The sequence below is a fragment of the Sceloporus occidentalis genome, unplaced genomic scaffold, assembly GCF_023333645.1.
Source record: "Sceloporus occidentalis isolate IW3139 unplaced genomic scaffold, rSceOcc1.0.p SCAF_131, whole genome shotgun sequence".
Lineage (NCBI taxonomy): Eukaryota > Metazoa > Chordata > Lepidosauria > Squamata > Phrynosomatidae > Sceloporus > Sceloporus occidentalis.
The window spans coordinates 2328950-2391763 of NW_028317111.1; the positions used below are offsets into that span (position 1 = coordinate 2328950).

A 62814-nucleotide genomic window follows, 5' to 3' on the forward strand; every position below is an offset into this window, starting at 1 on the left:
ACATTTACTGTGCCTTCCCTGGTATTTGCTCGGAAGCAGTAACAGAAGAGATAGGAGAGAAGGGAGTGGGAGTCAGTGTGTGTGAGAGGGTGTGCAGCTGCAGAGAAGATAATGACAGGAGAGACGGGAGGGTAAGAGGGGAGCGGGAGCAAGTTAGTGTGTGAGAGAGAGTGTGTAGCTGCAGAGAAGAAACTAGCAGTATAAATGGAAAGGGCAGCAAGAGAAGGGGGGAGGAGGGGGTCAGTGTATGAGAGACTGTCCAGCTGCAGAGAAAAAAAACGTACACAGTCCATTCGATAGAAGCTGCCCTAAACTATAATATCATTTTTGTTTGTCTTGTCTTACATTTAGAAACTATACACTTATCCCATGCATGTTTAACGCCTTAAGGACAATGGGCGGTCCCTTAACCCATTGAAAACAATGCCTTTTGAGCCCGTACATTAAGGGGTTAAATTCCCTCATTATTCCCTTTATTATCTTCTAACACTTCTCTTGGGAGGCTGTTCCACTTACCCACCCTGTTTTACTACGGTAAATCTTTCTGCCATTAAAAAAACTTCCTTACAGTAAAAAAAATGGGTTCTGTTGACCTCAAGCTACTAGTTTTTAAACTTTAGTCTGCGCCACTGCGGTGGGAGCAGCACAAGATTCTATAAAAATAAAAAAACAGTGGCTGGAATAGGATTTATTATTGGAATGTAATTGCTTGATCACAAAGGTAAAAGAATGTTTGTTAACTGTTGTGCTGCATCCACAGCAGTAGCGCAGTCTAGAATGAAAGATTATTGGCTAATTTCATTAAAAAAATCAAGTTCATGCAAATCCAAATGCACAAGTCTCCAAAATACTCTACTCCAATGTAGAAATAGTAGAACAGCACTCCAATATTTCTGGTGCTCGAACTGGGCTCTACCAACACTCCAAAATATCACAAATAAAGTCGCTCAGCACTCCAGTAGTTAAGTGAGGTGTGTTTTATTCAGCAACAAGGGCAACAAAGACCGTAAGGTTGAAACGTTGACCTTGTTGCTGAATTAAACACACCTCACTTAACTACTGGAGTGCTGAGCGACTTTATTTATGACAAAATACTCAACTGGGAAGGCTGAGCTCCTAAAGTGAAATATCCATTTATTTTTTTTTATGTTTTTTTTTCAATTCCACTTCACTTTCCACAGGATGGGGGCCTTGTATGTTCTGTAAATTTCCTCGTATATTGTAATACCCAACATCCAGACTTCAGGAGGATCCAGAACGCGGGACATCCGACACAATACTACATGCAAAGGGCACCATGGGGTTAAACCCAGGCAATGCAGGTGTTAGCAAACACAGCAGCGGCTGGGAAGAGTTTAACCCCTGATCTGCCGCTGTACATAATATCAATTTAGACAGATTATTTTGTGGATGGTATCATTCAGTTATTCTTTTAAGCTTGGGGTGGATAAAGTTCATGATGAACCATGAGCCTAATGTGCTGGTTAGTGATTTCTTGTTTGTCCGGGGTTATTATTGGAATTAATGTTAAGGGTGTGCCAAAAATCCATTTAAAGCACGGACTTTCTTTTTCTCTGCTGCAGTAACTAACTTTTTGTCGCTCGTAACACTCGTGGAATCCAGAGGATGAGTCTGACGTATTCTTCAACAACATGTATCCTTCTGTCATTGGCTGTTCTATACGTTGTTCATGTGCTGATATCATGGATTCAAAACCGGAATTTCCCTCCTGGACCAAGAGCCTTGCCGCTCATTGGAAATCTGCACAAGATTAATCTTAAGAGGCCAACTGATGCCTTTACGGAGGTAATTTTTTAATGTTATCAGATATATACGTTTTTTCTCCAACATAATAGGGTCAAAAACTAATTCAGGTTAAAATCTCAACCGGATCTGGTCATTTCATACATGTAGCTTTGCAAATCTTAATTAGCCATATTATTTTTAGTGAAGGGAATATAGAATCTAAAGGGAATTAGAAAATCTCAGCTCAGTTGGTAAATGCCCCTACTTGTAGGACCTCATTAAACCTCGGCTGGGTCAACTGAGGTCTTCTTCCTTCCGAGGTCGATAAATGACCATTCATTGGGTAATAATAACAACTATTATTCAGGTGGCTTGGTTCATTTCCTAGAGTGTGCGCTAAAAAGTGCTTTGAGACCCACTAGGAGAAGGGGGCTATATAAATACTAGGCGCTATGTTCATGGGTATTATGTTAATGTGCCTTGAGCTACTTATTTTTCCATTCTTGGATGGACACTAATATTTCATAGCTTCCCATAGATGTATTTGCCTTACTCCTGATTCCAAGAGAGTTTACTGAGGTCTCTAAAGACCCCAAGTGGATCTCCTGTCGAAAAAAAACCAAACTCCACGTATCCTTTAGAAATGTAGAAATGCTCCCTTATACCTATGTGCATGGGGGATATTATTATACTCAGAACTGTGTGTGGGGTTTTTTTTTTTCTTTTTAAATATATTAATCATATTAAATGATAGATTATACATAGTATCATTAGAAAGATCTATATGTCTTTGATAACACAATATATAAATTGTGTAGACATGCTAAATATAAAATAGGGGGTATTGCAGAAAATATAGTAAAAATGGCAAAAAAGAAAAACTCCAGTCACTAGTAAACCCCCAGTCATTGAAGGGATTAATATCCCAGAGAGCTCAATTAATGTTTTGTTCAAATTTAACAGAATTTCTTTAAAAAAAAATAAATATATATATATATATATATATATATATATATATATATATATATATATAAAAACACCATAGTTCCATAACAGACACATGTTTAGTAAATAGCGAAGACTTTCCAAAAAGTCTTTTAAAAGTTTAATTTCCAAAAACAAAAAAAAAAAACATGGAGGCAGTTTTTGGATGAGATAATTTCTATTAATTTCTTCATCCCGTGTAATTTATTTCAGCTTTCTAAGCAGTATGGTTCAGTGTTCAGAGTTCAGATGGGAAGCGTGAAAATGGTCGTCCTCTCTGGATATGACACGGTGAATAGCGCGCTTGTTGACCACGCAGAGGAGTTTTCAGACAGGCCCTGCATCCCTATATTTGAAGACATCAATAAAGGATACGGTATATGTCAAAAGTTTTTGTTTTGTTTTTTATTTAGAATGGTTTGCGACTCTGTTACAGATTGATAAGTTTATTTCTACACGATCAAACTTTTTGATAACAGATTCTACTGATATTGCTCTTTCCTGGCAATAATTATGACCCCTTTGAATGATAAGACGCAAAATGTTTTTCAGCATTCAAGATGTCAACCGCTTAAGGATCAGAGCTATTTTAATCTACAGTACAAGAACATCTTTCATGTTTTTGCTATGCTATGGCTATGGCTTTCAACAATCATTTTTTCCCTATTTCTCATTTAGTGAACATATGGTTCTAAAATATGGCTTTAAAACCATATTAATATATGTAAGACATAAACCATATACGTCTTTGGTCCTGTATGTCCATCTTTTCATGACGTACCTGACACGTCATTAGTCAAGGGGTTGATTATAACAAAACAATCAATGAAAACTATTCTATAGATTTTAGAACCCAACAACCTGCACTGCATTAAGCCATACATTACAAACTTACATTAACCCCTTAATGACAAAGCCCTTGCATGTACGGGCTCAAAATGCATGGTTTTCAATGGGTTTAGGGACCGCCCATTGTCCTTAAGGGGTTAAGCAGTGTCATTATTAAGTCGGTCATCAATCTACAAAAATAGGTCCTCTTATGTTTACACTTTATTAGCAAAATAGGGAGTGCCGGAAAAGTATTTTATTGAAAAGTAAAACATTATATACTTTTTGTCTCTTTTAATTTAATTTTGGTAATGGGGATGTGTGACAGATTTTTCTGCATTAGAAAGAGGAAAAAAATATTTTTCCATGATCATAACCCCCAGCGCTGTATACAGTAATAACTAGACTTGGGCAACAGCAAAGTCTTCGCGTTCGTCTTCGGGAAAAAAATATTCGTATTCCCGTTCCCGTGTTTGTTTCGGGCGAATATTCGTACATGGTCTTCGTATTCATTATTTTCTTCGTTTTCTGCAGGTTTTCCCGCCTATCTTAAGTCTTCCGTAGTATAGCAGGGGTTAATACGGGAATCCACAAGGGAGAAAAAAGCTAATAGTGTGAGAAAAATAAATTCCAAACACTCTAACCCACCGCTCATTTTGCCGAGATGCACCTTGGCTTCATCAGGGTGGGGAATCACTAAGAGGAAAACCCGGCTTTGGCGCCAGGATTTAAAGGTCCATAAGATCAACTCTATTTGTCGCCGGCAGGGGGCTCGTCTGGCATCAACCAATGAAGAGCAGCTGCCCTTTCCCGTTACCTTAGTGTGACTGCTGCTGCTAACTGTTACAGTGTTATTCATTTGTTTGATTCATAGGTTTGCTTCTGTTGAGTTATATGAATGATCCAACTCTGTCCCTCATTCATAAAACGAACCTATGAATGAAACAAATGTATAACACTGTAACAGTTAGCAGCAGCATTGACATAGCTGCATTCATTTCACACTAAAGAATGAATGAGAAAGGGCAGCTGCTCAGACTCTTCATTTGCTGATGCCAGACGAGCACCCTGCCGGCAAGCAATAGCAATGTTAATGAATTCCATTCCTCCATTGACTTTCATTAGTCAGAGTGTCTGTGTGGGTGATTAAAGTAAAGGGCCCTGTTCCCGCAGTAATAATAATAATAATAGTAATAATACCAACAACAATAATAATAGTAATAATAATAGTAATAATACCACCAACCATAATAATAATAGTAATAATACTACCAACAATAATAATAGTAATAATAATAGTAATAATAGTAATAATACCACCAACCATAATAATAATAGCAATAATACTACCAACAATAATAGTAATAATAGTAGTAACAATGATAGTAACACAAATATATTTAGACAACCACTGTTCCCCAATTGTGACTGAATTTAATAATATTAGCGCATTATATACAATGCTTTTGTCTTGTCGTTGTAAAATGTACTATTTGTTATAAAAAAAAAAATCATCAGTCTTAATTCCTGACGAAATCATGTATATAATAAAATTTCTGCATGTTTTACAGGCATTCCTTTTTCCCATGGCGACAACTGGAAGGAAATGAGAAGGTTCACCCTTTCCACGTTACGGGATTTTGGCATGGGCAGAAGGACGATCGAAGATAAAATTATCGAGGAATGCGGATGTCTGATTAAAGAGCTAGAATTAGAAAAAGGTATTGCTTTCCCAACCATGTCAGCCATGTAAACAAACACTCATTGGAATTTGGTTTAAGGAACATTTTGTAAAATTGATTTCCCTATGAGTTGTGAGTTTTTAATGAATATATCTCAAAATGTGTGCCTTTATTTAACAGGAAACCCAACAGATCTAAGAATAATAGTAAACGTGGCAATAGGCAATATAATTACATCGATCGTGCTCGGCCACCGCTTTGATTATGACCATCCCACATTATGTAGACTTATGGAGCTGGTCAACGAGAACATGAGGCTTCTTGGAAGTCCTTCCGTTTTGGTAACATTTTTGTTCACTTAGCTACTCACTATACTTTTTTTTTATTCCATTACATTATTTTATTACATGTTTTGTTTTCGTGTGGACAAAAAAAAGGTTTAATAAAAAAAATATATTTCTTCTAAGATCTTTAATAAAGATGGAGCAGCACTTTACGTGAGACAGTGAGCAAGATGTTTCATGTATGTGTGTCCTGGAAGACATGGTTGATGTGGACGACCCAATTAAACCCTGCAAAGATTTAATTTCCCTTTGAACCCCTTCAGTCCTTTATGAAATACCATGCCTAGTATGGCTGTCTGCTGCCGTGCCGTCAACAGCTGTTGGGTCAGATATCCAGAACCTCTACTGCTCGAGGCTTTGGGGAACAATATACCCATAGTAAAGAAGGGATTAAATCTATAAATTGACATTTGAAAACTTCCGTTCCTTCTACTGTGCGTTATGAGAAACCAACAAAAAATATCTAAAAGCCGTCGGTTGCTGAACCGTCACTTAGTTAAGGGGGGATTCGACTTAAAGAACGGGTTTATTAAGGAAAGTTGTAGGTATTCTTATAGTGTAGAACAATTTTATCTACAAAACTAACAATCTAAACATTGAAAGTTGGTTTCCAGAGCAACTAACCAATAAAAACAAGGGGTTTGGTTTATATTAACCAATAGGCTATAGGGAAGCCTATACGAGCGACATTAACCAATAGGCTATCAGATAACTGCTTACTTTTCCTCACTGAATAGAGGAAACTCGTCCAGGCAGCTGGGTTTAACTATTTGATGGGGTTAAGAAGAAGGCTGTCCTGTGCTGATTCCCCTGATAGTTTCCTACATCTGCTGACATAGACCTTAGTCAGGTTCCATCACAATAACTTAACTGATTCGGTGTAATTATTTAATTTTAAAAAAACGCACCTATTTTAGTCTTTTCTATGTTTTTTTCTTAGCTGTACAATTATTTGTCAATTTTCCGCTACTTCCCTGGTGACCATATGAAACTCAAGCAAAATATCGCCGAGCTGCACTCCTTTCTACAAGAAACATTCTTAAAGCATCTTAAAGAACTGGACAGAGATGACCAAAGAAGCTTTATTGATGTATTCCTTGTGAAGCAGCAGGAGGTAACAAAGGACATTGTAATGTCCAATCATTGAAGACACAATGTCTCTTTTCCGACCAATCACAGGATTTAACAACATTCTTCCTGTTTCAGGAGAAGCTCACAAGGCATTTTATTATACATATTAAAGTCTTGGGTTTAAAAGCAAAGCTCCCAGAGGTTGGGGCCCTGGAACAAAAAAAAGGGCCCCTCTTTTCTTCCACCCAACTCTTTATCTACGTGAACACAAATACAACATAATTATTAATGTAAAATAAAACCAAGACGGTTTATTGGAGCGTTCTCTACGTTCCTTAATGATGTCACACCCTGTTCATTTGAAGTGTTACATAGTTACACAGTTACATAGTTATATAGGCTAAAAAAAAGACATGCGTCCATCAAGTTCAGCCTTTCCTATATCGGTTAATTCCTTCTTGACCCCAAAATGGCAGTCAGATTTCTCCTTGGATCAATAAGCTGTTTCTCCATAATTAAAGATTATATCCCCGTATATTATGTTTTTCCAGGTATCCATCCCGTTGCTGTGTTGGCCACTTCCAATAGCGGTGCATGCAAAACAGACATTGTAGCATTTTGATAGTTCCAAAAGTCTAAGAATAAAAATGTAAAACGTTACACTGCATTCTTTTATATTGATTTGTGTATTTTAGGAGAAAACACATTCCACGTCTTACTACCATGAATTGAACTTGCTGAGTGTCATAACGACTTTATTTTCTGCTGGGACGGAAACTACTGCTTCCACTATTCGATGGGCTCTTTCACTCATGGTGCAGCATCCCGAAATACAAAGTAAGGAATATTCATTGTAACAAAGCATTAGAATGTTAGGAAAGTAGCTTGTATTTTGGAAATTACAGGCAGCTTCCTCTAACTGACCATTATTGCTTGCATGCTGTTACATCTCACCCACCTCTTCTGGTGCTTTTATAGTCATTTAACAAGGTACGGTAGGTAGGAAATAATTGGTAAAAACATCACTATATAATCAACTTGCAACTTTTAGTGTCTCTTTAACTTTCATTAGAACGAGTACATGAAGAAATCGACAAAGTCATTGGAACATCTCAACCCAAATTTGAGCATCGAGTAAATATGCCTTACACAAACGCAGTCATCCACGAAACACAGCGATTCGCTAATATTTTGCCAATGAATCTTCCACGAGCAACAACAAAGGATATATATTTTAAGGGCTATTATTTACCAAAAGTAAGCACGGCGTATGATTCTCATATACTGTCCCAAACACCCTCACAAGGCATGAACGCTCATTAAAGAAAACACATTCCCAACCATCACTTCCTAAAGCCCCTAACCTTTCTCTGACAATCCACCCCTACTCTATTTTTCTGCCCCCTTATGGACATGGAAGCAGGGATTACTCTGTTTATGTGCTATATAAGCACACATATTTACACAAACACATGCTTACACACACTAACTCTCTGCTAACACACAATCTTATACATACACTTAAACACATGCTAACACATGCTAACACACACTTACACACACACTCCCTCTAACATCCATGTCCCCCAGACCAGCCCATGCTTGATAGTAATACTTTAACATACATTTACTTGGGTGAAATAAAGAAAACACCTGCTAAAAATGCGTCCCCTCCGCTCCATGATTCTTTCTAGTTTTGGCTTAAAAGTGGTATGTCACTATATAATAATAGGTTCATGTGCTATTTACTATACTGCCTTTAATTCATTACAGAACAAGCCACTATACCTGGCAACTGAGATTTTCTAGGTGAAGTCCCAATTCCCTCCCACTAAAACTGCCTTGGAAGAGGGAGACACTTGAGAAGTTCCCAGTATAACGCCAGTAAAATATCTGTATTTTTAAAATATAGGGGACCTATATTATCCCGCTCCTTGAATCAGTTCTGTATGACAAGACACAGTTTGAGAAGCCTCAGTCCTTCCATCCCGAACATTTCCTTGATTCACAAGGACATTTTGTGAAGAAAGAAGCTTTCATGCCTTTCTCGGCAGGTATTGTATTGCTATGTAATTAAATCATAAGTAAAAAAAAGTTAGAAAATGCTAGAATTACACACAACGTAGACCGTTGCTCCCCCTCCCCTGGACACAAAAAAGGTGGGACATAGAGAAGGTGTAGGCACCAACATTGCTCATGGTTGACATTGACTGGGTTCTGTGGTAGACAATTTATTCTATGGACTTTCACAACCCTTGCCACGGACACATTTATCCTTGTAGGGACACTTTGCCTCTCCCTGACATAGAGAGGAAAGAGTGGAGCTTTGATAAGAACAGACATGGTCACTTTTATTCCCCTTCCTCTTTGCTATTAACCACTTGCTTCTAGCCACTCCAACCTGGAACCATCTGTAGCTGATATGGACAACCAGACTTGCCAGTGTATTGCTCCTCAGTAGGTTGGATACAAGGGAGATCACTGACCTCCTCAACCATCCCATTTATGCAGTGGAGGTCTATGTCTCAGCCTCCAAAGTATGCCATGCCCATACCTCCCAACCATGATCCAGTTGGTGAGATCCTCTGTCCTGACCAGCCCAGGGTAAGATAGATGTAAGTCTAGACCTTGACCTCAGCTCCCACATGGGAGTTCTTGGGTAAGGCAGACAGTAAATAAAATATCACCACTTAACCTCTGGTTCTCAGGAACTGCATGATTGTTACACCCCATTAAGTAATCTCACCCATATGGTTAAGTTGCTGATTGTTGTTGATTGATTCAAGTAGCCTTTGTAAGGTTGGAGGAATAGAATGGAGAGAACATTAAGACAAGACACTAAATGTATTACCTCTGTTCATCTTGGGTGACTCATGACACATGCATTTAAATTTTACAGAAAAAATAAAGAGAATAAGCGCGTGTTTGTTACATTATGTTTTTTTTATTATTATATCCCCAGGAAAAAGAGCCTGTATTGGTGAAACGCTTGCAAAAATGGAGATTTTCATTTTTTTTGTCAGCCTCATGCAAAAGTTTACCTTCTCCGCTGCTCCAGAGGTGACCCATTTCAACGTCAAGCCTTCTGTGGGCTTCACAATTAGTCCAATCACCCAAAAAATGTGCATTAGACCACGCGGTTAAGAGCGGAACGTAAATCTGTGATCTCTTACATATCTCTATTTAGAAATAATATACTAATCATCATGTGATGTGAATAAGAACCACATAGACACAACACAAACTTTTATCATTTAAATCTACTTGATAAAAGGCGCCGGCTTTTTCATGGTTATTTTTATCTTCTCAATAATACTAAATAACTTTTCTGTGTTCTTATGATTATGATACGTCCTAAAAGAGTCAACAGAGTCTCATCAATGGTTTATTTACCTTTTGGCCCTATAATTTGTACAAAATATTCCTTATTTTAATAAAAACTTTTGGCGTAGAATATTATTCACTCAGGAACAAAGGCAGAGGAGAACAATAATGTTAAAAGATGACAGATTACTTGGACGTGATTTAGATGAGATGAGCACATACGCCCTCTAGTGTTTGAAAATATATTGCAAATCTGTTCATGTCGCTAATACGTTCATTAGAGCGGAAAACAATGAGACATGTGTATGCCAATCTCAACAAATTAAAATGTTATTTGTCCACATGTTTTTTTTAGTGTTTTTTTTTTAATATATGCTTGTACGATTAAAAAGGGCATGTAATTATTTCTGAGGATTTAAAGCTAGGCAGACAATGCAGTAGAGCAGCAGGTAATGCGAGCAGAATGCTGGGTTGTATAGCGAGAGGTATTAGCAGTAGAAAGAGGGAAGAGCTCATGCCGTTGTACAGATCACTGGTGAGACCTCACTTGGAGTATTGTGTACAGAACTGGAGACCGGATCTCCAGAAGGATATAGAAATGTTGGAGAAAGTGCAGAGAAGGGCTACTAAAATGGTTTATGGATTACAAGATAAACCCTACCAGGACAGGTTAAAGGATCTTAACCTATATAGCCTGGAAAAAAGACGTGACAGGGGGGATATGATAGAAACATTTAAATACTTAAAGGGAATCAACAAGGTAAAGGAAGATAGTCTATTTAAAAGGAGAAATACCACCACAACAAGAGGACACAAGCATAAACTAGAGGGGCAAAGGTTTAATGGTAACATCAGAAAATATTACTTTACGGAAAGGGTAGTGGACGCATGGAATAGCCTTCCATCAGAAGTGGTAGATGTTAATACAGTAAAGCCATTTAAGCAAGCATGGGATAGGCATAAGGCCAAGCTAGATATAGGATAAGGGCAGGTACTAAAGGAAAGTACTCAGAGGTTGGGCAGACTGGATGGGCCTACTGGTTCTTATCTGCCGTCACTTTCTATGTTTCTATGTTAATAAATGTTATAGGCTTTCATACAATTAGGTAAAAATGTAAAACTGATGTAAAATGAAAATGTAAGACTATATGGATTATACATACAAAAGATATTAGGAGACTTCTAGGACCTTCAATGTCCTAGTCTCGTCATTACAAAAGGGGCATTTGCCAAACCAAGGTAAGCTGTAGCTTTGTGTGCACCCATAGCATTTATTATATAAGAGGCTTAATAATAAAAATAAGATAGGAAAACTAAGATTTGAGAAAAATTATTAAAAATTGTATACGTAAATTAGAATATATAAATAGATACCAGGTCCAAACTGGCCATCTGGCACACCGGCTGCATATGCCCTGTCACACATTATGTGAGCACAAAAAACAGATATTGGTCGCATCTAAATGTAATGCCATTAACCAAGGCATAAAAGTAGATTTTTCGCTTTTCTCCAATTTTGAGATTTTATAGTTCACTACACTAAATAAACCTATAAAACGGTGTTTATATATTAAAATTAGCGGTACATGTACATGAGAAACCCACCTTTTGTGTATACCCTGTGAGCAGCCACCTGTTTTCTAGATATACCCAATGATTCCTCCCCATTATCTCTCCTCTGTTGTTGCTGATTGTTAATGATTGGTTCAGACAGCCTTTACAAGCATTGAGGAAGAGAATGGGGAGAACGTTGGAACGTGAAATTGATAATTAAAATGTCAATATCATTATACGGTAATTAAACTTAAACCTTTGTGAAATAATTACACTGATTGACAAACACAAAGTTGTTTTCAATGGGTTTTGGCACCGCCCATTGTCCTTAAGGGGTAAAAAAGAAATTTTGCACCTGTCATCCATCCAATCATCTATACCTTTTTCCAGATATAAGAAGAGGCACCAGGCAAGGGTGTGTGTGTTTTTAATGTAAATTTATGTGTGTTTGAAACTGAGTGTGTATGCGTAAGTGTGTGTTTCAGTAAATGTGTGGATATGTTGTAGTGAGTGTGTGTGCTAATGTGTAAGTTTGTTACTGAGGCAAGGGGGCCCTTCTTTTTTGGTAACGTTGAGGGCATGGCTTTACTCACATGGCCAGAGCAGCCCTGCAACCATTGGCCTTAAACAGTCAAAAGAGTTACCTTCCTTACACGTAACCTTTATCTGCGCAGGTTTTTGATGTTAGGAGGATTAGGGATGCATGGACATCTGTTGGTGATATGTATACCCAAGAACTCTCCAAGTTTCATCCAGATACTCAGGCTAAAACATAGCTTCTCCAGGTCACAGCGGAGAATCTTCGAGTCTATTGGTCGCCGGCAGGGGGCTTCTCTGGCAGCTGCCCTTTATTGGTTGATGCCAGAGGAGCTCAGTGACGGCGACCAATAGAGTTTATTTCGTATTCGGTTTGAACAACAAAAATGCACCAGTCGTGTTTGCTTTCATGTTCTTCCGAATATGAATGCTCTAGTCTAGTGGAAACACCCTGGGGAAATGGGGTAGTGGAGTGGCCAGAGTGGGTGAGGGGAAGAATGGAGGGAGTCGAGGGAGATGGGGCTAGTCCTCAGCCGCTAAACTATCCATAAGAGGGTAGTCTCTCAGCAGGTTGGTGATAAGCCTCCAACTCCAGGGCTCTGAACAAAGCCTGTCAGAACAAGTGAAGGGCATGTGCACGCTATGTTGCGTACATTAGTTAACCCTTTAACTGTACTAAGAATCATCAGTTAGTGGATGACCCCTAGCATCTGATTTGCTTCCAACTTGTGCCAAGTAGTCTGCATCCCAGACACGGTTTATAATGAATATTTTTTTTCTTGTTATTTTCTAAAGGGTAACTCATCATAGTTTTTTCTTTTTTTTTAATACTAATATTGCTAAAAACCACTATTAAAATTAGTGCAATTTTCAGTTTCCAAAACAACTTTTCATCACCCAAAATGAAATATTTACATATGTGTTCCGCTTGTTATTTTAGCCCAATCTACTAGACAAACATTGTTATCATTCTGCCCTGTGGTAAACAATAGAGTCCCTCAGTCTTAATGACCTTATACACGATATTTTATGTGTGTTACATAGGAAACATGTTATGTAGCCCATGGGGACGGGTTTCGCAATAGACTCAAGGCGTTGTAATCTCTGTACATATATTGCATAATGTAAACATCTGAGTCTATATAGGAGATTATTCTGTAATCTTTAGACCTTGCGGAATGCAGTCTAATGACCGAGTACAAATACAGGTACAATTCTGCGCGCCAATCATTTCTAAAGGAATTGTAACTTAATATTAGGATATTTAATGACATTAAGACATTGTTATCCAGTTGGGGAAAAAAGCTGGATAAATCCAGAAAAAATAATAACGCTCTCCAAGATATATTTGAAAATACGTGAAATTTCTATCTATAAAACTATACTAAAGACTATATTTCCAAGGAAGGCTAATTCACAACTAAGTGGCTGCCAACAGAGCTTTTTCGAGATACTCCTGACCAGGCGGACTTATGGCCTACCTGACTTCTAGTCATCCTGAACTCTTAACTTCTTCTTAAATTTCAAAATTTTTGTTAATTTATAAAATATAAAATTTGTTACCCTAAAAACCCCCAAAGTAAAATGTAGATATTCATAAATTCACACTTAGTCCAGGTTGCATTCCAGGACAGCAGACACAAGGCTGGTACAAGATGGGGCAAATGCCCCAGAGATGGGGCACCACAACGCTACATGCCCTCTACCATGTGCAAGGAGCTTGGACGGTAGGTTAGGTAAGTTACAGTAAGTGCTAGACACGAAGGGGAAACTCGGCTTTATTTGCCCCCCGAGCCCTCCCCTATTATTTATTATAGCTTTCGATGTAGTTTTTGGTGTTGTATACTAGAATCCGCAGCTGCATAGTTGAGTTTAAGCAGGAAGCTGAATTACAAACCGTGTATTTTCTACTCCCCTGACACCAATTAAGATTCTTGAAATCTTAAGATGATCCTCCATGGGATTATACTTTCCAGTGATGTATGCGCAAAAATAGTGGCATTACTACAGAAATCACAGAAGTCGCAACTGCGATGGGGCCTGTCTCTCTAGGAACCGGGCAACCAATTTAGTGGCAAATATGGCAATGGCAGCATGTTTGGGGCAAAGATGGCACTGACAGCATGTTTGGGGCAAAGATAGCATTGGCAGAGGGGTAAGGATGGCACAGAGAAGCTGCTTAGGGCAAAGGTGGCACTTACAAGTTGTTTAGGGGGCAAAGGTGGCACTGTGGGACATGTTGCTTGGGCCCCGGGCAGTTTTCACACTGAAGCCCTGTTTCTAGTTTCTGTGCAAAAAATATTAACATTTTCTATACTTCTATTAAATTTTAAATCACAAAAGAGAAATTGAAGCACAATCTGACACTTTAATTCGTAGCTGCAATCGTGATCGTGCTATATAATTTGTGCTGAATAAACACATTTCGATCTAGTGGTAATTCAAAGGTGTGTAAAGGGTAGCTCTGGCAAAAGATTGTAAGCTCCTAAGAGCAGGGGCCTCTTCTCCTTCTGTGAGTTATGAAGTTGTGACAGCGAAACGCTTCTGCGTGGTACGTGCTGACGTCATCGGATGCGGCGTCGGAAGTGCACGTAGCCACTGGGGGCCGATATCTGCCTTTAGCGGGACGCTGCTATATGGATTCGTTATACGGTGTCAGGACCCGGGCGAGCAAGTCGGGTAGGAGCCCATGTGCAGGGGATACTGAGGAGTCTGTCTGTACCCCTTTATGCATATTGATGGGTAGATAGGTACAGACAGATTAGCAGGACTGGAAAACGGAATAGAAGGGAACTGAGGCAGAGACAGGGGAGCTGAGGCAGGGCGGACGGCAGGTACAGGCTCGGGTACAGGTACAGGCTCGGGTACACTGGCAGGTAAGCCCACTGGCAGGGCGGACGGGAACGGAGCAATACAGGGTTCTATTTTCTTTATATATTTGGATCCATTTGAGTTTCTTCCAGCACTTCAAAGATTTGTTGAGTATGTATTTTGTATTATTCACTCACACAAACGTGGATTAGCTACCACACAGAGTGCGCAGTTATTAATAGTTTCTTTTAATTTTCTGAGTTAAAGTTATTGTCTATTTTGAATTCTTTGTTAAATATTTCTCACTGTATAGAATAGTAATCCATTCATCGTTGTCCTACAGGGCAAGAGAAACAAATGCCTGCTGGATTCCAGCTGTTGGCTGGGGTGATGTGAGCAGGAACGTTGTTTTTGGAAGCCACGGAGGCTGCACCGATCTTGAACAACAGTCCCGAATCCGGATTAAATGGTTAAAGGTCTATCCCGGTCAATAATAATCTGACATAAGAATATTTGTGTTGGGTTCAAATGGGATGGAAACAGGACTATTAACCAAAGCCATAAAGGCTTCACAGACAATAGGTAATTGACTGGCAGAATTGAGAGGTTTTATCTTTTGAAGCCCTTTTGTCTGAGAACAACTTCGGTATATGATGTCACAACCCTGTGAGGTAAAGCTTGATAGTACTATGAGATCAGTCCTAGCTGACCCATCTGACTCATAGATTTAGACAAAATAGCAAGGATATTGGATATTTACCACGTAACCTGGGGAATTATACACAAAGCAAAGCACAAGTGACCTAAAAGGGACTGGAATTGCACTCTAGAATTGGACAGGTTGATAAAACTTTGAATTTGTTCCTGATTCTGGAAAGCTTGCTTCCATGCTAACAGAGTTGAGCTATTGGAATTCCAAACTCAGTCAACAAATCCAGTAGTATACGCAAACTAGAAGGAGACAAATCCAGTGTCTCAAAGGTTAAAACACCATCCAGGTAATGGATAAAAATTGTTTCCAAATTTCAGTTGAGGGGGGGCCAGCCCATATGTATACCCATCCCCCGCACACAAAATAGGATTGTGAATACCGCCTCCTGCGTGATAGATCTAACGAAAAAAACAGTTGATCTAACCAGATCTAACGAATATCTACCAAAATCCATTAAAAAAATTCCAAATTTCAGTTGAGGGGGGGCCAACTCGTATGAATACCCATCCCCCGCACACAAAATAGGATTGTGAATACCGCCTCCTGCGTGATAGATCTAACGAAAAAAACAGTTGATCTAACCAGATCTAACGAATATCTACCAAAATCCATTAAAAAAATTCCAAATTTCAGTTGAGGGGGGGCCAACTCGTATGAATACCCATCCCCCGCACACAAAATAGGATTGTGAATACCGCCTCCTGCGTGATAGATCTAACGAAAAAAACAGTTGATCTAACCGGATATAACGAATATTTACCAAAATCCATGAAAAAAAATCCAAATTTCAGTTGAGGGGGGGCCAGCCGCAGAGCTATCATAATCAGTAACATTTTGTTGAAATTTTTGTTGAGGGGGGGCTGGCTACGGGTTAGCCCCCCCTGAAAAAGATTGTTAATATTGCCTATTTTAGAGTAGATCTAACGAAAAAAACAGTTGATCCAACCTGATCTAACAAAGATCTAACAAATGCAATGATCTTTTGTAAAAATTCTTAATATGGGGGGGCTAACCCGGGGGAGGTCTTAAGTCTTTGTAGCATGGCAGGGGTTAACGGGAAAGGGGATCGGTTGGAGCGCGCCAGGAGTTAAACGTCCTTAAGAGCGATTGCATGGGTCACCGGCAGGGGGCTCGCCCAGCATCAACCAATGAAAGGCAGCTCTTATGGACCTTTAAAGTCCTGGCGGCAAAGCTGCTGCTGTAAACACGTTAACCCCGTGTTAACCCCTGCTAGAAACCCTGCAGAAATCTATCAGAAAACGAAGAGAAAAATGAACACGTATGTTCGCGGCGACCAAGTCTAGCATATACTATGGGTTTGCTGAGACGTGTGTGCATTCCCTGAAACCAGTGTATATAGCAGGAGTTGGCCTGTGATTCCCCGAGGCCAACGAGGCGACCTCAGTGCCGAATCACCAGACGCCCGGGGCGACACGTCACCTCCGCGTCAGGGTCCAAACGAGAAGACCCCTTCCGACTAATCAAACTAACCTTAAATAAATCTATCGATCGCTAAAACAAAGCTGGGTTATAGTTTCTTTAGAAGGGGGGTTAATAAGACTGAGGATTTCTATTCCCCATGGGGACCCCCCCTTTCATTGAAACACTTCCTTCGTCAGGTGCCCAAGCTAGAGATGTAAGGAAGTTTTACTTTACTAAGTGGATGGTAGATAAATGGAACCGCCTCCCAGCAGAAATGGTAGAGGGTAATACAGTGAGGGGATTTAAACATGCATACAGCTCCTGAAAGATGAGATTGATTAAGGTTTGAGTCTTTACAGCAGTAGATGGGGGCCGAATTGGGCCGATCTGCCAGCACATTCTATGTGTTGTTGTAACTATGACGATATAATCACCATCAGCAAAATTTATAGCTCTCTTTTTCCGCAATAATGGAATAACTTACCTTTTTTTGTATTTTTGTACATGCACTTTTTGGTGCAACTTGATATATTTGACGATAGGTGACTAAGCTTCTGGCATCACATACAGAAAGGGTTAACCATTGAAACGACGCATTATCTGGAAATTAATCTTTCTTACAGTCTTTAGAAATTAAACCAAACGCACAAAAAATTTAACCCGTGTCGGGTAATTTTTAACAGGCGCGTTAGTTTGTTGCATGAAAACAAACAACAACATAAGAATATGGAAACATATTGCCTTGTCTTCTAAACAGCGCGTCAGACACATTTTATGAATAAATAACTCGGTGGAATTAATAAACTTGGCGTTATAACATTTGCAGATATTGGTCAAACCGCCAGCATTTAACAAGCACGGCGAGCCGGCCATCTATAATTGTAGTTTCTTTTCCATCAAAGGTTAACGTTGTGCGTTCCAATAAACTGGGGGTGAGACTGAGAGACCCCAATAGGTCCAGCTTGGGGGGCGGGGGGAGAAGTTGGGGAGTTTCAAAAGAGAAGACATGTTAGAACAGGAGACTGTAATCTAAAACTAGAGGGTAAGAGGCTTAGATGGAATATAAGGAAGTTTTACTTTATTGAGAGCGTGGTAGATAAGTGGAGCAGCCCCCCAGCAGAAGTGGCAGAGGTTAATACAGTGAGGGAAGTTAAACATGCATGGGTCTTATCTGCTCTCATATTCTATGTTTCTATGTATACATGATGTCGGCTGACAAATCATTTTTTTTACTAATATTCGTCCAATGACAAACCAGCATGAGATCGCTGGTTAAAATGCAACACATTTGATAACTAATAAAAAACTAATAAATTATTATTATTTATTGTTTTATATGGCGCCCTCATATTCCGTGGCGCTGTACAATGGGTAGACAGGACATAAAAAGCAGTATATAACATAACAACTTGACTTACAGAACAACAGGCGAGGAGGGTCCTGCTCAAAGGAGCTTACAATCTAGTATATCTACTTGTGTTTTCTGTATCCACACATTATTTTATCCCATTCACTTATCCGCTTGAAAAAAAAGCGTTATTTATATTACACGGAGATTTAGCTTTTACTACAGTAACCTTCTCTGCTGGGAAGCAATTCCATGCATCCACCTTCTTTTCTCACACACATATATATATATAATTTCTTTTATGACCGGATTTTCGCACTGATACTGTCTTTTTTTTTTTTTTTTTTTTTTTTTTTTTTTTATATTTATTTAATTTTCCAGGCAGTTTAACACAAACATAGAATACATCGGTAAGGCATTGCAATAACGGTTCTTTATTGCCGACAAAGAAATATATAATCTTAAATACGTTTAAACAATTATTCCAAGCAAAACTGTCTTTTTGTACCGTGTGAGGGGCGTTTGGGTAATTAGGCATTGAATGGTATCTTATTTCCGTATTCTGCTCCTGACATATAGAATGTGGGAGGTACTGTGTGTGTAATAGGAGAGCAGGGTGTGGAAAACATGTTTTCTCCCCGATCCTCGGATCCTGTATGTCACTGCAAGCCTTCGCAGGTCGTCGAGGAATCTGAAAATGGATATTTCCTATATAGCAACATTATTTTTGATACTTTTAATAACAATTTTAGTTCTTTGCAATGTTTTGGGCGGCTGGACATCAACAAACAAAAATTTCCCTCCTGGACCCAGACCTCTGCCGCTGATTGGAAACCTACATATTCTTAATATGAAGAAGCCGTATCTCACCTTGATGGAGGTAAATACCCTTACGAGGCGGCGGCTAAAGGCGATGTGGTGTGATAGACTCCAGTGGAGCTGGACATCCGAGGGTTAATTTTTTTTTAAGGAAAAAAGATAATATTTGCAATGGTTTATTGTCATGTAATTTCGCTGAATGAAAGATATCATGTCTTAGATGTAAGTACAGACTTTTTACTTTACTGAGAGGGTGGTAAATAAGTGGAACAGCCTCCCAGCAGAAGTGGTAAAGGCTAATACAGTGAGCGAATTTAAACATGCATGGCTCCTGACTCTATGTCAACGTCTCATTTTTTATTTTCACAAGGAATATATTGTTTTCTTCTGACTTTATAAATCAGAAATGTAATATTTGTTAAAAATTGTCTCTTAAAAGCACAATGTCAAATATTTTTTTTTTCAGATTTTAAATGCAATTACAGCTGAAATTTTTATATACAGCAGGATATTGACATTATCAAATAAATATGCAAAAGCTTTCCTGAAATACTTATTCAGTTAGCAGGAGTTTACATGAGAGTAGTAGTTACTTAACTGAGAGGGTAGTAGATAAGTGGAACAGCCTCCCAGCAGAAGTGGTAGAGGGTAATACAGCGAGGGGATTTAAACATGGATGGGATAGGCACACGGCTCCTGAATCTAAGACGAGACCAACGACGGATTAAGGTTTGAGTCTTTACGGCAGGAGAAACAGGCGACTAGATTTATATGAATAAAAGATAATATTAAATATTAATATCAATAAAAACATTAATATGTTAATAATAAAACTAAAAATAATCATCATCATCTCCAGCCAAGCTAGACGTGTTGCCCATGCCAGTTGGCCTTCATTTGCAAGAGATTGCCCCGTATAAAGCATAGTTTAATTGGAGAACTTTATAAAAAGTAATTATTTAACATAAATTAATTATGCATTACACAGGATTGTATAAGGTTGCAGCTTGCTGTGCAGGGGTTAAATGGGAGGAGGTTTAATTGCACCTCCCCCAACACATTAATAAGGTTTTGGTAGCCGTATAAACTGCTTTGTGTGCCCACTGTGTAGGAGGTGAGAGTCGGTTCTCACCCTATTGAGAGTGTGCCTTTACGTGGCGGGTGAGCTTAATTATGCTTTGGCCAATTCCTATAACCAAAACCTCTCATTTATATTATGTTTATAGATTTGTTGCCAACTTTATTAGGTGAGAAGCGCAGACAGTTTTTGTTTTTTGTATACATTGTACAGCCAACACACTGTATTTGCAGCATGCTCACACTGTTTGGTAGGCCTCATATTATACATTTGTATTATATGAGCCTGAGACTAGCTTAGCGCACCGACGGTTTTTCTTTTCCCCGTTACACAGGATGAAGCCATAGAAGCTCACTGGGTCGGCCTTCATAATGTACAATGAAGTCAGTGAGCTGATGCTGAGATACCCAAATACTATTTTATTTACGCCGTTTAATTTATAAAGCCTTTTCCTGCTGTTTCTATACACATTATCGGGGCATTTAGGGCTGTAGAGCCCTGCGATACCCTCATACCCAGCAAACATTCTGACCTCCTAGAAAAGAGGGGGTATCGGGAGAAAAGAGGGGGCATCACGGGAGAAAAGGTGGCGTCGAGGGAGGAAAAAGGCACATCGGGGGGGGGGAGAGGGACATCAGGGGAGAAAAGGTGGCGGCGGGGGAGGAAAGAGGGACATCAGGGGAGGAAAGAGGGACTGATCCTCTTCAAAAGGGGAATTTGGAAGGTATTAACTGAAGTATATTTGCCTTAATGGTTTTGTACTTTCTTGGTTGGAACACATAGCATAATCTGAACCCTAATGCTATAATTCTTCCCCATATCGTATTGCCCAAAATGTTTCTTTATAGCCTTATCTAGTATTAACAGGGTATATGATATATATCTTTGTTTTAAATGTATCTATTTATATATATATGTATATAGATATATATAAATATATATAGTCACACACACACATTTATTTGGCACATAGGTTATTCTGTTAAATATTTAACTCTGTAATTTATTCAAAAAAATGCGACATTCTGCACGAAAAACAAAACACAAAATAAATGTTTAATTTTTGGCGTTCTGCACTTTGATCAGAATTTTAAGTTCATCGCCAGACAGTACTCCCAAAATGTGTGGTAATAAAGCCAGCACGTGCTGACGCAGCATTTTGGGACATTGCCCTGGAAACAGGTAACTTGCTGGCTAGACTATAAACCTTATTTAGAGAGGCAAAAGTGGAGTAACGCGGAACCTTCCAGAAAAAAAGCTATGAAAAGTCTATGAAAGAAAAGCATGAAACATGATAAAATATCTCTTTATTTGCTTAAGTGCCTGAGATTAAATTCTATTTAAAATTTGATTAATACATTTTATTTATTATATTAAAGTTTTATTTTTCCTAAATCTTACATTTTACAGTTCAAGTAAAAATAAGCAATAAACTGTGTATTTACTAGTAGATGGGTCATATTTATTTACCTACATTCTGTATTGGCCAATTGTTTTTTTTTTGTGTGTTTGTACAGAATTTCTTTGCTTCCCCGAAATTAACCAGCGCTCTCTTTTTTTCTTTGTTCCAGCTGTCTAAGAAATATGGTTCCATATTCACCATACAGATGGGCACCAAGAAAATGGTTGTTTTAGTTGGTTATGAGACGGTAAAAGATGCCCTGGTGAACAATGCTGAAGAATTTGGAGAGCGGGCATCGATGCCAATATTTTATAAAATGGATAAAGGAACAGGCAAGAAAATCATTATTTAATATTTTATATTATATATATTATATTTTATGCATTTTATTTTTTTATATTATATAATTCAATATTAAATGTCACTTTTACCGTTTTTAACATATTTAAATGCATGTATCGCAACTACTTATCAAAGCAAGGGAAGCCGAGAACTTTGTCAAATGCTGACAGGGGCCGGGGGGGGGGGGGGTAGTCAGTATGTGAGACAGAGATCTGCTTCATAGAAAAAAGCAACAAGAGAAAAGGGAGGGGCGTGTGGGCCATACACGAGTCTAGGTGTGTTAGTGTGTATGACTGTATGAGTGTCTGGGTATGATAGTGTGATTAGGTTGTTGTGTTAGTGTGTGTGTCTGTGTGCACGTGTGTTAGTGTTGAGTATGCTGGTTGTATTAGTGGCATTGTATGGATGTGAGTTAGTGTGTCTGCTTGTGTTAGTGCGAGCAAGCTATACAACCTAGCGGTTCTAATACCAACGCCAATCCCTACATTATATTGCAGAAGGCATAAGTCTTAAAGGGAAAGTCCCATGGAAAAACAAATATTTTTAAACCTTAAATACAGCGATGTGTAGGTCGGCATTGACAAAAAAAATCTTTTTTAGTTTTTTTTCATTGGGAGGGCCAGTAAAATGATTTGAGCACTGTGTTCATGAATACCCGTGCTTAATGCAGGTGTCGTCATGTCCCGCGGAGAAAACTGGAAAGTCATGAGACGATTCACCATTACAACCTTACGTGACTTCGGAATGGGAAAGAGCAGCATTGAGGAGAAAATCATAGAAGAATGTGACAATTTGGTTAAGCAGTTTCTATCATTCAACGGTACAATATAGAGAATAGACGTATTGTATCCTGAGAGTATAGGGGATAACATATACACTGGGCAATATACATTGTAATATGTGTTGCTGCTTTAGATTTTAATTAGAATTGGTCCATTTTCGGTTAACTACTGCATTCAGTCAATATAAAACAAAGTAAGCAGCTTTTTATTTGTTTCCGTAAATAATATTGTATACCATTGATGTATTTTTTAAGGAAAACCGTTCGATAACGCGGTGACAGTCAACTCCGCCATTGCCAACATAATCGTGTCGGTAGTTCTCGGCCATCGAATGGGTTATGAAGATCCAACATTCTTGAGGCTCTTGAGTTTGATCAATGAGAATATTCGGCTCGTGGCATCTCCTATGGTTTCGGTAACATGAAATTTCTTTTTTTTGTACTTTTATGAGCATAAAAGCAAAAATCCACTACGTAAAATACACAACGAGACTATTGTACATTACTACCCAGACCTATCATCGAGGCCAGAGGAGCAAACCCATACAAAAGCCAACCAAATCTAGTTTTTACTGCAAAAGTTAGGAATTAGGTAAATAAACTTGGACATTTATATATTTTATCATATCAAAATTACCTTGGACAAAAAAAAGAAAAGGGCTACTTGTTTTTACCAATACATCCCTTTTTATATGATATATCAACTGATTGTTGTTTTAAAAGTTTGATGTTGTCCACGTTCCATGAGAAACACATTAAGTCCACCTTCATCTAACATCAAGCGTTACAATTTAATTCCCTCTAACTTCTAAACCTGACCTTGCGCTCCCTCGCCTCTGGCAGGGCTGGGAATATACTTGGGTTGAGGCCTAAACCCAATGCTAAAAGTCCTGAGTTTATATGGTTGACGACATGAGGTCTCTTGAAGAGCTTGCAGTCCTAGACCTTCAAGCAGTATTTAATACTAATACTTACGTGGAAACTGCCCCAAGGTCCTTATTCTACCCTCCAAATGCCAACTTAAAAGTCCAATTATCTGAGTTGCATTTGGAACCCATAAATGTATAGACACTACCACTGGATTGCTTAAATATATATGCGCCAGTATTCTTACCTACGTGACCCTGACAGATTTACATATAGAAGGAGATATATGGGGAATTGATGGTAGATTTGAGGGTTTTGTGTCTTCGCCATCCAAATTTCCATATACCACATACCCAAGTCTATTCTACAACCATCATTTATAAAAAAAAAAAAAAAAAACACCAAAAACCTGCAGTTTTAATCATTTCTTTGTGTTCCATTCCCAGATTTATAATTTGTGGCCTAGTTTCTTTGGATTGCTTCCTGGAAGTCACAAAACCGTTCAGAAAAACTTGGCTGAACTCCACCTCTTCATAACAAAGACGTTTGTCGACCACCTGAAGAAATTAGACGTTAACGATCAGAGGAGTTTCATCGACGTGTTTCTTGTGAAGCAAAAAGAGGTATGTTTTATATCTGTAGCTGTAGGTTTACAAGAATGGCGTGTGTCTATATGTGAATATGTACGTTTTTGAGGGGGTCTGTTCACTAGATTATGGGTTGTCCATAATGTTGAGTTAAAAAAGGTTGCTAAACTAACAAAAGTCGCCATATATGTTCACATGACCCAACGTGACAAGTTAAGTACCGTAAATATTTATTAAGACTGTCAAGTTGATTGGAGTACATTGGCGAGAGTTGAGTTGGACCCACCAACCTCCACTCGAGAGGCCATCTTTGCCCAACCACATTAATTTAATCATATACGATGTCCTACACAAGGCTGAGAGAGCTTCCGAGGAGCCATACAAAGGATGTTTCTAGATTCATTTATATGCATGTATTTGCAGCCTTCAACAGTGAAGATGTAAGAAGGATACTTTCGGCTAAATTATAACCCCTTTTCAGGAGGAGAATAATCCCAACACATATTTCCATAACCAAAATCTGATTAGTCTTGTAAGAAACCTGTTTGCAGCTGGAATGGAAACAACTTCTACAACCATCCGCTGGGGTCTTCTTCTCATGGTGAAATACCCAGAAATTCAAGGTAATTATGGACAATATTGTGGATTCTGAGTCAGCCAAGAGAGCAGACGTGAATTTTGTTTACAAATTATTTTGTGAATTAACTGAGGGAAAAACATCCATAATATCTACTTATCTACGTATCTAGCAATAGACCACAATTACGTCCTCAGGTAGCAGCTGCAACCACGACTAGGGGGTAATCCTTGTTATCCCTGATCACTGTTTGATCAAAAGTATCCGTGAGAAGTCAGGAAATTAATAATCATAAAACAAACTGAACACATTTTTTTCACAACAGTATCACTTATGGTGTACATGAGAAGTGTTTGGGTGTTTTTTTCAGTTTTCACTCACTTTTTTAATATTTAATATTTTTTGCATTTATCGTCTAATGAATATGGAAGCAGACTGTTAAAAAATAGACTGTTTTCTGTAAGGACAGCCATGTTTCCCCTCAAAAAATATACATGTGTACTTGCACATACCTGATGCATAATAGCACTAGAAATACTTGTAAAACATCCATTTAATAAGTAAGGAACGCTACACTACTAAACGAGAAACCCTACAAGTGTTGCTGTGTAATATCAAGGCATCGTCAGGGGAGCATTGGCATATCCCCCAACATTTCAGGTGCCCAAATTGGGACACCTGTGTTGAGGTCAGAGGTTTGAGTGGTTGGGGTAAGGCTTGAAGCCAACTGCCCAACTTACCCAAAGAGGCACCCTGTGGCGCTTAGATGGAGGGTGTCGCAAGGTAGCCACATGGTAGCTGCAATGCATTTTACTCCATTAAGTTTAGTCCGTAATGGCTCCCTGAGACAGTCAGAGAGGATCTCCCCAACTGTCCCATGATCCCCACTGCTGGATTTATATAAAACGATATCGATATATATGCTTTACATTTTTTTAGCCTGGGTTTCATGCAAACATGCCATTTAATTTATGTGACTGTAGAAAAAGTCCAAGAGGAGATCTCCAGGGTGATAGGTTCAGCAACACCTAGATATGATCACCGTTCCCAAATGCCCCTTACCAACGCGGCTATCCACGAGGTACAGAGATTTGCAAACATCGTACCCATGAATTTGCCACACGAGACGTCTAAAGATGTAAACTTCAAGGGATATTTCCTTCCTAAAGTAAGTTTTTATCATTATGGTCATTTTAAATCCCATTCTATGATGCTTTAAGGGAAAGAGTCAAAAATAAATAATTTCAGTATTGTACACAGCATTATAATACGCCATTTTCTTCAGATTGTTCCAAATTTCCAGATCTATAGGCTTTATTCCAATCTCCAAAAACCACACTGAGCTGATGCTTTATGGCTATGCTAAGGAAGTCCTCCTCATGTTAACGAAGTCCCTTTTCCTAGAGCCCTTAATTATTTAGGAGGTCTCTCTAGGTGATTTAGGCTGAAACATAATGTTGTATACTACAAAGCAGTAGGGGCACATGGAGCATTTGGCCCCTCCATGCTACACTGCTGACATAACCTGTGAGGGGACGTCAGAACCCAACAGAGAGGAGCCGCTCTAGAGCAGGTATGTGTATTACCTGATTAATCCAGCGCGGAGCCGGCTCCTCTCTCCCAGCATCCATCTGCACTCAGACAGGGAGAGTGGGAGAGCTTTAAGGTTTAATCTGATTGGTCACAGGCTAACAGGAGCTCTAGGCCAGTTCAGAGGAGCTTCAATGCCTTTTTATTCCACCCCTGTGTTTTATGTTGTGCCCTATTTTTGCTAATTGTCCTGATATCAATGGGACAGTTCTTGACCAGTTTTTGACTCTCTTTTGCTCTTTTTTTTGACACAAGTACAATATGTCTGAAAATATTTATCTTCAGGGCTTTAGCAAATGTGTAGCGATACAATACAAAATGGCGGCTGAGGTTTCTGTGTTACAAGTGGGACCAGAAAGGGTGAAACATTATTGTAACACACAGATACTGGTCTACACGTATAAGGTCTACTTTACTTATACACAAACCTCTTGGAGGGACCTCACTCCCAGACACTAGCCACATTACCTATTATTACCCCATTTTATTGTTCATATTTTCATGATTGGTTGCACCTTCTGCCTATTGTCAGTCTTACAAAATCAGTATCTATAAGAAGATCAAGTCCAAGGAATCTAAAATCTCAATCCAATAATGTATAGGCTCTCTGGATGTTGAACCTGGGATATACAATATTCATACAGAAACATCTTTATTTTTTTAGGGAACTTATATTATTCCACTGTTATACTCGGTTCTTCGTGACGAGACTCAGTTTCCAGAGCCGGAAAAGTTTAATCCGTATCGTTTTCTCGACTCAAAGGGGAATTTTGTGAAGAACGAGGCCTTCATGCCTTTTTCTGCAGGTAAAATGAACAATGATGCACCTAAAATAACTTCATTATATTTTATTTGTATTTTCTGTAACCTCCTACAAACATGAAATCCAGGGCCATCTTTAACATGGGGCAAAAGCAGCAGCTATAGTGCTTCCTCTGAGGTAAGGAGGAGCAAATTTTAAGAGAGGTCATGCAAGGTCTAATTGAACTCAGGTGAGGTGAGTAGAAACTGTCTCACCTTTCCCCACTTCCTGTCACACACCCCAACACAGGTGTCCTAATTTGGATACTTAAAATGTTGACAGGTACATAAACCTTACACAACAATGTTTCTCCCCTCCTCGCAATGACAAAGAAGGACAGACATAGAGGGCTGAGAAAGGCCAGCAGTCGTGTCCCCCTGTCCCTCAGATGCAAGGAGATGACCTTCCTTCCCCTGATGGATAATACATTAGGCATCAGGTTTTACATAAAAGCTCTTCACATTTGCATAGTTTTTATTAACTGTTCCATACAGATGATAAATATGTTTGTAATTTCAAAAAATACATAGTCGGTTTAACAATATTTTTCTCTTTTTTTTTACCAATTGAAGGCCGCAGAGTTTGTGCCGGGGAAAATCTAGCAAGAATGGAGCTTTTCCTCTTTTTAACCAGTCTTCTGCAAAAATTTACTTTCCGTCTACCACCTGGTGTGACTGAAGTGGATCTCACCCCTGCTGTTGGAGTTACAACGCCCCCACTACCCCACAAGCTATGCGCAATACCAAGATTTTAACAAAAAAGACCAATAGACACATGTATCATCTGCCGGATATTCTTATTCTGTTTGATCCACATCATCGACAATGGAAACCCTCTGCAGTGGATGGGGAAGCTAATATAATTCAATACAGATACAGTGTGTCAAAAAAACCTCCTAGACCTGTTCCTCACACACCTTCTATTAATTACGCAATCATTTCAGAATGGGATTACAACCATATGCATAGAACAATTTAAATCATAGACTCTTGCTTTACAAGTTAATCACTTTCCAACTTCATGATGGTCCATGCCATAGTGTAGGGGACTTCCTCACATCCGAGGCAGTCATTGAGCGCCGATAACAACTGCCCCCGTCCTGCCAATACACAATAATGTTACCACACATTGAGGTCTATTCACTAAACTCATTTGTTCACTAAAATACCATGAGTTGCTTGTTTTTTTAGATAAGAAAGTGGATATAACCGTATTAGCCCTACCATGCTGCCAGTAGTCGGTGTGCTTGAGTTTGCATCAGCATGGGCGAGAGTGGGCAGTGTGAGTTGGCGCCAGCATGGCCGAGAATGGTCAGCATGTTTGAGTTTTGTGTCAGCATGGCTGAGAGTGGTCAGTATGTTTGTTCCAAAGCAGGGTCCTTACAACTAAGGACCCTGCTTAAAAGTTTTTGGGTTACAATGGGGGTATAGGTGGTGGGGGCATGATCCTGGTGGTGCTGTGTTTGCCACCCGTGGATGAAGATGAAAAACAACAAAAAAAACATTTTTGTGCCTAGTACTCCACAAATATGTGTGCAAATCAATGAAATTATGACATATGGGGCTGGTGTTGCATTATTTGCAGGGCTGTTTTTTTTATTCCCAGTTTGGCCCTATCTCACAGCGATCATGTTTTAGGAGGAGGCAGAGAGTATTACTGCATGTCGTATCTCGTTCACTTCTCCTGTGTCAACACTTTTCTGGCATCTTGACAAGCAGACTGCTACATAATGTGATTGTGAAAGCACACCCAGTAATGATATTATCTAGAAACATATTAGCTGTTATAATTTTTGGTAGTATATTATTTTAGTACATTTTTAACCACCGTATTTTTTGTACGATACTTAGAGCTGATGTAGTTTGGGAGAAAGGATTAAAGACTAATGGGGGGGGGAAGCAACTCACAACCCTGTAATAATTTCCAAAAAACATATGGTTTGTCCAAAATCAGGATATTTTGTCAACTTAAAACTGCTAGTTTTAAAGTGCAAAAAATTTGGACTAATTTTTCGGTTTGTTTTTGTGCAATAAGTTTCAGCCAAAATTAGTTGCTCAGTGCCCACATTCACTCTCAATCTCTCACCCTCTCTACATGTTTCCCTACCTTCTCTGCTTACCACTTCCTCTTCTGCTGACCACTTCCGCAGGTGACCTGAGGGCAAAATGGCGGCCCTATGCTCCAATCGAGGGAGAGGCTGTCACCACAAGTGCCATAATTTTGGAACAAGAATGCTAGAGAGTGTAAGTGAATGTGGAAAATTCTGAGGTTTTTGCTACATTTTTGTCCAATTCATAGGGGGTCTGGCCTCGTTTTTGGGACTAAAAATTTAGTACATTTGAAATTAGGACAAATCCGAATGTACAAGTCGAATGCAAAATATAGTTAGCCTAAATCAACAAAACATCTTTAAAAAAAAAATATTTAGGAGTAGCTGCAGCTCCCACCCCATTTTTGCACCACTGATTGGCAGGAAAGGGCTCCCACTAAAAACAATGGGAGCAATTTCTGCACACCCCATTGTACAGCGCTACGGAATTTGATGGCACTATATAAAAAAATAAATAATAATAATAATAATGTACAGAGGGAGTCTTGTAACTCTTGTAAGACACTCATCAGAATACTTGCTGAGTCAGCGGTGAAGCTAACTGGTAATGAGTATATCACATGAGAGCAGCCATGAGGTAACTTCGTCCAAACATATCGCCTACAAACCATGGAACTTGGGGAACAGGAAGTGCCAGCGTATAATAGGGGAGTCTGTATTATCCCCTCACGCATTTCCAATGGTTACCAGACAAATATGTAAAAGGCTACCAGATGCATTAAAGTACAAGTGAGGGCTGGAAAGGCAAACTTAAATATTACCCTGCTTGGCAAATTTCTGTTTCGTCTAAACATGAGGGGAAAAAAGGAGGAGGAGCATTTTAAATAAAACCTCATATATAGCACAGTTTTGCCTTCAAACCACAGATTAACACAACACATACTCTCTTTGAAAGAAACAATGGAATTGACTTTCCACGGAGCAACGTTTGTTGTCCTAGGTTTGACGTTACTATATATTTTTAATATTTTGAGCAAATGGAATTCAATAAAATTGAAGAATTTTCCCCCGGGCCCCAGATGTCTGCCGTTAATTGGAAATTTGCATTGCATAGATCTGAAAAAACCTCACCTGACTTATTTAAAGGTAAGGGATTATTCTGACATTGACAAAAAAGGAGAAAGTAAAAGGTATCAGATTTATTTTTATATATTTTCATTTTTGCAGGTTGCGTTTTACACCTCAGTGTAATAAATGTTGGCGAAAAGACTCTGTCGGATAGAGAAATATAGGCAGACTTACATCTAGAGAGATAGAAAGAGAGAGAGAACAAGAAAAGCAAGAGGGGAAAATGGGAAAGGAAGGCGGGTATTGAAAGAAAGTGAGCTAGGGAGTGAGTGAGCAGGAAGGAATTAAGGAAGGAAGAAAGGAATGATAAAGAATGAAAAAGAAAGAAAGGATGAAGAATGAAAAAGAATAGTGAAAGAAAGAAAGAAAGAAAGAAAATAGACATTTATTCCTTAAAAATAGATATCAAAAATAAAAAAAATGGAAAAATCTGAAATTGAAAAAATACTCAACCCTCCATATTCATATAGATATACATACACACTTTGTATACTTTTTTGTCCAAAGCCCCATGTAAATGTTTTAAATATTGGTTGATTTTCAGAATTTGGACACAGATTTTAAGACAAAGAAAAATGACAGGTGTTCTATTAAACCCACTGAAAATGCAAGATTCTGGATTAGATTCCCATCATGTGTTCTGCTTTTGGTGCACTGGCTGAAGTTATAGTTATATTTACATGTTGTATATCAAATTCTGTTTGTTACATTTATTTCAATTTCTGTTGCTGCATACTCTTCCTCAAATGTTTTGACCTTTGTTTTTTGTTGTTGATCTAGAATGACAATGTCGTTTTTTCTGTCTCACAGTTAGCTAGGGCCAGATGTTTAATAAATATTAACCACGTTCTCTGCAGCGTTTAGCACTTGCTCCGAGTAAATTGGGGATAAAAGCCACGTCTTTGGGTTTATCCAAGGCCTTTAATAAATCCTGTTAGGTGCTAAAATTTGCCAATACCATACATCCTAAACATAGCCTTGCTGATGCTATATATATATGTATAACGTAGAGTTTTATACACTATATATATATATATATATAAGCCATGTGAATGAAAATTATGAATGAAAGCAAGTTCTAACGTATACGATATTCCAAATTAACACCTTTTTTAGTGAATAGCATATGGGCCCAGTCATAAATGATGTGCAGTTTTTCTCTTTCTTTTCCTTATTTCTCTCTTCCTTTCTTCACCTCCATTTCCCTCTCTCCCTTTTTTTATTTGCCCTCTCTTTCCTCTCTCTTTTTGTTTTCTCTCTATCTTTCCTTCTCTCTTTTCTCTCTTCTGTCTTCCTCTGTTCCACTCTCTTTTCAAGTTTTAAAGTTTTGCCACCTTTTGCCATATATATATATCTGCAGTGAGATATTTATATTTGATGCTGCCCAAGGTCTGACTTTGGGCAGCATTGCCAGTCAAATGGATCGATACAAACATCTTGTTTGTCACAGGCCCATTGAGCAGCAGTGAACAGGAAGCCTGATGGCCCAATTGGGTGGTTGGTTCTTGGTTTGGTGACCAACAGCCTGATGCCCTCTTGGAACTATTGCTAGAGGCCTAGGCCTATTTGCATACCTGGGAGCATCCAGGCTCTGGCTGTCCAATGCCCTCGCTCTTTGGGACTAGCCCCAAACGCAGAAAAATGAACGTGGTAGGGCAAGTCTTCAGGCGAGAACCGGACAGATTTGGTTTGGGGTAGAACACACTTTTTTATATAAGCTTCTCTAACATAAAACAGCACTCTAATTTTACATCAAGTATCTTCAAATTAAATAGACTGATAGGAAAACAAGAAGTCCAAACCACAGAGTGATTCTGTCATGTTAAAAACAGTTTCTCTTTACTCTTACCACTCAATTCAATAAACATCATTGTTGCCAAAATGCTACTTTCCATCTTACTATTCTCTAATACTCTCTTACGATCAAGCTATCCAAAACCTATGGCCCCGTGTTCAGTGTTCAGATGGGCATGAAAAAAATGGTGGTCCTGGCTGGATACGAAACCGTAAAAGATGCCCTGGTGAACCATGCTGAAGAGTTCGGGGAAAGGTGGCTTTTGCCGATATTTAAAAAGATGGACAAAGGGTTGGGTAAGTTCATTTATTTCTACCTCCAAACATCATCTGTTTTCCCCATAAAGCTCGCATATCAACATAAAGCGAGCGTCCCTGTTTTCAGGGGACCGTCCAGTAAATAAAACTTCCTTTCCTGGTTTCTCTCTGTCCTGGTTATTGTCTGCTAAATAACTCTTAAATCCAATGGCATATTATAATTCAAATACAACTGTTTAGATCTGATTTTGCTTTAATGCACAATTTCATGCAAAGAATATAGTAATGAATGAAAGTTTGATATGAAATCCAAATAACTTGTAGATATTGGGGTTTTTTTGCACCTGGAATAATAGTCGCCCCATATTCCCAAGTACTACAGGCTAAAGAATGATTATTCTTTAGTTTTCAAGGATATCACTTGTCAAGTATGAATTAACAAATGAAGTGCATTGATACAAAGGAATGGAACACAGACTTGTGCCTCTTTAAGGATGAATGTTTTTTATTCTAGTGGAATATTCCCACTGAGCTGTATGTACGAGATCTTCAATTACACAATACCTCAACAATTAAGAAAACAATCAAGCCAGGGAAATGATATAAGAGGATTATACATATCCATTCCCAACCATGTTATAAGAGAAAACAAGACAAAACATAAAAATGGCAATTCTCCACGATGGCAATTCTAGAACTATATTTATATAAAAAAAAAAATAATAATATATATATATATAAATATATAGTGAGAAAGGGAGAAGGATAGTGATACATGAGAAAAATTAACAAATTCTTCTGATTTTATAAATTCATACACATTTTAAAAATCAAGGCCAGCCCCCCACACACACACATACACAGACACAAATTGGACTAAAACGAAGCAAAAAGCTCCGAAATTTACACTTTACAATTTACTTCTGCTTTCGTGTCTCACAGCTTCGCTTCTGTGTCTCGCATTTTCTTGTCCTTCATCTTCTTGTTTTTCTCTTTTCTCTCTTCTTTCTTTGTCCAAATCTCCATGGACATAACCTCCCAGGGAAAACTTTCAGTGACCTGAAGCCCAGCAAATGAGAATGTGAGAGAGTGAGAGTCTGAGAGAGAGTGTGAGAGAATAAGTGAGAGTAAATGTGGGCGTAGGACAACGAATTTCATTCCAGAATTTAAAATGATCTCTGATTTTTGTATAAAAAACAAAAGGGCAGGAAACGGAATACGTTGTCCAAAAAAGGAACTGAAAAATTTGTCCAAATCTAGGTCTTACTCATTCACAAGGAGAAAACTGGAAGGTAATGAGAAGGTTCACTATCACAACCTTACGTGACTTTGGAATGGGGAAGAGCGGCATAGAGGAGAAAATCAATGAGGAAGGTGGCCACTTGCTGAGACATTTTGAATCATTAAAAGGTATAGTAAATGTATAATTGTAAAAGGCTTTTTGCAAGGGGGAATATAGAAAAGAACGATAAGTTGGTCAAAGTTGCCACACACAACCATATATAAAGAAGTCGGTATTATCTTCTTAACTGTATTCTTTACCATGTATTTATGGTTGTCCTTAATTCGGCATTAACAGGTAAACCCTTTGAGTGCACTATGATACTGAACGCAGCAGTTGCCAATATTATAGTTGCCATACTACTTGGACAGCGCATGGATTATGAAGACCAAACATTTACAAACCTCTTAAGTCTGGTCAATGAGAATGTGAGACTTCTGGGAGCTCCGTCAGTTTCGGTAATATTTATGTGCACATGTACGAAAACAGATTTAAGGCAAAATGGACATTTAGAACAATCAATTAAAACCATTCTTTGACCATGTTCTGAAGTTCAGCTCTTAAAGTGTCAGAGCCTCCTCCTCATTCCCACTCCATGATTTGGGAGACATCGATAATTTCTTATAGCAAACGTAACAAAAAAAGTAGGAAACATGCTATACTTATATCTCTTTAGGGAAAATAATAATTATAAAAATTACTAATTAGAATTAAGGAAAGATTAGGGAATATATGGTTTCCTATTGTTTTGTGCTCTAGTTTGGGGAAAAAATTGTAATTTCATCTTTCCCAAATATCAGATATTCTTGGAATCATTTTAGGAAGAGACTATTGTTTTCAAGATGTTGCTCGATTCATGTGGTATAAGATAGGGAGCCCAAAGTGACTCTCAGCAACCATATGGTTGTATTTTTAACATGATATTTTTATAATGAAATATTTAACATATTCAACTAATACAAAAACTGTATTTTCACGAAGCTGGTCTAAGACCGTGACCAATAAGGCCTTTGTTGATGAAGTTTTGATGTCTCCACCTTACTTGCTTTTTCCTATGTCATTTTTGTAGATATATAATGTATTCCCGTATTTCGGATTTCTTCCTGGAAGTCATCAAACTATTATGAAAAATGTGAAAGAACTTTGTGCCTTCATTAAAAGCAAATTTGTCCTGCATCTAAATAATTTAGATGCAGACGACCAGAGGAGTTTCATTGATACATTCCTAGTTCGACAAAACCAGGTACTAGTTTTGTGTGACTTTCAAACTTGTGGATATGATCACTGCTAACTTCCTCCAAAGACATGTTATGACTGGAGTACCCTCGATCTCCGGGTCAAGCCCCCACCCAATTTACCTTATCCCAATAACGACAGACACCAGAAACTTGGGTTGAAAAATCAGCAACCAAGTTTATTTATTAACCAACTTATTACCACACAACCTTAGGTCCGACACCTTGTTGCGTTAACAGGGCAAAAACTACCAGACTGAAGACATAAATATAATAATTAACATCAATAAACATAAATAATTAACAAAACCCATAAAGCTTACCAGGCAAACTAGTAACCACCACACAGGGACGGACATACTAAAATGCCCAAACCCAAATCTGAGGCTCCCAGCACCACCTACCGGGAAGCCCCCACCAAACGCTCTCCGCCAGAGCATTCACACCCCCTAGATGCCTGGTAAGCAGAAATACCCCAACCTAACACAACAAACAGGGAGGGAGGGTGGGACAAACAACACAGGGTAAGGTGACGATAAAATGTTCCTCAGCCTCGTGTCATAACCCCTTAAGTAACTACCCCGCCCTCAACTTACCAAAAATTGGCTCCAAAGCCTAGCCCTACTCAGGATCCCAGTCAGGGCCCACTCTGGCCATGTTGACCCCCGCGGGCATCAATCTGCTTCCTTTTGGGGACAGGCTGACAAAAGGTAGACATCAAATTACATTTTGTGAGCTCTATACCCGACTGCTTAAAAGGGGAACTCTTGCATGTGAAATAAACCCATCATTTTAATGGTTAAATGGTTTTGTTATTCTAATTTAGATTCACTAGCTGTGACAATTATCAAAGACATAGCAAGGGCATTTTATGCTAAGTCTTTCATGTCCCATGATCCCTCAATGGACAATGCGTCGGAATTCCAAGCCCAAGCAGGAAGTGGTAACCAGCTTCCTCGACTCTACCCGCATAGTGAGGCACTAGTGATTGCTTACACCATGCAGTTTCTCTGTAAAGCTATTATCACAAATGTATTATTTTAGAGCAGGTATTTAAAGCATGTGATAAATGTAAAAAATGATTATCATATTATATATATAGGCGTAAGAATTAGACTTGGGCACCAGGGGGCTCTTTGTGTTCGTCTTTGGAGAAAAAAAACCTTCGTATTCCTGTTCCTGTCTTCTTTTCGGGCGAATATTCATGGCCATTCTTCGTGCTCGTTTCCTCCCGGCTGCGTAGCAGGGGTTAATACGGGGTTAAGAACACATCGGAGCAGCAGCAGCAGCAGATGCGTTCGCGCCGTGAAGGTCTGGCATCAACAAATGAATTGCAGAACTGCAGAATGCACCTCATTCGTTGATGGCAGGCGAGCCCCCTGCCGAAACGACCAATAGAGTTGCACACACGTACCGAGGTGTACTAAACACAAAATGACCTAGACAAATGCTCCAAGGAACTTGGCCTCCGTTTATCATACACAGTCACACATCCATAGATGTTTAATAAAAGAATAGGGATTATTTTACATTTTTAAATTGATTTTGGACCACTTGTAATACATGCCTAACATTTGCTACCTATTTATAATGGCATACTTTGCAACAACCCAACTTTTACTGGACAGGACTGGAAAAAAGCAGGACTGTCCACAAAAATGTTGGGTGTGTTGGCAGGTATGCGAATGGAAAAATGTTGGACAAGAACTAAAAAATAGCTTAGGGTTAATGTACGGTTATTTTTAAGATTAGTAGCAGTGCACTGTTTTGGTTAAAGATGTATTATGTCTAAATAATAATGTAATTTACATTTTAATGGGTTTATTGAATTTTATTTTAAAGTTATATTTATTATTATTTACTTTATTATATTTATTTAATGTTGTAGTGCTACCCTACCCAGCTATACCTATGTGCACTAGCATACCTAGTTTAGCTAAATTTGATGGGACAGGAAAAAAGCAGGACTGTCCCTGAAAAAGTTGGGTCTGTTGGCAGCTATGTGGATGGAAAAATGTTATAGGGTGAAGTCTGAGTTATAGCGTTAATGCTAGTGAGTGTAGAAGTGAAGGCCAGGGCAAATAACAGGAGGAGAGGTCCTTGTGATTTGTGAATTGTACATGTGTGTGTTATGTGTGTTATGTGTTATGTCACTGTGTTATTTGTGTTATTGTGTGTTATGTTTGGTAGGTTGTGTATCAGACGGAAAAAAATGAAATGGAAATGGAAAAGGAAATGGAAAAGGCGAATGAGTGGGCAATTGGCGACCCACTCACCTGTTTCACCCCAGGGTAAAGCATCCAAACAACTGTCAGTCCTAGACGTTTGGCAGCGGACTTCCAGAGCTCAGACACAAGGCCCTAGCGTAAGCTGGCTACACCGGCGGAGGTAGCAGGCGTTGCCACACTGCAAACAGACGCAGCCAGGGGGGAGAAACTACCTTGAACATTTTGGACATTTGAGGCATGACACTAGCCAGGAAGCGAACTGGCAGAGAAGAGACGCTGGCACCACAACCAGCAGCAGCAGCATTGGGTAAGGTGAATGAGTGGCAATTGACGACCCGCTCACCCGTTTCACCCCAGGGCAAAGCATCAAAGTCTGTCAGTCCATGGCGTTTGGGAGCGGACTTCCAGAACTCAGACACTAGGCCCTAACGTAAATTGGCTACACCAGCGGAGGTAGCAGACGTTGCCACACCACAAACACGTGCAACTAGGGGGAGAAACTATCTTAAACATTAGAGAAAAAAAAATTTAACTTTCCAAGCTAAGAGCTGGTTAACCCAACTTGGGCAGATTGAATTTAAGAAAGGCAATCTGCTCCATCAGATGAGGTGCCATGCGTGAGCGCTGTGGACTCACTTTGAACAGTGGTTGGCGGACATTAGAGAAGCTGCTGCGCAACCCATGAGATTGCAGGCCACACACTCTTCTTTTCATCCCAGTAGCTAAGAGGATCAACATTAGGTGCAGAAGGAACTTCACAGAGGTAAAGTTTGACCATTTCTACTACTCTCCTTTCTGCTGCTAGCTCTGTCACATGGTCCAACTATACTCCCAAGTGCCTCTTCCCAAAACGCAGCTGCTCCACTCAGCTGTATTGTGCTGCTTGTGGCACTGCTGGTGATGCTGCTGCTAGGAGTAGCAGACCACATCATCTCTTCCTCCTCCTGCACCTCTCCCTCCTCGGACAGCATTCCCATTTTCTACGCTGCCAGTCACGCACCTTGTTGACCAATTGCTCCCGGTAGCTACTGAGAACATTGAATTTCAAAGCTAGCTTTCCCTTAATTCTTGGATCGCAAAGGCACGCTAGTACCATTTCGGGACTCGTTTGCGAAGGTGTACTTTTAGCAGATTCTTCAGCTTCCTGACTATGGCTGCTACCTCAGGATGTAGAGTGCCACCTTGAACAGCCTCACGGTTTTCAAGGGACACATCCATCTTGCTGCCTAGATGGGAGAACACTGGGATTACCTGGGCCAGACTGGCACTGTTTGAGTTTAAATTTTCTGTGGCATCCCTGAATGGTTTAAGGACTGCCACTAGCTGGGCGATCACTGTCCAATCCTCCCTATTCAATGAAGAGGTAATCCCAATATTGTGCTCTGAGGCAAGATTATGGATTGCCCTCTGCAGCTCCAAAATCCTCTCCAGCATGTCTAACGTGGAGTTCCACCGTGTACTGACATCCTGACGTAGGCAGTGTACGGGAAGACCTGACCTCTCTTGCTCTTCCCTCAAAAGTTGGCTAGCTTTAACACTATGGTGAAAGTGCCCAGCGATCTTTCTGCAGCGGGACAGAACTACTGCTGCCACATTAGTTCCTTCTGACATTGCTGCCTTCACTACAAGATGGATGATGAGGGCTGCACAGCGCACACCAACAATATGACCATCTCGCAGCGCTTTCACCATATTGGCACCTCCGTCAGTTACCACAAAACCAACTTCAACATTGGTGCCTGCCTCTGCTCCCACCCAAAGGCTAAACATTTTCCTCATCGCATGCAGAATATTTTGGGAAGTGTGCTTTTCATCCATCACTTCTGCATGGAGAAGGAATGATCGGTAGCCTGCTGCAGCAGCTTCCTTGGGCACACCGGGCTGCCACCAGTGTGCTGTCAAAGAAAGAAAGGCATGCTGCCCACTAGGTGCACTCCACAAATCTGTTGTGAAATGAACAGACTGACCAGCAGCCTTGGAAAGCTCCTCTTTCACTGCTGCAACACAGGACCGATACAATGACGGGACAATGTTCCTGCTAAAAGTGGAACGTGATGGAACTGTATATTGTGGAGCCACAGCCGCCATCAATTGTTTGAAAGGCTCCCCTTCGATCATAGAGAAGGATGCCCCTCCAACAGCAATGAACTGACCAATAAGTCGCGTTACTTTATTGGCCTGCTGTTTGGGCATTGACCTTTTGGATTAGAATACCACAAATTGTTCCAGGGTGGGCTGGACATGCAGTGCTCCAACCTGCCTTGGTCTCTGGCTGCCAGCACTAGCTGCTGCTGCTATTGGCTCAGAAGCAGCTGTTGGGGTTTTTCCACGGCCACCAGCTATGCTGCCTGCACTAAGTTTTACTTCTGCATCTTTCCCCAATAGCACAGCGTTGTGTTGAGTGCTGAGGTGATGCTTCATGCTAGCACTGGTAAAATGGCCAGACACTTTCCCTCTGCTTATTAGCTTCCCACAATGTTTGCACTTTCCATAGCGCCCTTCTTCAACATTTTCAAAGTGCTCCCAAATTGGGGCGCGCATAGCCTTGGAGTGTGCCTTGGGTGCTGCTCCTACTGCTCGGGGTGGATGAACAGAGGCAGAACTAGTGGTGGTGCGACTGGTGGTAACAGTACTGGCCATAGTGGGACTGCTAATTGCTTTAACTTTAGATTTGCTAGGTTTTGCTGCTGCTGGTGGTGGTGATGGTGATGATTGTAGCGGAGAAGGTGGAGGCTCAGGGGAAAATTGTGCACTAGTCGTTTGGACACTGCTCCCTGAGGAATCTGATTCCTGACCACTCATCTCCTCTACTTCCTCTGGCTCATAGTCTAGTTCTTCATTAGCCAGATCGAATGGAATTCCTGCTAGGCTGGAGCTAAGACTGATATCGTCGTGAGACTCGTGACTAGTAGTAGTGCGAGCAGGAAGAACAGACTCTGCACTTGGCCTCTCAGTCTCAGGCTCCTCTGCTACCTCACTAGGTGGAGTTCCACTATGTGTAGCCCTCTCTCTAACTGTCATCACAAAAATATTGTAAGGACTTGGTGGCTTGCTAGAGGTACTAGGAGGACATGGCGTGGCGGGTACCGGTGGGAACAGTAGGCGCAGCACTAGTGGTGGTAGAGGTGGGTGTGGTGGTGGTGGTTTTCCCTACAAAGGAATGAGATTGCTTTGGTTTGGGACCCCTCTGAGTCTTGCTGCTAATTTGGCTCTGCTTGGTACCTTGCATGCTGCTCGTGGATGGGGAAGATGCTGCTTGAGGCAAAAGGCACTTCTTTTTACTCACTGGGCTAGTATAAGTACTAGTTGTGCTACCCTTTAACTTTGAACGTGCTTCTGGTGCTTTAGGCTTTCCGTAAAAAAACATAGAGCTTGTGGGCCTAGCCGCACTACTACTGCCTGCTTGTGGTGCCTTTCCTTTACTTGATGATCCTTCAAGCAATGCTTCCCCAAATGATAAGCGAGAGCTTGGCCTACTTGGCCGACTAGACTGACGCAAAGGCTGTATCTTAGAACTGGTGGTGGTGTTGGTGGTGGTGGTGTTGGTGGTGGTGGTGGTGGTAGATGGAGCTTGTCCCTCCTTAGTCCCAAAAGGAGGATCCATTTCAAATTTTGTGTTGTGTGTGTGTAGTGTAGTGTTTAAAAAAACTTAAAAAAATAAAAATAAAAAAAATTACTTTTTACACGGGCCTAAGAGCCTATCCTACTACTATGCTAAACTATGCTAAATTATATCAATTATTAATTATTAATATTACTGATTTTAGATTAGACACTAGTAGATGTCTTGTCTACAGTACACTCTACACTAGTATACTATTACTAATACTATACAAACTATAGTATATATAACTGACAAATATATATATAATTTTATATGTATTCAATTATTAATAATATATATTAAATTATTTATAAATTCTATTATTTAATTTATTTAAGCAGGACAGGCAGTAGCCACTAGTGCCAGCCCAGGGCAAGGGCACCCTAAGAGCCTATCCTACTACTATGCTAAACCTAAAGCTATATTAGTATTCTAGTCTAACTCTAGGCAGAAGCTCTCAAGCCCACTAAGCTAAAGTGAGGTTAAGTTATATATATAATATTATATTATTAATAGATTAGAATTACTTATATTTTGTATTATAGATAGAATATAGATTATGAATTAGAAAGAATTACTTATATATATTATAGATTATGAGTTAGAATTTATATTATATTATATAATATATTATAGATTAAGAAGATTAAAGATTAGAATTATTTTAGTACTACAGCTAGTAGTTTAAAGCTTTGCTTAGTACAGTTGTTGTCGTCACACAGTTAATTTTTCTTGAAAAGAAATTAGAAATAAAATAAAATGTCACAGCAAAACAGTTAGCTTCACTGCTTGCTGAAACACACAGCACTTATGCGGCTGCACTCACTAGCCCAACAAGTTCACTTCACTGATGGACTGAGGTGAGCAAAACACTAAGGGTACTTTTAATAAAATTAAAATAAAATGTAAAATAAATGAGAAAATCTTTGCAAAACAGTTAACGTCACTGCTTGCTGATCAAAAAAGAACACAGCACTTATGCGGCTGCACTCACTAGCCCAACAAGTTCACTTCACTGATGGACTGAGGTGAGCAAAACAAATGAAATAAAATGAAATATTATTAATTAAGAAAAATTGACTTGGTCTCTTGCTGTTGCTAAAACAAAGCACAAATTATAGAGCTGCAGCACCAGTACTAATAGATTAGCTGAACTATAAGCTAGTAGTAATTTATAATTATTAATTATGTTTTTTATAGCTAATTTAATTAACTATTAAGATAAGAATTATAGAATTATTGATATTAATGATTTTAGATTAGACACTAGTAGATGTCTTTAATACTCTACACTAGTATACTATTACTAACTATAGTATATATAACTGACAAATATATATATAATTTTATAATGTATTCAATTATTAATTATTAATATTACTGATTTTAGATTAGACACTAGTAGATGTCTTGAATATCTACAGTACACTCTACACTAGTATACTATTACTAATACTATACTAACTATAGTATATATAACTGACAAATATATATATAATTTTATATGTATTCAATTATTAATAATATATTCTATTAAATTATTTATAAATTCTATTGTTTAATTTATTTAAGCAGGACAGGCAGTAGCCACTAGTGCCAGCCCAGGGCAAGGGCACCCCAGTGCCAGTGAGGCACTGAGTGCACTGTCAACTCAACAGCACTACACAGCTGATGACAGACAAATTAAATAAAAAAATGATTACATTAATAAAATTATTATTATTAAATATTATTAATTCAGTAGAACTGAAGTGAGGAAGAGTACTGTGACGGATCGTCCTGTGCCCCAGACTGGACACCTCCGCCCGTCAGCTCCTTCCCTCTCCCAGTAAGCGGACGCGCTGCGGCTGTCCGAAGAAAGCAGTCACAGACCAGCACTTCCCTCAATCATGAGACAGGACTTCATGCTTTGAGGTTAAAAACAGAACTCTTTTTATTACAAACACACAGAACTTATATAAAATCTCCATTCACTGTGCACCGAACCCAACCCCCAATCCTATCAGCCACATCCCATCATAAATCCCATCAGCCACATCCCATCACAAATCCCATCAGTATACAGGGGATGTATCAGGTGAGGGGATTAAGGGATACAATGGGTTTCCCCCACCTGTGTTATCCCCCCTGTTGTGCGGGTGCCGTCTGGGCAGACAGGGCTGTGCTGGCTGATTAAGAGCCCCAACCAGATTATAGGATCGTCTCTTTGAAGGCTGGAGCTGCAACCACATTCAAACAAGGTACACATAAATATAATAATAACAGTGGAGATCAGACAGGGTTCTTCACAAGTACACTGTGAGAAATGGCAGGCTGAGGCTTACCAGTCTCACACAGAACAGAACAATCTCTCTGTAACGCTCGGATGCAGCACAGCAGTGTTACCAAGGCAGTCACAGCGAAAAATGAATGGATCTCTCAGGCAATCTCTGGTCTTATAAAGGCAGTTTCAGAAATTCAAAAAACAGCAGCACAGGCATTGGACGAGACCCTTAGCGTGACGTCACAAGAGTGAGCTGATTGGAGAGACGAGGATCAGCTCACTCCTGTTGAATTCTTCGATTCTTTGTGGTTGTGAGTCTTCGTCTTCTCCTACGTTTTGCCGGCACTGTATTCTGTTCTACGTTCCTTCGGAGCGAACAAAAAAACGGCCTCATCGTGCTCGTTTTCATGTTCGCCCGAAGACGAATGCGCAAGTCTAGTAAGAATTAACATAGACATAGCTGAAAACCTTTCAGTTTTGATGCAGGGTCTCCGGGAGAAGCCATGCTTTCCCTTGCAGGGTCCATTTCTTCTTTCTACACCAAGGAAGCATAGATACACCACCATCACCTCCCATCCACACCCCATCCACTAGTGGATAGTAATACTCCACTTTTCCGCTCATTGTTTAAAACTTTTAACGCATTTGTAACTGAAGGCAGCATTAGAAGAATCATCTCCATCATTCTTATTCCCAATAATAAAAATGCATCTAGCCATAGTAGCCCAAGAGAAAATGGAGCTTTTAGTTGAAGTTTAATACTTTTAATTAAGCCAACATGCAAAAAGAAAACCCCAGAAATCTTGAAAGCTTATGTACCTTCACATCTTATTTTTTGTTGACCTAATAAAAAGTATCAACTATGTCTAAAGATTCTAAAACGTTACCAAAAAATTATTTAGTCAAATATTTTCTTTTTTTTTTTTTTTACATTGTTTGCCAGGGACACTTAATCGTCTTGTGACACAAAAGCTGGCCCTATTGGCATATAAAAAGAAAAAAAAATATGATTCTCTTAATTTTAGGGTACAGAGGTCTCGAAAACTTATTTCCATGAAGAAAACTTACTCTTTCTTGTAAGAAACTTGTTTTCTGCTGGAATGGAAACAACATCAACCACCCTCCGCTGGGGTCTACTTCTTATGATTAAATATCCAGAAATCCAAGGTATTTCTTATTGATTTTTTATAATTGAATATCATATTTTAGCATATTTAATAAACATTTTATTGTTAATGATTACCGTATTTGCTCGATTATAAGACGACCCTGATTATAAGACGACCCCCCAAAATCTGAATATTAACTTAGGAAAAAAAGAAAAAGCCTGAATATAAGACGACCCTAAAGGAAAAAAGTTTTACCAGTAAATGCTAATTCATGTAAACTATTTTTTTAAATAAAAGCTATGATTGAGAAAAATATTTTTTTTGTTTTTATTTCCTTGTATTTTCCAACCTGTCCCCCAGTTACGCACATCTGCCCCCAGGCTTGCCACACCAATATGGCACTGTGGCCCATGATATGCCTTGTAACCCCCTATATGCCACTGTGCCCCATGGTATGCCTTTTGACCCCCTATGTGCCACTCTGCCTCCAGAAATGCCTTATACCCCTATATGCCACTCTGGCATTTAGGGGGTTAAAAGGCATATTATGGGGCAGAGTGGCATATAGGGAGGTATAAGGCATTTCAGGAGGCAGAGTGCTCTATTAAATGCCCCCTTAACGCCACTCTGCCTCCTGAAATGCCTTATACCTCCCTATATGCCACTCTGCCCCATAATATGCCTTTTAACCCCCTAAGTGCCAGAGTGGCATATAGGGGTATAAGGCATTCCAGAAATGCCCTATGTCCCCATTTAACACACACACGCGCACACACACACACACTTACCGGTGCTTTCTAATTTCCTGCTGTATTGCCGGGGCAGCGGGTTGACGTCTCCTTCCGCTGCAGCCAGAAGGAGGTGGAGTTGGCAGCGGGGGTTTGTCTGCGTCCGTCGCGGATACCTTCCCCGGCTGTCAGAGATCAGAGTTCCCCGCACCGGTGGGGGGAACTCTGATCTCTGACAGTCGGGGAAGGTATCCGCGACGGACGCAGACAACCCCCGCTGCTAGCCACACCTCCTTCCGGCTGCAGCGGACGTTGTCTACGCGGATCGCGTAGACATCAACCCGCTGCCCCGGCAGTACAGCAGGAAGCACCGGTAAGTGTGTATGATGGGGGGGGGGGGGGGGGAAATTTCCTAGCTGTTCTTATACATCCCGTATATAATCATTGGCTGTTAACACAGTAGAAATAATTGGGATAATTTCACTTTTTCTTCTAATGAATTCAATATTATATTGGTTTCCATGTTTGTGTTTAAATTGCGTCCCACGTAGGCCAACATATTCCGATTAGACTTTGCTCTCTTCAATAAAGCTGAATAGCCCATGCTAATTTAATGGAACTGTTAATTACGCAATAATTTCAGAATGGGATTACAACCATATGCATAAAACAATTTATATCATAGACTCTTGCTTTACAGGTAAATCACTTCCCAACTTCATGATGGTCCATGCCATAGTGTAGGAGACTTCCTCACATCCAAGGCAGTCATTGGGCGCCGATAACAACTGCCCCCGTCCTGCCAATACACAATAATTTTACCACACATTGAGGTCTATTCACTAAGGTCATATGTTCACTAATATACCATGAGTTGCTTGTTTTTTAGATAAGAAAGTGGATATAACCGTATTGGCCCTACCATGCTGACAGTAGTCAGTGTGCTTGAGTTTGCATCAGCCTAGCACCCCACAAATTGGTGTGCAAATCAATGAAATTATGACATATGGGGCTGGTGTTGCATTATTTCCAGGGCTGTTTTTTTATTCCCAGTTTGGCCCTATCTCACAGCGATCATGCTTAAGGAAAAGGCACAGCGTATTACTGCATGTCGTATCTCGTTCACTTCTGTGTCAACCCTTTTCTGGCATCTTGACAAGCAGACTGCTACATAATGTGATTGTGAAAGCACACCCAGTAATGATATTATCTAGAAACATATTAGCTGTTATAATTTTTGGTAGCATAGTATTTTACCGTATTTTTTGTGTAGTACCTGGAGGTGGTATCGTTGGGGAAAAAGTTAAAAAAAAAACTCACTACCCTGTAATTTCCAAAAAAAACCATATGGTTTGTCCAAAATCAGGATATTTTGTCAACTTAATTCGTTTTTTTGACTACTATCATCTACACATTTTAATACATTATTCACAAAAAATAATGAACTTACATTTAAAAAGTAGTATAAAAAAATTAAAAGGAGGAATCATGGCTGAACAAACATGGTGTATACGACAAAAAACTGCTAGATTTAGAGTGCAAAATACATATGTTCAAATGGGCCAAAAACGATTGGGACAAATTTTTCGGTTCGATTTTGGACCATTTGTTTTCAGGCAATGAATTTCAGCCTGCCCATTCGATTTCGCTGAAAAATTTGTATATTGGGAACAAAATTAGTTGCCCAATGCCCACATTCACTCACACTCTCTTACGCTTCTTACCTTCTCTGCTGATCAAGCCCTCTTCTGACGACCAAATCCGCAGGTCAACTGAGGGCAATATGGCGTCCCTATCCTCCAATCAGGATGTCATCGCAAGTGCCATCATTTTGCCCTCACATGAACTGTGGTGATGCCATCTCCCCGATCCTCCAATGGGGGAGAGGACATCACCACAAGAGCCATCATTTTGCCCTCACATGGATTGATGATTGGAGGATTGCAGTGGACACCAACAAAGCGCCGCCATTTTGGAATGAGAATGTTAGAGAGAGTGAGTGAATGTGGAAAATGTTTTGCTCTATTTTTGCCCAATTCGTAGGGGGTCTGGCCTCCTTTTTGGGGCTTCGTATGAAACTTACATGTTTCATACGAAATGTGTACATTTGAAATTGGGACAAATCCGAATGTACAAGTCCAATGCAAAATATAGTTAGCCTAAACCTACAAAATCTTTAAAAACAATAACTAAAGCAGTTACCTTTAGGAGTAGCTGCAGCTCCCACCCCATTTTTGCACCACTGATTGTCTGCTTAAAGTGGCAGGAAAGGGCTCCCACTGAAAACAATGGGAGCAATCTCTGCACATGTACAGAGGGAGTCTCATAAGACACTCATCAGAACTGGTAATGAGTATATCACTTGAGAGCAGCCATGAGGTAACTTCGTCTAAACATATCGCCTACAAACCATGGAACTTTGGGATAAGGAAAAAGTGCCGGCCTATAAAAGGGGACTCTGTATTATCCCCTCACGCATTTCCAGTGGTTACCAGACAAACATGTAAAAGGCTACCAGATGCATTAAAGTGCAAGTGAGGGCTGGAAAGGCAAACTTAAATATTACCCTGCTTGGCAAATTTCTGTTTCGTCTAAACATGAGGGGAAAAAAGGAGGAGGAGCATTTGAAATAAAACCTCATATATAGCACAGTTTTGCCTTCAAACCACAGATTAACACAACACATACTCTCTTTGAAAGAAACAATGGAATTGACTTTCCACGGAGCAACGTTTGTTGTCCTAGGTTTGACGTTACTATATATTTTTATTATTTTGAGCAAATGGAATTCAAGAAAATTGAAGAATTTTCCCCCGGGCCCCAGATGTCTGCCGTTAATTGGAAATTTGCATTGCATAGATCTGAAAAAACCTCACCTGACTTATTTAAAGGTAAGGGATTATTTTGATATTGACAGAAAAAGGAGAAAGTAAAAGGTATCAGATTTTTTATTTAGATTTTCATTTTTGCAGGTTTAGGTGTAACACCTCAGTGTAATAAATGTTGGCAAAAAGATTTAGAGTCAGTCGGGACGAGAAATATAGGCAGACTTACAGCTAGAGAGAGAGAAAAAGAAAGAAAAGCAAGAAAGGAAAAAGAGAAAGGAAGGAGGGAAGGTAGAAAGAAAGAAAGAAATGATGAAGAATGGGAAAAAAAGGATAAAGAATGAAAAAGAATAGCAAAAGAGATACAAAATGAAGAAAGAAAGAATTGTTAAGACATTTATTCCTTAAAATACAATAATGTTTATCAAACATTAAAAAATAAAAAAATAGAAATTTAAAAAATACTCAGCCCTCTATCACATATATACTCCCTACTCCCTAGAAAGCGAGACAGGGAGTGAGTGTAAGGGAAGGAAAAAAGAAAGAAATGATAAAGAATGAAAAAGAAAGAAAGCATGGAGAATGAAAAAGAATAGTGAAAGAGATATAGAATGAAGACAGAAAGAGAGAAAGAAAGAAAGAAAGAAAATAGAACTGTTAAGACATTTATTCCTTAAAATACAAAAATGGATATCAAACACATATACATAATAGATGTTTTTATTTACTTTGTATTTCATTTTGTATTTTTTGTCCAAAGCCCCACATAAAGGTTTAAATATTGGTTGATTTCCAGAATTTGGACACAGATTTTAGGCATAGAAAAAAGACCGGTGTTTAAAGCCACCAAAAATGCAAGATTCTGAATTAGATTCCTATTGTGTTCTGCTTTTTGGTGCAGGACTGTTTACTCACACTGGCTGAATTACAGTTATATTTCCATTTTTGTTGTATATCAATAGAAATTCTGTTTATTTGTTACATTTATTTCAATTTCTGTTGCTGCGCAGTGAAAATGATATTGAACCTTAACATACTCTTCCTCGGATGTTTTGACCTTTGTTTTTTGTTGTTGATCTAGAATGATGTTTTTTCTGTCTCACAGTTAGGTAGGGCCAGATGTTTAATAAATATTAACCACGTTATCTGCAGTGTGTAGCACATACGCTGAGCAAATTGGGGATAAAAGCCATGGGTTTATCCAAGGCCTTTAACAAACCCTGTTAGGTGCTAAAATTTGCCAATACCATACATCCTAAACATAGCCTTGCTCATGTTATATATGTATAATGTAATGTATGTAATATAATGTATGTATAATGTAGAGTTTCATACACTATATATATAAGCCATGTGAATGAAAATTATGAATGAAAGCGAGTTCTAACATTTTCGATATTCTTAATTAACACCTTTTTTAGTAAATAGCTTATGGGCCCAGTCATTAAATGTTTTTTCTCTCTCTCTTTTGCTTCTTTCTCTCTTCCTTTCTTCTCATTTTTCTCTCTCTCGTTTTTTTTTATTCGTTCTCCTCTCCCCAGGCCTCAACTGACCATCTGGCATGCCAAGCAAATGTCTGTTGGGCCACTAGCCAAGAGCACCACACACTCACCTGATCTGTTACTCCAGCTCTCTCTCTTTTTTATTTTCTCTCTGTCTTTCCCTGTCCCTTTCTTTCATCAATTCCTCCTCATTCTTTCTTTTTTTTTCTTCTTCTCTCTCTCTCTCTCTCTCTCTCTCTCTCCTGTCTTGTTCTCTTTCTTCTCTTTCATTTTCTTTTCAGGTTTTCAAGTTTTGCAACCTTTAGCCATATATATATATCTGCTGTAAGGTATTTATATTTGATGCCGCCCTAGGTCTGACCCTGGGCAGCGTTGCCAGCTAAATGGGTCGATACAAAGATCTTCCCATTGAGCGGCAGTGAACAGGAAGCCTGATGGCCCAATTGGGTGGTTAGTTTTTGGTTTGGTGGCCAACAGCCTGATGCTCTCTTGGAACTATTGCTAGGGGCCTAGGCCTATTTGCATTCCTGGGAGCTATCTGATGCCCTCGCTCTTTGGGACTAGCTACAAACGCAGAAAAATTTACGTGGTAGGGCGTCTCCACACTACTGCCGCGGTGATCCGGAAAAGCAAGTCTTCAGGCGAGAACCGGAGAGGTTATGAGATTTGGTTTCGGGTAGAACACACTTCTTGATATCGGCTTCTCTAACATGTATCTTCAAATTAAATAGACTGATCGAAAAACAAGAAGTCCAAACCACAGAGTGATTCTGTCATGTTAAAAACAGTTTCCCTTTATTGTTGCCAAAATTCTACTTTCCATCTTACTATTCTCTAATACTCTCTTACGATCAAGCTATCCAAAACCTATGGCCCCGTGTTCAGTGTTCAGATGGGCATGAAAAAAATGGTGGTCCTGGCTGGATACGAAACCGTAAAAGATGCCCTGGTGAACCATGCTGAAGAGTTCGGGGAAAGGTGGCTTTTGCCGATATTTAAAAAGATGGACAAAGGGTTGGGTAAGTTCATTTATTTCTACCCCCAAACATCATCTGTTTTCCCCACAAAGCCTGGCCATCGACAAAAAGCGGGCGTCCCTGTTTTCAGGGGAGCGTCCACTAAATAAAACTCCCTTTCCTGGTTTCTCTCTGTCCTGGTTATTGTCTGCTAAATGCCTCTTGGCATATTATAATTCAAAAGCAACTGTTTAGATTTGTTTTTGGTTTAACTTGTATTAATCATAGTCAATGGTATTATAAAAAAAATCCACCTGGAATAATAGTCGTCCCATATTCCCAAGCACCACAGGCTAAAGAATGATTATTCTTTAGTTTTCAGGGATATCAGTTCTCAAGTATGAATTAACAAATTCCCACTGAGCTGTATGTACGGGATCTTCATTTACACAATACTTTAACAATTAAGAAAACAATCAAGCCAGGGAAATGATATAAGAGGATTGTACATATCCATTCCCAACCATGTTATAAGAGAAAACAAGAAAAAACATAAATTCTCCACGATGGCAATTCTAGAACTATATATATAAATAAATATATATATATATATATATATATATATATATATATATATAGTGAGAAAGAGAGAAGGATAGTGATACATGAGAGAAGGAGAGCAAAGAGGGACAGAAGGATCTATTCTATAAAGGTCATGTGTGAACAAGATAAGTTAAGTCTTGATGAAGATGACTTTATATTTAACAGCATTCAATCAATTTGATTTAATTACGTGACTTTGTATTGTATAAGAACACCTACGTGTATTGATTAATTACTTAAAGTTAAATCTAATGAATAAAGAAAAATAAAATTCAAGTGTGAAGAGAAAAGCAAGCAGGGTGCTGGGTTGTATGGCAAGTGCCATTAGTAGCAGGAGGAGGCATGAGGCATGACCTCACACCCCAGAAGTATATTGATATGCTTGAGAATGTTCAGAAGAGGAATGGTTTGCAGGAAAAAATGATCAGGATAGACTTGTCAGGACCCGGGTAATCAGGTTGGGTAGGAGCCTCATTGCAGGTGATACCTGGGGTTCTGTCTGCACACAGCGATGCATGGTAACCGAAGGATAAGACAGATAAGCGCAAAGGAATACACCACAGGTAAAGGAATACATTCCAGGTAATGCTATGCATTGTATATATTATGGCAGGACAAACAAATACAGGTTAAACAGTCTCTTAGCAAGAAAAACGTACATATGGCAGGAAGCCCACTGGACAGGGCTGAAGGCAGGAAGCCCACTGGACAGGGCACAAGGCAGGGAGCTGTGAAGAGGAGTTCAACTCCAGGCAGACCTCTTCAAGGGGCGGCCACGCCTGGCAGTTTGCAAGGCTGGGGCTGAATCCTGACAAGACTAAAGAAACTCTATATGTATAGCTTGGAGAAAAGCAGAGAAAGGGGGGAAGTGATGGAAACATTTAACTATGTAACGGGAACACAGTGAATATAGTAATAGGGAACATTATGGATATTTGAATTAACACAAACTGCACATACAATGAGAAGTAAAAGCAGTAAAATATGTAATAATACATATTAATATAAAAATATCTGAGAAGCCGAACTTCAATCAGAGTGATTTTATGTCACAAGTTATATCACATGATCAAAATTGTGATACATATCGTCCCTCCTAACCCTTGGGCACAGGCTTCACGTGTCACTGTCCAACATTGTTGTTCTAGGTGACCTTACGTGACTTTTAAAGCTTATTCTCTATATTCCAAACTGTTTTAATATTTTGCCACGTGAAGCTTTCTAGTATATGGACGAGTCTACTCTTCATGTCGAACCCTAGATTCAGTTACATTAAAGGTTCGTCCATAGTGACATATTTATTTATGTCTACATTGACTCAGTGGCACCATGAGAGGCAGCCTTACTGAGGATTAAGTAGGCATGACAGCAATTGTATTTGAAGAGAATATTAGGTAATGGCTGAATTTGTACTGTTTTTATTGTCTTTTCAATTTGGCAAAAACCTAAAAAACAGATTACCATAGAAGCATAGAATTTGATGGCAGATAAGAACCATTCAGCCCATTTTGTCTGCCAATGTTACCTTAATTAGTCCTTGGTCTCGTCTTAGAGTCAGGTTAGTCACTCAGGTTACATCTTAGTCTCTAGTCCAAGTAATGGAAATCTGTTTCTGAAAAACACAGATCTCCCCTCTCTTTTTTCCTATACTATGTACACTACTCATATGAAGCAAGTTTTTTATGTGATTGAGGCTTAAGTTGCCTTGAGATTTTCACTGCATCTCCTAAATATAATACTGATGGTGGGTGGTTAGAATCAAAACTCAATACATTACATATATCGACTTCATATACAATGAGGTTTACGAGCTTGTTCACTGTCGCCCAATTCACTCTGCAGGACTCTCTATCTTCTCTGCCGCCCAATTCCGATTCAGTGTCCCACAGCTTCACTTCTGTGTCCCGCATCTTCTTGTTCTTCTCTTTTTTCTCTTTTTTCTTTATCCACATCTCCATGGACATAACCTCCCAGTGGAAACTTCCGCCAAAATGGCGGAGCATCCAGTGACGTCTTCAACCCCGATTGGACAGACGGGGCAGAGGACGTCACTGGTAGCTTCGCCATTTTGCCTTAAGATAACGTAGTGTAAACTTCCACCAAAATGACAGAGCTTCTGTTGATGTCCTCTCCAACAACTGGACAAGGTATATGAGAGAGTGAGGCTCTAAGAGAGTTTGAGTAAATGTGGGCGTAGGACAACAAATTTAATTCCCAAATTTAAAATGATCCTCGAAAACAAACAGGCAGGAAATGTAGTTCATTGTCCGAAAATGAATGGCCCATAAGGACTGAAAAATGTGTCCAAATCCTTTTGGACCATTTGCATAATATATATATATTTGGTTCTTTCATTATGTTACTTTATTTTTCCCATTCTCCTAAACCTTTAATTCTGTCATTCAGGACTTGTTCATTCACAAGGAGAAAACTGGAAGGTAATGAGAAGGTTCACTATCACAACCTTACGTGACTTTGGAATGGGGAAGAGCGGCATAGAGGAGAAAATTAATGAGGAAGGTGGCCACTTGCTGAGACATTTTGAGTCATTAAAAGGTATAGTAAATGTATAATTGTGAAAGGCTTTTTGCAAGGGGGAAATATAGAAAAGAACAATAAGTTGGTCAAAGTTGCCACACACAACCATATATAAAGAAGTCGGTATGCCTACTTGTGGCATGGCATGAATCAAGCTGGAGTTGAGACAGATCTAGACTTGACCCTCAAGATATGGAAGCCCGAGGAAAGTCCATGCCACTGTTCATATTGATCTAAACATTAATTGGAAGGAGAAGATCATCCATTTATAGTTCCAGCTATGCACATATAGAATACCGGTAAACACAACAAATGTTGGTTGTTTTACTGACACACGTGTCGCATTAGAACAGAACAAAGCAACAAAATGCGACTGGCCAAATATACAACATCTACACTTACTTTCCAAAGTGTTATTCCCCTTCACGTTTATACATAATGTATATGCTTCTATGTCATATGTGTTTCCCTTTTTTATCTTAGCTGTCCATTACTATCTTCTTAACTGTATTCTTTATCATGTATTTATGGTTGTCCTTAATTCGGCATTAACAGGTAAACCCTTTGAGTGCACTATGATACTGAATGCAGCAGTTGCCAATATTATAGTTGCCGTACTACTTGGACAGCGCATGGATTATGAGGACCAAACATTTACAAACCTCTTAAGTCTGGTCAATGAGAATGTGAGACTTCTGGGAGCTCCGTCAGTTTCGGTAATATTTATGTGCACATGTACGAAAACAGATTTAAGGCAAAATGGACATTTAGAGCAATCAATTAAAACCATTCATTGACCATGTTCCGAAGTTTAGCTCTTTTGTAATTTTAAAAATACTGGTTTCCTATTGTTTTTTGCTCTAATTTGGAAAAAAATTGTAATTAATGACAATTTAATCTTTCCCAAATATCAAACATTATTGGCATAGAATAATATAAGGAAGAGACTATTGTTTTCAAGATGTTGATGGATTCATGGTGTATAAGATGTGGAGCCCAAACAAAGATATAATAAAAGTGAAATGACTATTACCCCCTACACATGCCCTATGCAGCATACCAGGGGAATTTCAAAATTACATATTAGTCCTTAAATAGCCCACCACAAAAGATTAGACTCTCAGCAACAAAATGGTTTTATTATTAATATTGCATTATTATAATGAAATATGTAACATATTCAACTAATACAAAAACTGTATTTTCACGAATATACAGATTGCTGCTCAAGCTGCTCTTAGACGGTGACCAATGAGGGCTTTGTTGATGAAGTTTTGATGTCTCCACTTTACTGGCCTTACTTGCTTTTTCCTATGTCATTTTTGTAGATATATAATGTATTTCCGTATTTCGGATTTCTTCCTGGAAGTCATCAAACTATTATGAAAAATGTGAAAGAACTTTGTGCCTTCATTAAAAGCAAATTTGTCCAGCATCTAAATAATTTAGATGTAGACGACCAGAGGAGTTTCATTGATACATTCCTAGTTCGACAAAATGAGGTACTAGTTTTGTGTGATCTTCAAACTTGTGACTATATATATCCTCACTGCTAACGTCTTCCAACGTCATGTTATGACTGGAGTACCCCCGATCTCCGGGTCAAGCCCCCACTCAATTTACCTTATCCCAGTAACGACAGACACCAGAAAATTGGGTTGAAAAGGCAGCAGCCTTAAATAATTAACAAAACCCATAAACCCTACCAGGCAAACTAGGAACCACCACACAGGGAAAGGCATACCAAGATGCCCAAACCCAAATCTGATGTTCCAACCACCACCTACTGGGAACCCCCCCCCCGCCAAACGCTCTTCCCCCAGAGCATTCATACCCCCTAGATGCCTTGTAAGCAGAAATACCCCAACCTAACATAACAAACAGGGAGGGTGGGTGAGACAAAAAACACAGGGTAAGGTGACTACAAAATGTCCCTCAGCCTCATGTCACAACCCCTTAAGTAACTACCCTCTAAACCCCACCCTCAACTTACCAAAAATTGGCTCCAAAGTCAGGGCTCACTCTGGCCACGTTGACCCCCGCGGGCATCAATCTGCTTCCTTTCGGGGACAGGCTGACAAAAGGTAGACATGAAAGGACATTTTGTGAGCTCTATACCCAACTGCTTAAAAGGGGAACTTTTACATGTAATATATATCCATAATTTTAATAAGTTAAATGTTTTTGTTATTCTAATTTAGATTTACTAGCTGTGACGATGACCAAAGACATAGCAAGGGCATTTTATGCTAATTGTCTTTCATTTCCAATGATCATACCTGGGAACTTTTGGCCTCCGGCTACCCGGAGCCTTACCTTGCGGGACGCGGCCAGGACTGCACACTGACGTCAGCGGGCGGTCCTGCGTACGTCGGTGGGCGGTCCTGTGTACATCGGTGGGCGGTCCCGCTGATGTCGGGGGCGATCCCACTGACCTCTGCTGGAAACACCCATAATTCTAGGGAAAATAGGCGGGAGCAGGTGTGTCAAGACCCCGCAACCCGGAGAATTCGAGTCTTGACCCGGAGGACCGGAGAAGCGGTCAAATCCGGAAAGTTCCCAGGTATGCCCATGATCCCTCAATAGACAATGCGTCAGAATCCCACTGTTAGCCCAAGCAGGAAGTGGTAACCAGCTTCCTGGACTCTACCTGCATAGTGAGGCACTAGCGATTGCTTACAGCCATGCAGTTTCTCTGTAAAGCTATTATCACAAATGTATTATTTTAGGGCAGGTATTTAAAGTATGTGATACAGCAGCAGTAAGATGGCAGCTTCCGCCTGTAGAAAATGATTATCATGTTATATATATAGGTGTAAGAATTAACCTTTCAGTTTTGATGCAGAGCCTCCGGGAGAAGCCATGCTTTCCCTTGCGGGGCCCGTTTCTTCTTTCTACACCGAGGAAGCATGGATAGACCACCATCACCTCCCATCCACTACCCATCCACTAGTGGATAGTAATACTCCACTTTTCAACTCATTGTTTAAAACTGAGTTGTAACACATTTTTAACTGAAGGCAGCATTAGAAGAATCATCTCCATCATTCTTATTCCCAATAAGAAAAATGGATCTAGCCATAGTAGTCCAAGAGAAAATGGTGCTTTTAGTTGAAGTTGATCAGCTATGACTAAATATTCTAAAACTTTACCAGAAAATTATTTAGTCAAATACATTTTTTGCCAGGGACACCTAATGGTCATGTGACACAAAAGTGTTCCCTAATAGGCTATTGCCATATAAAAGAGAAAAAAAATATGATTCTCTTGTTAATTTTAGGGTACAGAGGTCTCGAAAAAGTATTTCCATGAAGAAAACTTAATCTTTGTAGTAAGAAATTTGTTTTCTGCTGGAATGGAAACAACATCAACCACCCTCCGCTGGGGTCTACTTCTTATGATTAAATATCCAAAAATCCAAGGTATTTCTTATTGATTTCTTTTAATTGAATATCATATTTTTGCATATTTAATAAATATTTTTATTGTTAATGATTATTCCTTATCATATCACTATTATTTTATTATATAGGTAGTTGTGTCTATGATACAAATACAAGATGAAGCTTAAAGAATACATTTAATGTTATTAATATATGATGTCAATGTTTCATCTATTTATATTGAGTTATGCATTTGGGAGATTTTCTAGCTTATCTGGGAACCTTTGTGTAATAGTTGTCAGCTCTGAAAATATATTATTTGCCACAGCCAGTGAATGTAAGTCAGAAAAACTTAAAACTAAACTATGAATTCAATATTTATGTGTTTATTAATATATCATGAATTACAAGCTTGTCAAATTTTACAAATCCTACATTTTATGTCGCTTTTGAAATAAACAAAATATTTCTATTAAAAAAAAAACCTTATGTGCCTACCATGGGAGCAGCCATCTTAAAGGGAAAGTCCAATGCAGTAATGTAGGTCGGCATTAAACAATATATGGTAATATATATTTTTGTTCAATTGTATTTGTAGACCCGGTGGCCGCCATTGCTAGCAGTCATTTGATATTTTAGCTGACTTTCCCTGCTCAAACACCACACTGAGCTGATGCTTTATGGCAATGCTAATGAAGTCCATTCCTCCATAGACTTTCATTAATAAGCAGGTCTCACTGGATGATTAAGACTTAACCATTCTATTGTTTCCTACTGGCAGTATGATAAGGAGTCAGGGTGTTCTGCCTAGTAGATCGGGCTCAGATACTGGCAGCCATTTGTAAGGGGAGGGAAAGGGACAGAACTTCATGACCCTTGCACTGCCCATACCCAGGAGGTTCCCCATTTCCCAAACCCGAAATAAAACTCAGACACCAGCAGGATTGGATTTAGAAAAGGCCGAGACATTTATTTAGCAAATGTCTCGACATAACTTTATTTAACATTTTATAAATTATTGTAAAAAACACTTTAATAATAACTTCTGTATAAATACTATACAGTCTTCTGTACATCTGTGTACAAACAATCACCTGGGGGTTCCCAACCTAAACACAGACAATGGCTTCACACTACCCCTTCCGCCAGATACCAGCAATCGTCCAAACGACCGCGTGTCGGATTGGGGGAGCTCCACCTTAAATTTGCCTTAATCCTGTACAGGGAGGGCATTAACTCTAACCTCTAACCAAAACCTTCAACTCGCTACTCCCATTATCCTTCAAACTTCTCCAGGGAACTCCTCCGCCAACAGCAAAGAAAACGGATCCTGCAAAAGAAGCAGAAAAAGAGGGAAAGTGGGAAAGAAAACACCAGCCAAAATGGAAACACATGGCCAAAAAAACAAGGGGGAGGGTTGGTGGTAAACTGCTCCTGTGGTGTTCAGTAATAATTGCCCCCTGCACTTGTGCTTAGAGGGGCTTTATAGCCCTGTCCTCTTCCCCCTAAAGTCACATTCCCTGTGACTTCCTCCCGAGTTCCCTGTACCTTCCTTCCTCGTCCTTGCTAGGTTAACCCTTTCCTGCCCTAATACCATGTGGTACGTCCTGTAGTGCTGGCAGGGTCATGTTCCCCTTACGCCTATGACTCCAGGGTTTCTGGACTGCAAACTGATCATATTACGCTAGTTGCAGCGACAGATGAAGTATCAGTACAAGGTTTGTGAAGGTCTATAGAACATCATTAAATTGTCCACCACTAACCCCAGTAAATGTCCTCCACGAGCAACATTGGCGCCGACCCCTGGCTAGTTGTGCCTCGCTTAGATTTGGATATTGGCCTCTACAGAAAACCTTTAGAATATTCAGAACACAGACAAACAAAATGGAAAAGCTATTAGTAGTTTTCATAAATGAGCGTAGACTGTTCAGTCCAACTGACATTTTAATAATTAGAAACAACTTCAATAATTTTAGCTAATTCCATAGTTTCGGGGGGATTCCTTTGGCATATTGTATGTGTACTATATTTTTTAATGATAGTAATAAATATGCTTTTTTTTTCTTATTTAGAAAAGGTCCAGAAGGAAATTTCACAAGTAGTAGGATTAGCGCAGCCTAATTGCAATCACCGTGGACTATTGCCATATACTAATGCAGTCATACATGAAATACAGAGATTCGCAGATATTATTCCGCTGAATGTGCCCCATGAAACTACGAAAGATGTCACTTTTAAGGGATATTTTATTCCAAAAGTAAGTTTTTATTGTGTTTTATATTTACTAGGAATTACGGTATGTTCTGAAATATATATATATATAAGAAACAGAGAGGCAGAGAGAGAAAGAGAGAGATAGAGATAGAGAGAGAGATTTGTAGGTTGAAGTCAGATTCTTAAAAGGAATCATGAAACATACAGGCAGCCAATAATGAGACTGACAGAGGAGAGAGGTAGGGAATATAAACCTTGCAATCCAATGCTCGGCCACTAGGTGGAGCTAGTCCTGCAGGTGTATGTATAGCAGATACTTTGTAATCAGTACAGTCAAAACTCCTTTTTTGTTGTTCATTTTTTAGTTCAGATTTTCATATAGATAAGGACTAGAAGGTAAAGTGCTCCTGTGTTCGCTCCTTAACCCTAATCTCTCTGGGCACAGAATGATGGATATATCCTATGTATACGCAAGCTTCGTACTTAAATTTTATTGAATAGTCCTGCTCTATACATTTGAGACACTGGCAAAATCCATTATTTTATTCTGATAAACATTGACGGTGAATTAAAAAAGAGACACATGTTGTGATGTAATGAACATTAAACATTCCATAGACCTTATTTTAAGATGTAAAAGCCTTCTTTATTTGAATTTTTTGCTCTTGGTAATTTGTACATTCTTGAACATATAATAAACAGTATGATGCCCTTTCTCCTTTTTTTTTTATTTCTCTTGTTTTTTAATCCAGGGAACATGTATAATTCCATTGCTCTCATCCGTCCTGCGAGACAAGACACAATTTGACTATCCAGATGAATTTAATCCAAATAATTTTCTAGATGCAGAAGGAAATTTCTTAAAAAAAGATGCTTTTATGCCATTTTCAGCAGGTAATTTTCTTCAAGAAAATTAAAATGTAAAAATGTTTTTAATTTTAAAATTAGTTTATTTAAAATTAAACTTTTTATCTAAATTTATCATTCATTGATTCTCTGAATATGAGCACGGTTGAATGCCGTTCATGCTTATAACTCTGCAATTATTACTATATTAGCTACGTCATGAAATGATGAAAATAAAAAGTGTGTGATATTTGTGTTCTTCATTCTACAGGTCGCAGGGTTTGCGCTGGAGAGAACCTGGCAAAAATGGAGCTCTTTATCTTTTTTACTAGCCTACTCCAGAAGTTCACATTTTGTCTTCCTCCTGGGGTTGCAGAGGTCGATTTGACCTTGGGAATTGGATTCACTAATACACCACCAATGCAAATGATCTGCGCTAAGCCACGTTTCTAGAATTAACTCTCCCGGTTCGTACCGGAAGCTCCGGGCTAGGTCCATCTTCCTAACTCACGCTATCCCCTCCCATATGGATGGGGAGGACATGGAGCTCCAAAGTAGCAGTGCTGGAAATTTCCTAGCTGCGCTTATACATCCCGTATATAATCATTGGCTGTTAACACAGTAGAGATAATTGGGATAATTTCACTTTTTCTTCTAATGCACTCAACATTATATTGGATTTTCATGTTTGCGTTTAAATTGCGTCCCACGTAGGCCAACATATGTCAATTAGACTTTGCTCTCTTTAATAAAGCTGAATAACCCATGCTAATTTAATGGAACAGAGTGGCATATATGTTAATAAAAGCTACGATTGAGAAAAATATTTTGTTTTTATTTCCTTTTTTTCAACCTGCCAGCCCAGTTATGCACATCTGCCACCATGCCCCAGAAATGCCTTATACCCCATATATGCCACTGTGCCCCATGATATGCCTTTTAACCCTCTAAATGCCACTGTGCCCCATGATACACCTTTTAACCCTCTATATGCCACTGTGCCCCATGATATGCCTTTTGACCCCCTATGTGCCATTCTGTCTCCAGAAATGCCTTATACCCCTATATGCCACTCTGGCATTTAGGGGGTTAAAAGGCATATTATAGGGCAGAGTGGCACATAGGGAGGTATAGGGCATTTCAGGAGGCAGAGTGGCGTATAGAGGGTTAAAAGGCATTTCTGGCGGCAGAGTGGCATTAATGGGAGTTAAAAGGCATTTCACAGAGCACTCTGCCTCCAGAAATGCCTTATGCCCCCCATTTAACACTCCCTCCCCCTCCCTCCTCCAAACTTACCGGTGCTTCTGAATCCCCCGGTGCTTAGTCCGGGCAGCGTGTAGAGCTCTACGCGATTCGCGTAGACAACTTCCGCTCTACGCGAATCGCGTACAGCTCTACACGCTGCCCGGACTAAGCACCGGGGACTCAGAAGCACCGGTAAGTTGGGGGGGGGGCATAACACAGGATGATCCAGGTCCCCTGCATCTGAGTCCCCGGTGCTTAGTCCGGGCAGCGTGTAGAACTCTACGCGATTCGCGTAGACAATGTCCGCTCTACGCGAATTGCGTAGAGCTCTACACGCTGCCCAGACTAAGCACCGGGGACTCAGAAGCACCGGTAAGTTGAGGGCGGGGGGCATACACAGGAGGATCCAGGTCCCCTGCATCTGAGTCCCCGGTGCTTAGTTCGGGCAGCGTGTAGAGCTCTACGCGAATCCAGAGCTCTACACACTGCCCCGACTAATGGCAGTCCGGTCCTGACTGGGCCTATTTAAGGTAGGGGCCTGGAGCTGCAGCTTCATCAGCCCCTAAGTCAATCCGGCCCTGCCGCGGGCCCGGTCGCAGTTGCTGCTTGCTCTGGCAACAAGGTAAGTAGGGTGAGGGAGGGGGGTGCAGTGAGAAGGGGCAGAGGGGGGTTAGATAGCGAGAAATGGGGAGAGGGGATAGATAGTGAGAGGGGGTACATATTGAGAAGTGGGGAAGGGGGTACATAGTGTGAAGGGGCAGATAAGATGGGGAGAGGGGGTAGTGTGAATGCATATGCCTATTTTTTGTCCCAGTCCGGGCCTGGTCATGGAGGTCACAACACTATCTTCATACCTGTTCTTGACTCTCCCAATTCCATGATTTTCTGCAGTATTGTTTCAACATCTCCAAGCTTCATTCAAAGAATACTTTCCGAGCCTCATTTTGAGATTAAAAAAGCCACATTTCGTTTTCGTAGAGCTTTCTTTTAAATTAGTAATTACCACAAATATCAAAAACTTTACCCAGGAATGACAGAAAGTGGAATCACTAAATCCCTTACAAAAGGTTTATTGGCTCCTCTGCAGAAACTTGCCTGTCTTTCTGTGTCGTCAGTGATGTTCCGTTTCGCTCAGGATCCCCGCGCGATTACCGCAGGCCGAATATTTCCACAACGCATTTCGCCAATCAGAGGCTTCTTCACAGTGCGGACGTCACAATGGGAGTTGGTTCTATTCAAAGTCTGATTTTCTTTAATGTCCATCAACATAAAAAAACATCTAAAATCATTTATCTAATCCTAGAGGTTATATGGATCATAATCCAGTTACATCATACTTTATACATAAAATGTTTTAGAAAATAATCAAAACCCTTACAGTAAATAAATAGTGTTAGGAATGCTAAGAAGAGAGAGAGGTGGAATAAGAGAACGTTATTTTAGGTAAAAAGGCGCTAAGTTATGGCTTGTAGAAGGCCGGGGGGGGGTCAGGACACAGAAGTGTACATTTCAAAAGGTGAATACCAACATTTGGCCAAAAAAGAAACAATCTCCCCAAAATACGTACTTGATTCCTCTTAAAAAATAATCTACACATCATCTCCATACCGATAGATAAATACTTGATATTTTTCATGAATCTTATTTTTTTTTATTGACCTTGACCCAAGCACAGAATGGTTATTATGTAAACCGTATTTCACCCACATCGAACAAATATCAGCAAAAAATGTCTACAGCTTATGTTTTCTCCCCATTACACTCTTATCTCGATTAAATTGCTTAATATTTCAACATCAAGCTTGCAATGCGTCA

The 62814-nt window shown here is 39.5% G+C and overlaps 4 protein-coding genes across 4 annotated transcripts; all 4 read left to right on the forward strand.

Annotated features, from left to right (window-relative positions):
- Positions 1–1662: 1662 nt before the first annotated feature.
- LOC149281509 (cytochrome P450 2K6-like) lies at positions 1663–9799 on the forward strand. Its single transcript, XM_089499226.1, has 9 exons — positions 1663–1806; positions 2944–3106; positions 5130–5279; positions 5421–5581; positions 6525–6698; positions 7351–7492; positions 7728–7912; positions 8568–8709; positions 9618–9799. The coding sequence occupies exons 2-9, from the start codon at positions 2980–2982 to the stop codon at positions 9797–9799; spliced, it is 1263 nt and encodes a 420-aa protein (XP_089355352.1). The 5' UTR covers positions 1663–1806; positions 2944–2979.
- Positions 9800–19051: 9252 nt separating this feature from the next.
- Positions 19052–27962, forward strand: LOC149281510 (cytochrome P450 2K4-like). The gene is made up of 9 exons (XM_089499227.1): positions 19052–19243; positions 21832–21994; positions 22675–22824; positions 23041–23201; positions 24099–24275; positions 24721–24862; positions 25800–25984; positions 27071–27212; positions 27781–27962. The coding sequence occupies exons 1-9, from the start codon at positions 19061–19063 to the stop codon at positions 27960–27962; spliced, it is 1485 nt and encodes a 494-aa protein (XP_089355353.1). The 5' UTR covers positions 19052–19060.
- A 2256-nt stretch (positions 27963–30218) lies between these two features.
- On the forward strand, positions 30219–45631 carry LOC149281511 (cytochrome P450 2K4-like). The gene is made up of 7 exons (XM_089499228.1): positions 30219–30404; positions 32315–32477; positions 33699–33848; positions 34018–34178; positions 34790–34963; positions 44076–44217; positions 45588–45631. The coding sequence occupies exons 1-7, from the start codon at positions 30219–30221 to the stop codon at positions 45629–45631; spliced, it is 1020 nt and encodes a 339-aa protein (XP_089355354.1).
- Positions 45632–47592: 1961 nt separating this feature from the next.
- Positions 47593–60207, forward strand: LOC149281512 (cytochrome P450 2K4-like). Its single transcript, XM_089499229.1, has 9 exons — positions 47593–47778; positions 50071–50233; positions 53180–53329; positions 53867–54027; positions 54640–54813; positions 56592–56733; positions 58767–58951; positions 59661–59802; positions 60026–60207. Exons 1-9 carry the CDS (start codon positions 47593–47595, stop codon positions 60205–60207), a joined length of 1485 nt encoding a protein of 494 aa, XP_089355355.1.
- Positions 60208–62814: the final 2607 nt, after the last annotated feature.

Excerpts from the sequence above, each read along its gene's own strand:
- LOC149281509 (XM_089499226.1), top strand. The coding sequence starts at position 2,980 with ATGGGAAGCGTGAAAATGGTCGTCCTCTCTGGATATGACACGGTGAAT. Across the intron at positions 7,913-8,567 it reads AGGGCTATTATTTACCAAAA|GGGACCTATATTATCCCGCT; the intron begins GTAAGCACGGCG and ends TTTAAAATATAG. Across the intron at positions 8,710-9,617 it reads TTTCATGCCTTTCTCGGCAG|GAAAAAGAGCCTGTATTGGT; the intron begins GTATTGTATTGC and ends TTATATCCCCAG.
- LOC149281510 (XM_089499227.1), top strand. The coding sequence starts at position 19,061 with ATGGATATTTCCTATATAGCAACATTATTTTTGATACTTTTAATAACA. Across the intron at positions 19,244-21,831 it reads CGTATCTCACCTTGATGGAG|CTGTCTAAGAAATATGGTTC; the intron begins GTAAATACCCTT and ends TCTTTGTTCCAG. Across the intron at positions 24,863-25,799 it reads GAAATACCCAGAAATTCAAG|AAAAAGTCCAAGAGGAGATC; the intron begins GTAATTATGGAC and ends ATGTGACTGTAG.
- LOC149281511 (XM_089499228.1), top strand. The coding sequence starts at position 30,219 with ATGGAATTGACTTTCCACGGAGCAACGTTTGTTGTCCTAGGTTTGACG. Across the intron at positions 33,849-34,017 it reads ACATTTTGAATCATTAAAAG|GTAAACCCTTTGAGTGCACT; the intron begins GTATAGTAAATG and ends CGGCATTAACAG. Across the intron at positions 34,179-34,789 it reads TGGGAGCTCCGTCAGTTTCG|ATATATAATGTATTCCCGTA; the intron begins GTAATATTTATG and ends TCATTTTTGTAG.
- LOC149281512 (XM_089499229.1), top strand. The coding sequence starts at position 47,593 with ATGGAATTGACTTTCCACGGAGCAACGTTTGTTGTCCTAGGTTTGACG. Across the intron at positions 54,028-54,639 it reads TGGGAGCTCCGTCAGTTTCG|ATATATAATGTATTTCCGTA; the intron begins GTAATATTTATG and ends TCATTTTTGTAG. Across the intron at positions 54,814-56,591 it reads TCCTAGTTCGACAAAATGAG|GGTACAGAGGTCTCGAAAAA; the intron begins GTACTAGTTTTG and ends TGTTAATTTTAG.